This window comes from Dreissena polymorpha, chromosome 1, assembly GCF_020536995.1.
Source record: "Dreissena polymorpha isolate Duluth1 chromosome 1, UMN_Dpol_1.0, whole genome shotgun sequence".
NCBI lineage: Eukaryota > Metazoa > Mollusca > Bivalvia > Myida > Dreissenidae > Dreissena > Dreissena polymorpha.
In genome coordinates this window covers 29,215,814-29,287,902 of record NC_068355.1, presented here as the reverse complement: position 1 = coordinate 29,287,902, position 72,089 = coordinate 29,215,814, and the positions used below count along the sequence as shown (strand labels likewise).

General features: G+C 35.9%; 2 long non-coding RNA genes across 2 annotated transcripts; one reads left to right on the top strand and one right to left on the bottom strand.

The window, feature by feature from the left end:
• Positions 1-17,483: 17,483 nt before the first annotated feature.
• On the bottom strand, positions 17,484-18,719 carry LOC127865005 (uncharacterized). The gene is made up of 3 exons (XR_008042446.1): positions 18,371-18,719; positions 18,036-18,210; positions 17,484-17,647 (listed from the first exon to the last, which is right to left on the bottom strand). It is a non-coding gene; the product is annotated as an uncharacterized LOC127865005 (long non-coding RNA).
• Positions 18,720-33,305: 14,586 nt separating this feature from the next.
• Positions 33,306-44,803, top strand: LOC127864979 (uncharacterized). The gene is made up of 5 exons (XR_008042415.1): positions 33,306-34,903; positions 36,718-38,752; positions 39,242-39,324; positions 40,003-40,147; positions 40,587-44,803. It is a non-coding gene; the product is annotated as an uncharacterized LOC127864979 (long non-coding RNA).
• Positions 44,804-72,089: the final 27,286 nt, after the last annotated feature.

Genomic DNA, 72,089 nt, shown 5'->3' with positions numbered 1-72,089 from the left:
TTTCCGGATGATAACTCAAGAACGCTTACGCCTAGGATCATGAAACTTCATAGGTACATTGATCATGACTTGCAGATTACCCCTATTGATTTTCAGGTCACAAGGTTAAAGGTCAAGGTCACAGTGACCCGAAATAGTAAAATGGTTTTCGGATGATAACTCAAGAACACTTATGCCTATGATCATGAAACTTGATAGGTTGATTGATCATGACTCACATTGACCCCTATTGATTTTCAGGTCACTCTATCAAAGGTCAAGGTCACGATGACCTGAAATAGTAAAATGGTTTCAGGATGATAACTCAAGAACGCTAATGGCTACGATCATGAAACTTCATGGGTACATTGATCATGACTCGCAGATGACCCCTATTGATTTTAAGGTCAATAGGTCAAAGGTCAAGGTCACAGTGACAAAAAACATATTCACACTATTGCTGTCACTACAACGGAGAGCCCATATGGGGGGCATGCATGTTTTACTAACAGCCCTTGTTTTTAATTTTGTATCACATAATATGGGCATGATATCAACAATGGTGTTCTGAAGATTAACTTTTCTAATTGAAATTGTTTCTGCTCCGTTTTTAATTAATTTGATTTTAAAATATGCTACATTTGTCTCGTTGTTGTTAATGTCCGTCATTTCGGAAATGCAATATGAAAATCATTTGTTAAATACTCACCGATTGGCTAATAGCGTGTGGTATTGGCTGCAATAGCCAATAAAAATCACTGACGCTTTACAAGTCGACTTGGCACAACGAAACAACCCTTATTATAAACAAATTTTGAACAACACTTTGGCAAATCTCCGCAATTTTTTTTTCTAGTTTGGATAAAATACCAGGTCGGCGGGTGAAATGTAAATAAAAAAAAACGAAAGTTATTTTATTTTTATTTTTATTTGTCGAAAAATAGGGTCGGGCGCTCCCGTAAAACAAATAATTAAAAAAATGCTGGCCTTAGAAGCACATAGTAGTAGTATATATATATATATATATATTATATATATATTTGAGGTAGAGCAATAACCAAGACCAGCCTAGCCAAATAAGCAACACAAAGCAAAAGATAAAGCAAAATGATAAGCACCTAATAGTAATAAATGATAACTGAGACATTTGCGCTAATCTAAACCGTAAGCTTACAAATTAATGAAGACAATTAAAGACATAAAATAAGCATGGCAAAGTGGTTATTAAGCACATGGTAGTATACAAATATATGACAGAGCAATAACCAAGACCAGCCTAGCCAAATAAGCAGAACAAAACAAAACAAAAACATTCATCATTATCTTCATACAATGATACACTATTAATTATAAAAAATAATTATTATCTATCTATCCAAATTGCAAATTTACGATATGTTCCCATAATTAGCTAATTCATTTGATTACACATTTATATAAACATACACGAAACTTTCAATGTGTTTGTAGATTAACACTTGCTTTTCATCACCATTTCGGCCTTGGTTTACATTTTAGCGGAGTGATGCTATCTGCGTAAATGGGCATGAAAATTGTTCTCATAATTGTTATTAAATATCTCGATAAATTAACAATATATGCAGTTTTTAAAGGTAATTACTTAAAATATTATGCTTGGTGTCCTAATTATTTCCATTAAAGAGCGTAAAATTACTTTGATGTGCTTCACCAAGATTTCTGGAATTGAACCCGCTGCAGAGATGTTGTATGTTGAGGCACGAACGACAACTCGGCTAGGAGAATGTCTTTCTAGATCAAATGTTGTGTGCCTCTCAACAAGATTTAATTTATTAAGTAAGTGCCTTATTCGTCTGCTTGCTTTAAGATTCTGATTTTATTTCCAGTCGGTTAATATTAATGTTTTTTACTGACAATGATTCAGGGCTTGACATAAACTTTTGAAGCCACTTGTCCAGTCGGACAAGTAGACCATAATTTCACTTGTCCTGACCAAAAAGCAACTTGTCCTGACCATTATATCTTATTCTGCTCAGTACTTTGCAAAATAATGAAATAATGCAAAATGCTCAAATCATAAAGACTAATGAATAGTTCAAAATACATGTAAACATAATTGTAGGTAATTTGAATACAAAAAGAAATGACTAGAATAACATGAAAACTCAAGATTATTGATTTTTAAACATTAAACAAAGCCATAGTACCTGACAAAAACTTGTGTGTTGCCAACATCAAACAAAAAATGTTAAAAGTGATGTATATGTACAGTACTTAACTGATATTAAAACAAAAATCATTCTATACATAGAGAGGACGTCACTACGTTAATTGTCTGTAAGATCGGTGTGTACCGGTGTAGTAAAATGCATATTCTTTACAAGGGAGAATATTCTTGTTATCTTGGCAAAAACAAAAAATGTTAAGGGTTGCTTCCCTTGTGAACAGTACAGTGTAGTACATGTATCACTATCGGAATATCTCAGGCTTCGACGATTAAGCGTATACAAAATATACTCGGAAAAGTTGAGTGATATCTCCACAGAAAGAATGGCTTTAAAGGCATTTGTTTAAGTTCTACAATTATAATGACCACTTGTCCCGTCAAACTTGCAAATTCTTTATTTACTTGTCTGGACTAACAATTTGGTTGTCCCGGACAGTCGGACTACCTTTAATGTCGAGCCCTGTGATTTAATAACGTGAAATTAAATTGCTTGGATTATTTTTAATGAATATTTTCGATGAGTGTCTCCTTAATTTTTGTTCTTCATATATATAGTTAAACCATCAATAGAGATACAATTAAAATTAGGAACAATTGTGGTAAAAGTGGAAAATTCTAAAAATGAGCAATATCACTGTATCCCTTAATTTGTATAAATGTCTGCAAAATTATGTAATTAGATATATACTCATTTATAATGAACCAAAAATAATTCCAACGTTTTTTTTACAGATACCGGAAGTGTTTCTTTTTGACATCAAAGAAATACACTTATAAATTCATATGGGCACAGTAACAATAAAAACTATTTTCATATTATTCTTCAAGTCTTTGTTGGTTCATTATATAAACACATGGCCAATTGTTTAGTTTTAATTAATTGGGAAATAAATATGGACTGTTGTGATAAATATATCAATCTATACTTATATGGCCTGTGATGTATGTGATTTGAAAGTATATGTTACTGTCACATGTGACTGTACATTATAGCACTCAAAGAACAACAATACAATGAAAAGATACAACTCATTCAAAATTAACAAATGTTTTATTTATCAATACAGTACTTGCAATGAAGAGGATTTTTCTCATTTTGTTGCATCACAATTCAAATAATTGCTTTATTATGTCATTGAATCTCATCAACAGCGATAGCTCGGGGTGAGCTATTGTGATCACTCACCGTCCGGCGTCCGCCCGTCCGACTGTCTGTCTGTCTGGAAACAATTTGTAAACATCTTCTTCTACTAAACCATTGAGCCAATTTCAATTCAATTTCATGTGGAGCATCCATAGGTCATGGGACAAAAGAATTGTTAAAAAAATTTTGATCACATAACCAAGATGGCCGCCATGACCATATATGGTAAAAACCTTAAAAAATCTTCTTGTCAGAAACCGCTCATCAGATTTTCAAAAAAATTCACAGGGATGACCTTTGAAGGCTCCCCTGAAAAAGTTGTTCAAAGAAATTTTATTCGTCAAAAAACATGGCCGCAGGAGCTCGTTGAACTTTGCATATTTATTCGTTTTTGCCTATTTTTTTAATGATAATTTTAGAATGCATACGTGGCCAAAAGGGCACACTCTAAACAATATTACTGAAGCAACTGGTCTGTAATCCTAAACCTATAATTATCAGTCCATTGAAACATCATCCTTTTAGTAAAATACAGTGGATCAGTAAAAATATTATCAGTATATGAGATTTTTTGTATATTTTGTATATTTAATATTGTGTTAATGTTTAATTTTGTTGATTAATATAATTATAAGCAGGACAGGGGAGGTAATACACTACAGGGGAAACAAATGCAATAAGTTTAAATTTATTGTTACAGATTTGCCTCCCTTGTAATATATTTAAATTTTACCAAATGTAAGGCTAACTGCATTTTTGTAATGCATACTACTACTACTACTACTACTACTACTACTACTACTACTACTACTGCTGCTGCTGCTGCTGCTGCTGCTGCTGCTGCTGCTGCTGCTACTACTACTACTACTACTACTACTACTTCTACTACTACTACTACTACTACTACTACTACTACTACTACTACTACTACTACGTCTACTGCTACTACTACTACTACTACTACTACTTCTACTACTACTACTACTACTACTACTACTACTACTACTACTACTACTACTACTACTACTACTACTGCTCTACTACTACTACTACTACTACTACTACTACTACTACTACTACTACTACTACTACTACTACTACTTCTACTACTACTACTACTACTACTACTACTACTACTACTACTACTACTATTTCTTTTGCTACCACCACCACCACCTACTACTACTACTACTCTATTACTACTACTACTACTACTACTACTACTACTACTACTACTACTACTACTACTACTACTACTACTACTACTTCTACAACTACTACTACTTCTACTACTACTCTACTACTACTACTACTACTACTACTACTACTACTACTACTACTAATACTACTACTACTACTACTACTTCTACTACTACTACTACTACTACTTCTACTACTACTACTACTACTACTACTACTATTTCTTCTACCACCACCACCACCACCACCACCACCACCATTCACAGTGACAAAAAACGTATTCAGTGGCTGCTACTACAACTTATAGCCCATATAGGGGGGCATGCATGTTTTTACAAACAGCCCTTGGTTTTTTTTTTGTTTTTTTTTTTTTTTAAGATCATCTCACAAATGTCCATCAACACCCTCAAACTTTACATACCCCCCACCCCACCCCCAATTTTTTTTTGAAACGGTTAAAAAACACAAATATTTATTTTTATTATTTTATGTTTGAAATACCGTCCAACTATCGCATCCCAGAATCCCCCACCCCCACCCTCCCAATTTTTTTTTTCATTTTTTTTTCGCATTTTTTGAAGATAATGTAATAAATGTCCACGCCCCAACACTATACACCCCTCTTCACTCCACCCCTCCCTCCTTTGTGATTGAAAATGAGAGTCCCTTCACCTTTAAAAAGAAAATAGATGACAGGTCTGCACCCGCAAGGCGATGCTCTTGTTAATCATTTTAATAGGGTGAAAGACGCAAATACGCAGCTTATCTGGGGCACTGAATGTATTTACCTTTTGAAATCAGTAGGGTTTAATTCGATATAATTATATTTTCGCCTCGCTATTGGTTTTTTCCGATACGCTGCTTTTCAGTTTCCATACAAAATGGCGGAACGTTAATGCGGCTCAGCTTTCGTGTCAACTTTGTGGTTAAGCTGGCAAATAGTGCTACTTCAATTTAAAATGCGAACACCTAATTTTTCCGTTGCGAACAATAATTTTGGTATCAAAAGAAAGATCAATCTTTCCTCTTTCCCATAATGTGTTCAAAATAGTAATATCAAATGCGGAAATACAAATAAAATGCATAGACTTTACGGACTATTTTCTCAGTGTAGGGTCAACATATGCAAATTTTGAATGCATCAATGAATTCGTAATTCATTGGAGAATTAGATTTCACCTGTCTCATTAATATTAATGAGCATTAGCAAGCGCGCATTTTGTAAATATACACATACGGCTCACAGCGAGTACGCAGGAAATAGCAATTCACGCACATGGGTCAATATTGATAAGAGTTTGAGATTAATCTTACTATGTGGTCATGATATTATAACTTAAAACTAACGAATTTAACAACATTTTGTAGACAATTTTTTGCTTTTTCAAACAGTTTTTATTTCATTCAGATTGGTTGAGAGGTGTTTATTTAATCAATATTCTAGTAACATTGGTGTCAGAACTGATTGATTTTCACCCTGATAACTGATAAGCATCTGGCTGATATTGGGGTTGCTATGAATATTGCATTCATACATACATGTGTATTCATATAATAAATATCATTACATATAAAAGAGTGAATTTGTAATTTTCCCCTTTTCCCCTTTGGACGGGCCCCGCCACCATTCCCCTTTAGGTGAAAATAAACACTGACTTGTCTTAGCATTTGAGAGCAATACCTATGTATGGAAACATAAGATTTAATAAGATAAGATAAGAAAAATAATTTCCCAAATAATGCTTTTGCTGATGAAAATTTTTCCCAATTTGAAAGATTTCGCGACTCTAAAAATCCCATTTTTGCTAGGTACTTTTTCCCAAAATAGAAAGAGGCCTGTATGCTTATACTCATTTACTTCCTCATAATATACGTTGATATATGATAACAACATATTGTTTTGAATTATGAAAAAACAAATATGAACACTAAATTTATTGAAAAATTACAGTTGTTTTCTGTATCTAAAGCTGTTCTTGCAAAAAAAGTCATCCCGTATAACACCCTTAGATGCTGAGATACTTATATAATTATCTCAAAGCTTCACTTCAAATTGTGAAAAAAATGAAGTTCCATTTTCTTTTGCTGATTGTGCTCATTATTTAATTACTGTCCTCAAATCATTTTTATCCAATGGGAAGCAAATGTCTATTGCAAAAAGCATAAACAAACACAAACAACTCCTTATAAAGCATATATTTATATATCGGCCAAAACAACAAACCCTTTTTATATATCGGCCAAAACAACAAACCCTTTTTCTTCACAAAACAAAGTTAACAACCTTTGCTTTGCATGACTTCTACTCAGGTGAGTGACCCAGGGCCACCATGGCCCTCTTGTTTTACGCCCTTCTCAATCTTAACAGTTTTCAGTTTTTCAGAACATAACTCGTAGGCAATAAAAACAATCGATGTCAAGAACAAAGAATTAACAATAACGAAAGTTGGCAAGCCAGTATAAAACATGATTTTATCGTCTGAGGCATTAACATATTTGATGGTTATTTCTGATTTTTTGCTGCATTGGCCAAAGGCCAGCGGGGCTTATATCATGGTCCTGTGTCCGTCGTGCGTCCTCCATCCGTGCGCTAACTTTTCCTTTAAACATCTTATTCTCCTAAACTACTGGTCCAATTCTGATGAAATTTCCCAGGAATGTTCCTGGGGTAAACCTCTTTCAAATTTTTTTAAATTATGCCCCTGGGGTAAAATTTGACCATGCCCTGGGGGTCTCTAAATAAAATAAAATCTTTTATAAGGCCTATTTTGTAAAAACTTTCCAAATCTTCTCGTCCATAACTATTGGGCATAGGGATATCAAATCAGTACGTAGAGACATCTAATAGTCCTCTAGAGGCTCTACCAAATTTGTTCAAATTATTCCCCTGGGAACAAATTTGACCCTTCCCCAGGGGTCACAACACTGAACATATGCTTATAAAGGGTCTATTTTGTGAAAACTTTACAAATCTTCTCGTCCATAACCATTGGGCCAATAGGGCTACTAAATTCGGTATGTAGTGGCATCTTAAAGTACTCTACCAAGTTTGTTCAAATTATGCCCCTGGGGTCAAGATTGACCCTTCTCCGAGGGTCACAAAATTGAACATATGCTTATATAAGGCCTACTGTGGGATTTTTTTTTAAATCTTGTCAATAACCGTATGGCATAGGGCTACCAAAGTTGGTATGTAGTGACATATAATAGTTCTCTTCTTAGTTTGTTCAATATGCCCCTGGGGTCAAATTTAAAACTGCCCCAGGGGTCACAAAATTGAATATATGCTTATAAAGTGCTTGTCCATAACCATTGGGCTACCAAATTTGGTATGTAGTGACATCTTATAGTCCTTAACCAAGTTTGTTTATATTATGCCCCTGGGGTCAAATTTGACCCTGCCCTGGGGTTGACAAAATTGAACATACGCTTATATGGAGCTTATTGTGTGAAAACTTTAAAAATCTTCTTGCCCATAAACATTGGGCCTAGGGCTGTCAAATTTGGTTTGTAGTGACATCTTATAGTTGTCTACGAAGTTTGTTCAAATGTTATCCCTTGGGTCAAATTTGACCGTGCCCTGGGGTTACAAAGTCGAACAAATGCTTATACAAGGTCTTTTTTGTGAAAACTTAAAAAATCTTCTTGTCCATAACCATCCGGTCTAGGGCTGTCAAATTTGGTATGTAGTGACATCTAATAGTCCTCTACCAAATCTGTTCAAATTTTATCCCTGGGGCTAAATTTGATCCTGCCCCGGGGGTCACAAAATTGAACATATGCTTATATAATGCCTATTTTGTGAAAACTTAAAAAAAAATTGTCCATAACCATTAGGCCTAGGGCTACACAATTTGGTATGTAGTGACATTGTATAGTCCTCTATTTAGTTTGTTGAAACTATGCCCCAGGGGTCAAATTCGACCCTGCCCTGGGGGCCACAAAATCGATTATATGCTTATATAGTGCCTATTTTGTGAACGCTTTGAAAATCTTCTTGTCCTTTATCCATAAGGCTGTGACACTTCTACCCTTATGTGAATATATTAGTGTTCAAAGGTTTTAATTGTTTAAGTCGCGTTGTGTAATTTTTATACGCCCGTATAAAATACGGGACGTATTATGTGAAACCCCTTGGCGGGCGGGCGGGCGGCGGGCGGAAGGCATCACTTTGTCCGGACTCTAATTCAAATTGTATTCATCCGATCTTCACCAAACTTGGTCAGCAGTTGCATCTAGTTGATATCTAGGCCAAGTTCCAATATGGGTCATGCCGGGTCAAAAACTAGGTCATAGGGTCAATAAGTGCATTTTCAAAGGGGCCACTTTGTCCGGTCTCTATTTCAAATTGTATTCATCCGATCTTCACCAAACTTGGTCAGCAGTTGCATCTAGTTGATATATAGGCCAAGTTCGAATATGGGTCATGCCGGGTCAAAAACTAGGTCATAGGGTCAATTAGTGCATTTTCAACGGCGCCACTTTGTCCGGACTCTAATTCAAATTGTATTCATCCGATCTTCACCAAACTTGGTCAGTAGTTGCATCTAGTTGATATCTAGGTCAAGTCCGAATATGGGTCATGCTGGGTCAAAAACTAGGTCAAAGGGTCAATTAGTGCATTTTACTTTGTCCGGACTCTAATTCAAATTGTATTCATCCGATCTTTACCAAACTTGGTCAGTAGTTGCATCTAGTTGATATCTAGGTCAAGTTCGAATATGGGTCATGTCGGGTCAAGAACTAGGTCATAGGGTCAATTAGTGCATTTTCAACGGCGCCACTTTGTCCGGACTCTAATTCAAATTGTATTCATCCGAAACTTTTAAACAACTTTTTATCCTGCGTCAAAGTGGTATGGGGGTATAAGTCACATTCAGTGACAAAGCTCTAGTTCAAGTTGAATTCACCAAACTTGGTCAGAGGTAGTATATAGATTATATATCAGTCAGGTCTGATTGGAGACATGCAACCGATTAACACATGCAATATTTTTATGCAATATTTTTATCCAGTTTTATTTTGCGATATTTTCATCGGGTTTATTTTTTTCGCGATTTTTGAAACGAGTTATTTTTAACAACATCAGTACAGGAAATACTGCCATTCTATACCTATGTAGGTCTAAACAATTATGATTTAAATATTGTGTTTTAGAGAACAAATGAGACTAAGTGTACACTTATTGATATCAATGCATATATATGAATATATCAGTTATATAAGTTGTTGTTGTTTTTTTTGCTTATTTCCAAAACAAATACATCAATCATCAGTGTATCATCTCCAATGGCACACGAATCGGGCGTATATTGCTCCGTCATGCGGCGCTCTTGTTTTCTTTTGATTTAAATGTTCCAGGTTTGTTTAACTACTCATCAGTTTGCGGAAGAAAGCAACAAGTCTTTTTATAGCATATATAGTCTTTTATTCTTGTTTAAAATGTTTGTATATGTTGTTTTGTAAATGTATATTATTATGCCCCCCTGCGAAGAAGAGGGGGTATATTGTTTTTCTCATGTCGATCGGTCAGTCAGTCCGTCGGTCTGTCCACCAGATGGTTTTCGGATGATAATTCAAGAACGCTTACGTTTAGAATCATGAAACTTCATAGGTACATTGATCATGACTCGCAGATAACCCCTATTGATTTTCAGGTCACTAGGTCAAAGGTCAAGGTCACGGTGACTCGAACCAGTAAAATGGTTTCCGGATGATAACTCAAGAACGCTTACGCCTAGGATCATGAAACTTCATAGGTACATAGATCATGACTCACAGATGACCCCTATTGATTTTCAGGTCACTAGGTCAAAGGTCAAGGTCACAGAGACTCGAACCAGTTAAATGGTTTCCGGATGATTACTCAAGAACGCTTACCCCTAGGATCATGAAACTTCATAGGTACATTGATCATGACTCGCAGATGACCCCTATTGATTTTCAGGTCACTAGGTCAAAGGTCAAGGTCACAGTGACTCGAAACAGTAAAATAATTTCCTGATGATAACTCAAGAATAATTAGGCCTAGGATAAAGAAACTTCATAGGTACATTGATAATGACTGGCAGATGACCCTTATTGATTTTCAGGTCACTAGGTCAAAGGTCAATGTCACAGTGACAGAAAACGAATTCACACAATGGCTGCCACTACAACTGACAGCCCATATGGGGGGCATGCATGTTTTACAAAAATCCCTTGTTCTTATTTGTATTGTAAATGTATGTAATTCTTATTAAGAAATTGAACAAGATCAAAACAAGAAAGAAACAAGATTATCCAACATAAATATAATCCGTCCAGAAAGTAAATGTCCGTCTCTCCTGCACTTACCCTAAAGCCGTTTAATTATAATGTTTACTGTGCGAGTTTCTATCAATAATGGCTCGATTTGTTTTAAAGATACCCCTCTTTTTATACTAATGCTTATATAAAAGCTTATACAGTACAGCCAAAGCGGCACAAACATAATCCGCGGCTACGCCACGGCCAGATTATTAGTACGCGGCGGCCGAATCGTGTGTTCACGCGGCGTATCGCCGTGGCACTCGGCATCGATCCGCGCAACGACGCCGAGTCTGTATTAACCTCGCGTACATTCCAGGAGTAAATCCGCCGCATACGTACGCGGCGGATCGAGTGAAAAGATATCCACCTACATGTGCATACATGTATGTGTAGCGTAGAATTAATTACGCGCAACTGTTAATGTTTCATTCGATTATCATTCTTTAATTTGTAATCCGAAACACACTTCCGAATTTTAATGCTAGCGCGACATTTGGCAAATTCTAGCGTCAAATAAACAGTGCTAAAATATCCTTTGTTTCATAAAAAGCGCGCGAAAATTATGCAGACATGTAGAATGTCGTTTGGAAAGTTTGGGTGTATTTTGTGTTGTATAAATACATGAACATCACGTCAGGCGTAAATCACGTGTTCAGTGGGAAAAATACGCCCCGATTAGACGTTATTTCATCATCTCTATAAATAGTAACAAATGCCAAAATGTATTTGATACTAAAGGAAATATCGAGAATGTTTGTGTATCGTAAATATTTACCAGCATTTGCTTCAAAACTGGAATATACGGGATTATTTGGTAATTAGTAGCGATATTAACTATATAATATGAACACAATTAAACGTGTTTATATACGCATATTCAAACAATAGTTATAATAAGCTGATAATAAACAAAACAACAAATACGTCGTCACCGTCTTGATTATTGATGTGGCTTTAAACTGCTAATTTTCTCAGCTTAAATATAATAGCAAAATCAACATGCAATTAATTTATAAATCCACCATATGCTGGAGCCTTGACCACTTGTATGTGCGAAAACATAATTACGTGACCTTGTTTATGTGTGAAATACATACACTACGGGCGGGAAACAAACTTAATTGGCCAGACACATTAACTTTGCTTACAAGTTACATGTATATGCTAATACAATCCGCGCACAATAAATTTATTATGATTTTAATTATTATTATAATTGTTCTTTCAAAATTTGTTAACTACATGTAACTAAAAAATTTTAAAAGATTTTTTATTTCATGATGCCCATCGACTCGGCATCATGTCGAGGATCGCGGCATGCCTCGGCGGACAGATGCAAAGTTTCCCGGCGAAATGCGACTTGCCGCCGCATACTGACGCGGCTTCAACGACTGACGCGGCATCGACTCGTTTCATCTTGCCGCTGCGGTTTGCGAAATACATTTGTTCCGCTTTGGCTGTACTGTATAAATGGTCATGTTCCAGAAAACGTGATCTCAGCAAGTAAACAAAACTTTCCATCACCCTGTCAAATTGGAGTATTTTTCCTAACCCCAATAAACAAGCAGTTTGTGACCATTTTAACATCGGTCTGACCGCCAAATAACCAAGGCTTTTTAACATCTCTACATGTATGATAGTTTGAATTGAGTTCAGTCAGCTTACTAGGACAAAAGTGTTACAAGGCATAGGGCTTCCAAATTCAATATGTACTTACATCTAATAGTTGTCTACCAAGTTTGTTCAAATTCTGCCCCTTGGGTCAAATTTGACCCTGCACGGGGGGTCACAGAACTGAACATACACTTATGGGGCCTATTTTTGTAATAAAATTTAAAATTCTTCTTGTCCATAACCATTGGGCCTAGGGTTACCAAATTTGGTATGTATAGACATCTAATAAACTTCTACCACATTTGTTCAAATAATGCCTCTGGGTCAACTTTGACCTTGCACCTTGGGGTCACAAAATTGAATAAACGCTTATAAAGCGCCTATTTTGTGAAATCTTTAAAAAAAATCTTCTTGTTAAAAAACATTCGGACTATTGCTACCAAATATGGTATGCAGTAACATCATTCTTATAGTCCTCTTATACCAAGTTTGTTCAAATTATTCCCTTTGGGTCAAATTTGACCCACAGTTCACAACATTGAACATTATATACGCTCATATCTTGCTTATTTTGTGAAAACTTAAAATATTCTTGTCCTTAACTCTAGGACCTAGGGCTACCCCATTTTGTATGTAGTGAGATATAGTAGTCCTCTACAAAGTTTGCTCAAATTATGCCCCTGAGGTTAAATTTGACCCAACCCAGGGGGTCACGAAAGTGTACATGTGCTTAAATAGGGCCTATATTTAAGTATTTGCACATGCCAAGAATATTTGTTTCAGCCTTTTCTTCAGCAGTGGAGTGATACAGGGCTATCATGACCCTCTTGTTTGTTATTTGTGGAGATTTCATGCTCTTCAGGAGATGCCTGCCCACCGCCACTTCCAGAGCTGCATGATCACCGACACTGGTGTCATCAGCATGTGACCTGGCATAAATGAAATACATAAATCTTATATATATTTATTTATTTATTTATTTATATATTGTATCGTTTAATAATCTTGTTGTGGCATTGTAGATATGGTGCCTGCCTAGCAATTGGGAGGCCACACGTTTGATCCCTACTTGGGGAGGGTTCTCATGATCTTTACAAAAACACTATGTACAGGTTCTTCCCAGAAAACAGACTTGAGAATATCTCGATAAGCCTAAGTCTTTGGATGCCGTCTAGCTAAAATGAATAAGTTTATTATTATACATACATTAATCTTTATGTTTATTTGAATGGTTTTCAATAAAGTTAATATTAATTTCCTAGTCCTACCACATCAAGTATGTTATGTTTTGTTTTCACAAAAACAATTCACGTCCATATTTAAAAAGTGGTTGTTAATCTTAAGAATCTTTGAACTAGAGGCATGTTACTGTTGAGTTAAAATTATATCTACATAAATATATACATAAATGCCAAACCCTATGAAGAATAAATAGCCATTTTTGGAGACGATATATATTGATATCATTACCCATGAAATCATTCAATCTGATCCCTGGAATTACTCTAACTCGATGGACTTGAAGAGTCATCATGACTGATAAGCACTTTCAAACACCTATAAAAAAGTAATAGCAACATATAAATGCATGTTTCTTTTATATAAATACAACAACAAACAAATATACTGATTAAATGCAAATAACAATACAATTTATATTCAATGGAGGTATTTCATACTCAAATTCAAATAACCAAGTGCCTAAGTGATAAGCTAGTAATAAAGGTTTGATGTTTTCAAATGTTATTGAATAATATTGCTACATACATGTATGAATATGCATGATCTGAGTGTCATATAACATACATGTTTTAACTGTTGTTGTTTTTTGCACTATTTTGTAATGAAAAGTTTTAGTAAAAATGCGTGGTCTATAATTAATTAATTTTGATTGCATATATTATTTTGCCCCCCTTTCGAAGAAGAGGGGGTATATTGTTTTGCACATGTTGGTCTGTCGGTCTGTCCACCAGATGGTTTCCGGATGATAACTCAAGAACGCTTAGGCCTAGGATCATGAAACTTCATAGGTACATTGATCATGACTGGCAGATGACCACTATTGATTTTCAGGTCACTAGGTCAAAGGTCAAGGTCACAGTTACTCGAAATAGTAAAATGGTTTCCGGATGATAACTCAAGAATGCTTAGGCCTAGGATCATGAAACTTCATAGGTACATTGATCATAACTGGCAGATGACCCGTATTGATTTTCAGGTCACTGGGTCAAAGGTCAAGGTCACAGTGACTTGAAATAGTAAAATGGTTTCCGGATGATAACTCAAGAATGCTTATGCCTAGAATCATGAAACTTCACAGGCACATCGATCATGACTGGCAGATGACCCCTATTGATTTTCAGGTCACAAGGTCAAAGGTCAAGGTCACAGTTACTCGAAATAGTAAAATGGTTTCCGGATGATAACTCAAGAATGCTTAGGCCTAGGATCATGAAACTTCATAGGTACATTGATCATAACTGGCAGATGACTCGTATTGATTTTCAAGTCACTGGGTCAAAGGTTAAGGTCACAGTGCAGTGACTCGAAACAGTAAAATAGTGTCAGGATGATAACTCAAGAATGCTTATGCCTAGGATCATGAATCTTCACAGGTACAATGATAATGACCGGCAGATAAAATCTATTGATTTTCAGCTCACTAGATCAAAGGTCAAGGTCACAGTGACTTGAAATAGTAAAATGGTTTCCGGATGATAACTCAAGAACACTTACGCGTAGGATCATTACACTTCATAGGTACATTGATAATGACTGGCAGATGACCCCTATTAATTTTCAGGTCACTACGTCAAAGGTCAAGGTCACATTGACAAAAAACGTATTCACACAATGGCTGCCACTATTATTGACAGTCCATATGGGGGGCATGCATTTTTTTCCAAACAGCCCTCGTTTATATTATATTCACATACTATGAACAGCATGAGATGTATAAATAATTTAATAGGCTGAAACGGCAATTCATCACCTTTATTAGAGATTAACATGTCTTTACTTTCTAGATAGAAAGGATCTTTTGCCCGTGGTATTTTGTTGGCACCTTGTTCCTGTTCATGGAGTTTGGACCATTTCTATCCACCAATGATTAGAGCATACCCTGGTGTATCTGCAACATCAATATACGCACAAGGGTTTAAATAAATACAGAAAAAAATAAAAAAATTAGGCCATATTAAATCAAATTCTTTTTTTTACCGATTAATACTAAATAAAATGTTTATAATAATACTGCTTGCCATCTACATGGTGTAATACTCCTAAAAATACGATATTTATGTACATCGACATATAAGATATCGATACACTAATGATATCTTCCCGTTTGGCGTCGCATCTTGCCTGCTTATAGCTCTAATCCATGCGGTTTTCGTGGCATGATTTCTAGGCATTTTGTGCAGCGTAACATGCTTGCCAATATGCCAAATTGTCCCACATCAGGCCTTTACCTTGCCAGTTTGGAAAAAATCATATAATTTATAGTTATATACTTTGTAAGGTTATTATAGAATAAAATCCATATATAATAAGCATAAGACACTTCTTTCTTTAAAAAAAAACACAAAAAAAGACAACAATGGAAATTGGGATTTTTTTTTTTCAATATTGGTTTGGAATCGGGTACCTCCCTTGTCAAAAAAGTGGGCAAAACCCGGTTTTAATCCGTGTTAAAACCGTGTTAAACCCTGCGGTATTGGCACCGGGTTAAAGCGTGTCTTTTAAACACACTTTTTGCTTACCGACTTGGTTTTTTGTAGGTAAAACCTGGATTTCACTTACATATACCAACACGCTTATACCTTCTTATACCAACTTAAACCAACTAAAACTAACTTAAACCAACTTAAGTGGGTTAAAAGTGAGTGTGTTTTCCTTCTCTTTGTTGGCTTTTAAACCCGCTTCTACACATCAAGTTGGTTTTTCCTGTTCTAAAGCGAGTTAAAAGTGGGGTTTTGTTTTAGGGTTATGTGAGCTAAATGTGTGCTTTTCACAAATTAAGCGCAGTTTAAACTTACTTTAAAACCGTCTTATACCAACTTAAGTTGGTTAAAGTGATTGTGTTTTCATTCTTTTTGTTGGCTTTTAAACCCGCTTCTTCATATCAAGTCGGTTTTTCCTGTTCTTAAGCGAATTAAAAGTGGGTTTTTGTTTGAGTGTTAAGTGAGCTAAATGTGTGCTTCACTCAGATTAAACGCAGTTAAAACATGCTTTAAAACCGAGTTTTACCAACTTAAGTTGGTTAAAAGTTAGTGTGTTTTCCTTCTTTATGTTGGCTTTTACACCCGCTTCTACACATCAAGTCGGTTTTTCCTGTTCTTCAGTGAGTTAAAAGTGGGTTTTTATTTGAGCATTAAGTGAACTAAATGTGTGCTTTTCACAGATTAAACGCAGTTAAAACTAGCTTTAAAACCTGTTAAATGCTCAGTAAAAACCCACTTTTCACCCACTTGAAAACTGAAAAACTTTTTTATGATAAGAACAAAAATATCATAAATTAAATTCTAATTACTTTTTTAAAGGATAAAACATAAAACTTTACATATATATCCATATACACAGCATGATAAAACTATTTTGACAGACATGGCATTGTTATAATAAAATATAATAGTGTTATAACATAACATTGAACACAAAGAAAGAACTGAAAAAAGTAAGATTGTATGGAATAAATACAAACAAGAGATGTGTTTGTCAGAAACACAATGCCCCCTACTGCGCCGCTTTGAAATAAAATTTCTATTTATCATTTGGCAGGTATAGAAATTATCTCTCTTTGCTTATTACTTCCATTGGATTTTGACCTCTGACCTTGAAGGATGACCGTGACCTTGAACCACTCAAAATGTGCAGCTCAATGAGATACACATGCATGCTAAATATCAAGTTGCTTTCTTCAATATTGCAAAAGTTATGACCAATGCTAAAGTTTTCGGACGGATAGACAGACAGACGGACAGTTCAACTGCTATATGAGATCCTACCGGGAGCATAAAAATAAGTTAATGTTGTTGAAACAGGTGCAAATCTATATAACAAAGTGAAAACAATGGTTAAATAATCATTTTAACAGCACATTTTATTTACAAAGACTTAAGTCTTCTTGTGCATCAGCCGCAGATGCCTTAAACAACCTCTCATCTTTTCTTCAACATCAACCAGAGGCTTGTCAAAGGTTTTGGCTATGACATCTGAAAAAATATAATAGACTATTCATTTTAAAAACATGCAAAAAAAACAACAAAATCTGTTCTTAAATAGAAAACACTCTAGCCAGAAAAAGAGGTTAAATATTTGCATATTAAGGAAGTCAACACAAATGAGTTTATTACTGATTGTCCTGGAGACAGTGACTAGAGACACGGACAAAGTTTTTCAATCCCTGTCTTCATGAATAAAAAAAAAACTATTGTTAACTGTCACTTGGATTACAAAAACTCCCCCTTTTCACAAATGATGTAATATAATGATCATTTATGCGACTGTAAACAGTAAGTGATCTGAAAAATATTTGTAGAATGTGTATTGAATTTCTATATGGATAACTGGTACTTCAAATTTTTATGATGAAGAAAATACCAATGATTGCATTTCTCTCAGCAGCGGGGAGGCTTGGTCTTGGTGACCCAGTTGTAGTTGTTGCTCCCTTCATGGAGCAAGTCACAAGCTGGTGGAAAGTGAATAGTCGGCACATGGCATGTGCGATGGCCATCACCTCCCTGGTTTCATGCTGGATTTCAGCTTAAATGATACTCTGGAACCAAAAAAAGAAAAGGAGTTTTGACAAAATATTAAAAATTGGTAATTTTCCAAAGCTTGTAATTTACTTTCATCACATTTCAAACTCTAAAAATATTTGTCACATTGGTCAGAATTGTGACGCTTTTAAAATGCAATAACCTGTATAGTTTTACCTCTCAACAAATCCAGCTTTCTTGTTCAAGGACTGTGAGGGCGAGGTTTGCCCACTTCAGTTCCCCTCAAGTTGGCCAGCTCGTGCAGGGTAAAAGCCTGGTGTAAAAGTCCATACATCAGGTAGTATGATTACCCATTTTGCTCTTGGGGCAAGAGTTTAACCTTCAAAATTAAAATATGAGGGAAAGAAATCTGTTCAGTAATAACCAGAAATAGCTATAAATAACAATAAAGATGACAATAATCATAAAACACAACCACAATAATTCACTGTACACAACATTTACACTTTGTCATGTGTATGTTCATCTATTTTTGCTTCAAATTGTGATGTTTTTCCTTTAAGTTGCAATACATTAACTTATCAATTTACATTTCCCAGTGACAATACATAAATATAATAATGATCATAATTAATGCAGTAAACTTAATAAAAAAAGGATGAAGAAATGACAATACAAACCTGTTAAAACTGTTCTTCAGTATTCCAAAAAAAAACAGTTGAACTTCTTTTCCAACAAACTTATTGTTGATTTCCTAATTGTAGTAAAATACACATTGTTTTCATCACACAATACTTCATGCTGACAGTTTTTCAATACATTTTACAGAACAATTATAAGTCTTAATGTTAATTTAATTTAGCTCAATTCAATTGCTGAAACCAGCTTGTTTTTCAAAAGTTGTTGTTTTCAAATAATTTCCTGTGCAAAAAATTGAACCAATCAGAAGTCTTATACCTCATTCCAGCCTTATGTCTGGGCAAACCCTATCAGTAGCCTTATCTGCCCCTGATAATCAGTACCCTCATGTTTAGCTCTGAATGCCTGACAGATTGTTATCTGTTTATTGTTAGTGGTGTGAAAAGGGGTGTTTATAGGTATTGTCTTGTTATTTTGTTGACTGTTTATGTAACACAGGTCATGTTTGGCATCTTATTATTTTATTGCAAATTAAGAAAATGGATATAATGGTATCATCTGAAAATATCAAAATTTGCATACTTATGTACACTAATAGATTATTTCCAAAATAATGTTTCCAATACCATAATTTTTTAAATATGCAGATTTAACAAGTAAATACTGTTTTAAACAAATATAAACAATCATATAAGATTGTTTTAAAATTTAAAAAAAATAAAATAATTTTAAGACATAAAACAATCATAAGATATTGTTTATAATAAAAACAAATATATAGAAAAAAATCAAAGCGAAACACAAACTCTTTCATTTTCAGGTATAAAACTAAGTTTTATCATTTTTATAGTTTTTGGCAGTGATACTTGTTGTCCATCTGTGAACCTGTGATGTTCTGAAAGAGCCATTTTCATCCAATATTCACTAAAAAATTATGGGGAGCACACACATTTACAATAGGGACAATGGCAAACAAGCTGTAAAAAAGCCCCTTTACAATTGACTTGTATTATATATGGCTATAAACATGAAACAAAGACCTAGTTGAATAATTATTGTTTTATTGATGAGTATTATTTATAAACAAAAGACCAACTTATTGAAAAGTGTGTTTAAGTGAGTTTTTTAGCCTGGTTTCAGCTCTCAAATTATTTACAAAAAGACCAATTTAAACTCGCTTAAACCCACTTCTGTTTAAAAAGGATCAACTTCTGTTGTAAAAGACTCGCTTATAAAACAAAAAGACACACTTAAACACACTTAAACCAACTCATAAATAAAAAGGCTCACTTTTGACACACAAAAAACTTACTCCTTACAGAAAAAAACTCGCTTAAACACACATCTTCTTAAAATAACCAACTTTAAACTCAGTTAAGCACAGTTTAGCGCACATAAAACTCGCTTTTAATAGCAAAAACCAACTTCCGCTGAGAAAAACGCAGAAAAAACACAGTTTTATGTTGGTTTAAGTGTGTTTTGGTATGAAAGTGGGTTATTTTTTTGACAAGGGCTTTTAGGGCAATTTTTACATAGCAGAAACTCCCTGATATAATATAAAGTAATTGTTCAATAATGAATATGTGCCATTTTATTGCTACAGTAGCCAAAATAATACATGTTTTCAGAATTATTGATTTATAAACATGAGTAATGAAGTACTTTGACTGTCACTACATGGCATGTCTATAAATAGAAACTGAGTTCCTGGGAAAGAGACACTTTCTGACCTTGTTTGCTTTTGTGTGGCTGTCAGATTACTGTACAGTGCAATATATTTTATAAATAAACAAATAAAAAATTATATAAAATAGATACTCTTTAAATAGGTATAGTTGGATTTTAAGAAGTTTTCAAACGTATGTATGCAATTAATTGAGAAATTTCAAAACATTGTATAAATAAGTACTCTTAAAAAATTTAAATCGTGCCTTGTGGTTGGATTGTAAGAAGTGTTCAAAGGTAGGTAATAATTTTAATAATTAATTTTAGCATTATGCGGTTGTTATTGGTTTTGTGAGAAAATAGATAAAAACGCATCAATATTTCTTCAGTCACATTTCAACATGTCAAACTTCTACACACTAACACTGATACTGAAGTTTATTGTCACACTTAACTATTTTTTTATTGGAATCTATGCATACATTTAAGATGTGTAAAGGCTTATTTATAACAACATATGCGTAATACAATATCACTGCAGTATGTTTAATAAGATTATTTAACATTTACAGTAATTCAATATCTTGATGTTACTCTGTTTTGCAGTAGACACGTGTGCTGTGAGTCCCACAGGAGACAGGCTGTACATCATCAGCTATTTCAAGCACAAGCTTCTCACCCTGGCCAGGGATGGCACACTCCTGGCTACATACACAGACCCAGCACTATGGTGGCCACGTGGTCTACATGTGACCCCTGCAGGCCAGGTGCTGGTCTGTGGACACATGTCCTTCACTGTACTACAGGTGGGCTGGGAGGGAAAGAGTAAGCTGGCTACTCTGGCTACTGAGAGGCATGGAGTGTGGAGGCCATGGTCAGTCTGCTACTGCAGCACCACATCATCCATCATTGTGGGACAGAGGTGGAACGACAACATCCTGGTGTTCAGAGTGAAATAGTGTGTACATGTATGTATTAGTTGTTGTTATTAGTGATTAGTATTTCAATGACAATGTGTTGTTTAGCATACCAACATTGTAGTGTGTAGTTAAAGATGCAAATAATTTATGTACACATATAGTTATCTGATTATACAATGTGAGGGTTTTTGTTGGAACATAAGATCTAATGCATATTATGTTATGTTGTCATAACGTTTGTGCCATTATGGTCCTAAAATGTAGTTCTTGTAAACTAAAGTTCTTGCATGAAAAAACAAAGCATTTTAACTGAACATGACGTAATATTAGTACATAGATGCACATGTACGTAGCAACTGAGGCTATTTTTAGACTTTCATTTCTATAAACACCATGATGTCATGTAAGAAATGTATATGGATGAATACTTTTTTTTATAAAATATGAAATTGTTTAAGTTATCTTTGGAGGAGTATATATTAATATTGAATGCAATGTTTACAGAAAGGTAACACTTGATGTAATATTTATTAATTTGCCATATTTTATGCTGTTGAACATTTGTTATTGATTTTCATTACATTTATATAATCGTGTGTGTGTTAATTACATTTTTTATTAATTTGTTTGAGTCCTAAATATACATACAAGAAATACATCAAGCTATTTTGCTGCTCCAGTCGCTGCTGAGTCAGGACAAGGATGCTGAGGATGTGGTGGACAAGGATGACCTGAATACACAGAAGGTAACATAGACCCTTTGTCAGACCTTTTCTTTGTCATTTTGGGGAAAAAATGCCATTTTGAGTTTGGCATATTTTCCTGTGAAAAGTCAATTGATTTGGGAAAAACTAATTTAATATAATTCTTTCTAATTTATCAAATTATACGAATAAAATCATTTTATGATAGTACATACTTTGTTAGATCTAATTGAAATATGATTGAGATATAATAATTATAATGCAAAAAAAAGGGGAACATCACATCAGGCAATTTACACATGTTTAGTGGAAAAAAACGCCCCGATTGGTCGTTTTTTATCACATCTTTACACAGTAACATATATGCCAAAATTTGACAACAAATGGTGAATGTTTGTGTTTCTTGGAAATTTTGAGCACTTTTATCGTAAATATTTATCAGAATGTCTTTTTAATAATGGACTATACAGAATTATCGGGTAATGAGTAACAACTGTAAAAGTAGTAAGTTGGCAGTAATAGATAAAAAGTATGGTTTCATACGGATGTATTAAGGAATCGATCAAGACGCGATTATGCGTATCTATGCGGGAAAGGGTTAAAACAATTTTTAGCTCGACTATTATACATGAAATATATATAGTGGAGCTATCCTACTCACCCCAGCGTCGGCGTTTCCATTTCCGTGCCGTTTCTGTTTCCGTTAGCGTGCAAATGTTTAAGTTTTCGTACTACCCCAATTATTTTCAATGTCCCTTGACATATTGCTTTCATATTTTGCATACTTGTTTACCAACATGACCCCAACCTATAAACAAGAGCAGACAACTCTTTCAAGCATTTTGTCATAATTATGGCCCCTTTTCCACTTAGAATATGCAGCAAATGTTAAAGTTTGCGTACTACCCCAAATATTTTCAATGTCCCTTGACATATTGCTTTCATATTTTGCATACTTGTTTACCATCATGACCCCAACCTATAAACAAGAGCATACAACTGTATCAAGCATTTTGACAGAATTATTGCCCCTTTTATACTAAGAATATGCTTATTATTGATAAATCTTTGTTAAACTTTGCGTACTACCCCAAATATTTTCCTATATCCTTTGACATATTGCTTTCATATTTTGCATACTTGTTTACCAACATCACCCCAACCTATAAACAAGAGCAGACAACTGTATCAAGCATTTTGACATAATTATGGCACCGTTTTACACTTAGATAATTGAACATTTTGCTTAAATTGCCATAACTTCTTTATTTATGATCACATTTATTATTACTTTGACAAAACAACACTTACCTGAATACCACAATGGATTCCACCCAAACAATACCCCACGCCCCTACCCAGAATCCCTTCCCCCCCCCCCCCCCAACCTTTCCCCCCATTTTTTTATTATTTGTTTTAAACATCATCTAATAAATTACCACAATCAACCACTCCACATTATACCACCCTCTCATCATCCCCCCGTACCCCCCCCCAACCTCCCCCCAAACCTCCCCCCAATTTTTTTTGTTGTTTTAGCATCATCAAATAAATTACCCCACCCCACATTATACCCCCTACAAAAAAAAACCTCCTCCCCCACCAAAATTTTTTTTTTGTAACATCATCTTTCAAATTACCCCACCCCACATTGTACCCCCCTCTCACCCCCCACCCCCCTTCCCCCCAAAAGAATTTTTTTTTTCATTTTTTTTTTTTCGAAAGATCCTCTAATAAATGACCACACCCCACATTATACCCCCTCTCACCCCCCCCCCCCCCAACAAAATTAATTTTTTGTTTTCCTTTTTTTATTTTTGAAATATTGTCTAATAACTTATTGAATATGAACAATTTCCCCATGATGGCTTACGTTATACTGTCAAGCACTCGAATAGTCGAGCGCACTGTCCTCTGACAGCTCTTGTTGTTAAATCTGATTAATGACTTTATTCCTGTTTTTTCTTGAAGAGTCATAATGCACTGTCATAACGTCATTTCACTCTAAAAAAAAAAAAAATATGTAGGGTGCAGCCCTCCCCCCCCCCCCAAATGGCCCCAGGGCGTCTGAAAAAATTCCTGTTGTAAGCATTGTAATTATAATAAGGCACTTAATTATTTAAAAACAAATAAAAATGCTTCGGGTATGGGTCCGTTTAACTGACCCATAAATACACCAGGAACTTGTGTATTTCCTGTTTATTAAGAATGCAAAAAGACGAGGTGATAAAGAACAGAATGAATTTACATAAGGTAAAATATCCTCTTAAATTGTTTGTATATTGCAAAATCATTTATATTCCTCCTCATGAAATTTTGGTGATTACAAAAGTTTTTCATGGACATATAATTAGTTAATGTGTGGATTACTCAGTTTGGAAAAATAAATAAGGAATTTGTGTCAGTTCATTTCCAGTGTGTTTGTGATAAATTTGTAGATCGGTAAAACCTTAAAATCAACAAAAATTAGCATCGAACGCATAAGAATGGATTTACAGTGTTACATCTGTATTAAAAATGCTAAATATGAATCATGAACATGAATATGAGATATGATATCATAGAAGTTAAAATTGCGTCTTTTCTTTTATGTATCGTGTTTACAGCACGACTTCATTGACTTGAGGATCAATAACTAAAAAACTTTTTCAGCTTGATGCTTCCCAACTTATTCATAAGAAACCTCATTAACACAACACCTCTAGAATTTATGTCATTCCCATGCAGACCTTGAGTTTTTAAAAAATTGTGAGATATTTAATTAAGCTTGGAATGCCTTGGTTGTATAGAGCCTGTTTGCAAGGAGATGTTAAGTTTTTAGTATGTATATAGTGTTGCTGTTATTTGTCGAATTTGTGGTCTGAAATCGACCCCATTTACAATCCTAAAACAATGGATTTTTCCCAAACAACTGCCTCAAATGTCCAATTGAAGATAACGAAAAATAAATGTATCACAATATCAAGTTAATCTCCCTACCGAGCTCTATTACTTGAACCTTATTTCATGTAAATACAATTTTGAAAACGCTTATTCTCAATTATATAGTATTTTTAAGCAAAAAAACAACAACATCAATGTCCCAATTTGTGGTCAAAACACCAAGAATTTTCCCTATTAGAAGGACTCCGGCCTCATTCCACAAACTTAAGTCTGCTTACAGTCTGTTGTTGAGTGTTTTTTCAAGAAACATATGTGCCTCCCTCTGGGATAATGGGACTAAATACATGTGTGTAAAGTGTGGTCCCAGATTAGCCTGTGTAGTCTGCACAGGGATTAAATGCATGTGCATAAAGTGTGGTCCCAGATAGCCCGTGTAGTCTGTACAGGGACTAAATGCATGTGTGTAAAGTGTGGTCTCAGATTAGCCTGTGTAGTCTGTACAGGGACTAAATGCATGTGTGTAAAGTGTGGTCCCAGATTAGCCTGTGTAGTCTGTACAGGGACTAAATGCATGTGCGTAAAGTGTGGTCCCATATTAGCCTGTGTAGTCTGTACAGGGACTAAATGCATGTGCGTAAAATGTGGTCCCAGATTAGCCTGTGTAGTCTGCACAGGGACTAAATACATGTGCGTAAAGTGTGGTCCCAGATTAGCCTGTGTAGTCTGTACAGGGACTAAATGCATGTGTGTAAAGTGTGGTCCCAGATTAGCCTGTGTAGTCTGCACAGGGACTAAATGCATGTGCGTAAAGTGTGGTCCCAGATTAGCCTGTGTAGTCTGTACAGGGACTTAATGCATGTGTGTAAAGTGTGGTCCCAGATTAGCCTGTGTAGTCTGTACAGGGACTAAATGCATGTGTGTAAAGTGTGGTCCCAGATTAGCATGTGTTGTCTGTACAGGGACTAAATGCATGTGTGTAAAGTGATCCCAGATTAGCCTGTGTAGTCTGTACAGGGACTAAATGCATGTGTGTAAAGTGTGGTCCCAGATTAGCCTGTGTAGTATGTACAGGGACTAAATGCATGTGTGTAAAGTGTGGTCCCAGATTAGCCTGTGTAGTCTGTACAGGGACTAAATGCATGTGTGTAAAGTGTGGTCCCAGATTAGCCTGTGTAGTCTGTACAGGGACTAAATGCATGTGTGTAAAGTGTGGTCCCAGATTAGCATGTGTAGTCTGCACAGGGACTAAATGCATGTGTGTAAAGTGTGGTCCCAGATTAGCCTGTGTAGTCTGTACAGGGACTAAATGCATGTGTGTAAAGTGTGGTCCCAGATTAGCATGTGTAGTCTGTACAGGGACTAAATGCATGTGTGTAAAGTGTGGTCCCAGATTAGCATGTGTAGTCTGCACAGGGACTAAATGCATGTGTGTAAAGTGTGGTTCCCTTACCTTCTGTCAACGAGTTGTACAAGATGATACCAGGTGAGCCTTGTTCTGGGATAATTGTGCTTAATGCATTTTAGTGCCATCTGCAGAATAGCCTGTGCAGTGGGCACACAGAGTAATATGGGATGATACTTTCCGCTTTTTGTTTAAAGGGAATTTGTATGCCCCCGGTAGGGTGGCATATAGCAGTTGAACTGTCCGTCAGTCAGTCAGTCAGTATGTCAGTCTCTCCGTCCGTCTGAAAAAAACTTTAACATTGGCCATTACTTGCAATATTGAAGATAGCGACTTGATATTTTGCATGCATGTGTATCTCATGGAGGTGCACATTTTGAGTGGTAAAATTTCAAGGTCAAGATAATCCTTCAAGGTCTAGGGTCGAAAATACAAATCCAAGGAAAGTAATAAGCTTTAAAGGGAGATAATTATTATATATAATACATTTTCGTTTTAAGAGTATTTGTATGCTCCTGGTAGTGTGGCATATAGCAGTTGAACTGTCCATCAGTCAGTCAGTCAGTATGTCAGTCTCTCCGTCCGTCCGAAAAACAACAACATTGGCCATAACTGTTGCAATTTTAAAGATTGGCATGCATGTGTATCTCATGGAACTGCACATTTTGAGTGGTAAAATTTCAAGGTCAATATAATCCTTCAAGGTCTAGGGTCAAAAAAACAAATCCAAGGAAAGTAATAAGCTTTAATGGAGATAATTATCTGACCTGCCAAATAAAATATTTTTTAAAAATATATCAAAGTGGCGCAGTAGGGGGCATTGTGTTTCTGACAAACACATCATGGTAAAAGGTCAAGGTCATCCTTCAAGGTCTAAGGTCGAAAATACAAATCCAGGGGAAGTAATAAGCTTTAAAAGGAGATAATTATTATATATAATCATATGAAACCATACAACTGAAGCATAATCAAAATGACATTTTATGGTCAAGCCAAGCACACAATGACACTTTTTGGCATACAAGTATCTTAGGTACGTTAAGGTTACCTGTGAATTTACAGTCACGGTAGTGGTTTAGAATTAATTGCTACTAAAAATAGAGATTTTACAGAGGCAATTATTTTCACGGGAAGTAATTTATATAATTATAAATCTCAGATTATATATTTCCCTACCAAGAATTTAAGTTATTTTCACAGTTACTGTACAGATTTTGTATTTTGTTTATTTATAACTTAAATGATTGATTTGTCAAAGATTTTTTATGCCCCCTTTCCGTCACACTTTGTGTTTAGGTTTTGAAAAATGCCCATAAATTCTATGTCCCTTGAGATATAACCTTCATATTTGGTATGCATGTGTATATGGACAAGGCCCTTCCATACGCACAAAAATTTTGACCCCTGTGACCTTGACCTTGAAGTTAGGGTCGGCGTTTAGGTTTCGAAATCTGCGTTTAGGTTTTGAAAAGTGCTCATAACTTCTATGTCCCTTGAGATATAACCTTCATATTTGGTATGCATGTGTATACGTACAAAGCCTTTCCATAAGCACACAAATTTTGACCCCTGGACCTTGACTTTGAACTTAGGGTCCGCGTTTAGGTATCGAAATCTGCATAAGGTTTCGAAAAAAGCTCATAACTTCTATCAAGCGTTTATAGGGGGCATAAGTCATCTTATGGTGACAGCTCTTGATTTTAAATGATATAACTATCATTTCTTTCCTGTACTAATTTGTGAATGGTTGGTTTCATTACTTACCTGTGGACTTATGTACATAGATACATGATGAACTGTGGCAATGATCTCTTTGATAAACCACAGGCCTTGCTGGTCATCGATGTCTGACTTGGTCATTTTTGACTGTCTACAGACCCCCCCCCCACGGGGTAGGGTGGCATATAGCAGTTGAATTGTCAGTCCATCTGTCTGTCTGTCTGTCAGTCGTCGGTCCGAACACTTAAACATTGGCCATAACTTTTGCAATATTGAAGATAGCAACTTGATATTTGGCATGCATGTGTATCTCATGAAGCTGCACATTTTGAGCGGTGAAAGGTCAAGGACATCCTTCAATGATAAAGGTCAAAAACAAAATCCAAGAGAAGTAATAAGCTTTAAAGGGGGATTATTTCTATACCTGCCAAATGATAAATAGAAATTATATTTCAAAGCGGCGCAGTAGGGGGCATTTTGTTTCTGAGGAACACATCTCTTGTTTCTAAACAAAACTCAAGTCTTAGTAAAAAAAAGTGTAGTCTCAGGTTAGCCTATGAGGACTCCACTGGCTTATGTGGGAAGACACTATTCACATTGATTAAGTCCAGTTTTTCAAGAGCGATGCTCAAGTTAAGTCCGTATAAGGGTTGTATTTATACATTCTTATGAGAATAAATTTGGTATAACAAACAATATGATTAAAAAAGTGGTTATTGGGACAATGGTGTTCATGTTAATGCAAATTAAAAATAATTGTTAAGAGATACTAATGTAAGCAATGTGTGATTGAATTCAGAGCGCTTAAAATTGAATGGCTCTTGTGCTATTTTAAACTTTTCTCACAGTGGTGAAGTCTTAATATATTTATAAATTACTGTAAACGAGTATCCAAACTAGAAACCTAATTCTTATATAACTGTGGAAACTTAATTTATTTTAATAAAGAAAGAATGAACATAAAATGCAATAATAAATACAATTAATATGAATTAAGAGAACCTATGAATTTTGACTTGTTCACAGATTAGCAGAATAGTAATTTTCTAAAAATTATAATATACAGTCAAAACCTGTTGGCTCAAACTTGCTTGGCTGGACTTTCCGGTTTGTCCGGACTATCCTCAAAGCATCTATTTTTGTATTGCTAAATATTCATATACATTTATGTCAAATGGCTCGAATTTTCAGGGGTCAAATAATGTCTCATTTTTTTTTTAAGTCCCCATCACAATTTTCACGTTGTTTTGTTTGCCTGGCTCTAAAGCACCTAGGGTCGCATAAAGCTGTTACTTGATTATGATCACTTGATTTAAGGCTCCCTATAATTTCAAACATGTTATTGACTCAATCGTTAATTGATTTGAGTAAAAGATGACAATCTGGCGTTTTTGTAGATGCTATAATATTATGGCTGGAACAGCTGCATCACAATATGGTTTATTAAACAATCCATCCAGAAGGCCAAAAGCCCAAGAGGACAAAGCAAGCATACAGTGTTTACAAAATACACAGTTTATGATTATACAAAATAAAGATCTACTATAATAGTTAGAGCTACAGTTATAATATGTCAACTTGAATAGACAATTTTGTATCTATGCGTCGTCATGCCATTCTTAAATAAAAACACAAGCAAATAAAGTAATACATGTGTTGTTTAATACTTGGGCAATGTGCATATAATGCTTATATATTGCTTTGTTTCTTAGCGTTATTCCTTACATAAGATCATTGTTTGATTGTTTGTGTAACTGTTTTAAAATAGTGATTACTTAAAAATGTCATGTATATAAATTCTGTTCTTACTGATTCAAAAGAAGAAAGTAGTACGGAGATTAGGCAGTATGAATACTCTTCAACTGGAGATGTAAATCTATTGCAGATTTATGTTAGTAAACATAAGTATATTCAGATCGGTTGGATCGAATTCTGGATGGCTCAAACTTTTGTTGTCAGTCCAGCCAAGTTAGAGTCATTGGGTTTCGACTTTATTCAGCAATTAATGTTTGCATTGTATTTAAACTAAGGAATACACCGGACTAAAAAAAATCTTAATTATTGTTCTTAATGAACAATCATAAATTTAGATTAAAAATAAATGTAATAAATCTTGTCAAACACATTTCTAAAAACATGTTGATTAAGTACTGTAAATTTGTTATAATTTGTGGTACACTAATTAATGTTGATTTCGTGGGTTTACTGATCCACGAAATTCACTCAAACACATAACAAAATGATCCATGCAAATTCATGTTTTTTTCAACAAGTAAGAAATGAACGAATTTACATGTCCACAAAAAAGTATTTTTTTGAAATACCTCCAAGTGTTATGCCAACTAATATAAATGATTTTCCAGGATCAGGGGTATAGCATTCCAGTCTCTAGCTTGAATTGTTGACCAATATTTTGCATATGTTTCATCAGTCAGTGACTTTTTTAAAGTTGTAGTTTTTCTGGAAGGGGCACGATTCTGGGCTATTTTTCCTTTTTCAAATTTGAGAGTTTTGTGGGTCACAATTTAAAGAAGTTTGTGACTAGAATTTTCGCATGTTTAAGAAGTTTGCTACTCATTTCTTCACTATAATTAAAATTCGAGAATCATTTTACTTTCTTAAAATGAATGGGTCAAAGGATGATACAAAACATGACACAAAACCCGTCCTGTGATCGGATTTGTGTTTGTGGGCAATTGGGTAATATGTTTTCAGAAACTTGTGTTTTCCCTCAACATATCAAACAAAGTTTATGATAGCAATTTACTTGGAAAAAATCGTTTCTTGTGAAAATGTGGATTTTTAGGCGTCACCAAAGAACGGGCAAACTAGTGTTGTCAGTGTGTAGTCTTTAAGGGCAAGTGGCCTATAACATAATTTAAATCCAATGTATATGAGCAGTACAATATATGGAAAAGTAAAGTGATACGTATAATGAGTACAATTTAAAAACAATGATTAGAAGATGATTTTCTATTATTTTTTGTTTTTATACAGGAAAACAACTTCTTTAAAATTGGGCTTAATGCATAGTTTCGTAAAGATTGCTATATAAACATTTTTAGCTCATCTATTTTTTGAAAAAAATTTATTTGTCATCACCTTGGTGTCGGCATTGGCGTTGGCGTCGGCGTCCGGTTAAGTTTTGCGTTTAGGTCCACTTTTCTCAGAAAGTATCAATGCTATTGCATTCAAACTTGGTACACTTACTTACTATCATGAGGGGACTGGGCAGGCAAAGTTAGATAACTCTGGCGTGCATTTTGACAGAATAATGTGCCCTTTTTTATTATACTTAGAAAATTGAAAATTTTGGTTAAGTTTTGCGTTTAGGTCCACTTTTCTCAGAAAGTATAAATGCTATTGCATTCAAACTTGGTACACTTACTTACTATCATGAGGGGACTGGGCAGGTAAAGTTAGATAACTCTGGCATGCATTTTGACAGAATTATGTGCCCTTTTTATACTTAAAAAATTGAAAATTTGGTTAAGTTTTGTGTTTAGGTCCACTTTATTCCTACAGTATCAAAGCTATTGCTTTCATACTTGCAACACTTACTAACTATCATAAGGGGACCGTGCAGGCAAAGTTATGTAACTCTGACTGGCATTTGGACAGAATTATGGGCCCTTTATACTTAGAAAATTGAAAATTTGGGTAAGTTTTGTGTTTTGGTCCTCTTTACCCCTAAAGTATGATAGATATTGCTTTCATACTTGGAACACTCGCAAACTATCATTAGGGTACAGTAAAAGGACAAGTTGCATAACTCTGGTTGTCATTTTTACGGAATTATGGCCCTTTTTTTACTTAGTAACTTTGAATATATGGTTAAATTTTGTGTTTCGATCCACTTTACTTCTTAAGTATCAAGGCTATTGCTTTCAAACTCAAATACTTTCATGCTATCATGAGGTTACTGTACCTGGCAAGTTGAATTTTACCTTGACCTTTGAATGACCTTGACTCTCAAGGTCAAATTATTAAATTTTGCTAAAATTGCCATAACTTCTTTATTTATGAATAGATTTGATTGATACTTTGACAAAACTACTCTTACCTGACATACCACAATAGACTCCACCCAAACCATCCCCCGTGCCCTCCCCCCCTCCACCCCTCCCCCCCCCACCCCCCTATTTTATTTATTTTTTTTTCCATATCTCACATACCACACCCTCACACTATACCCCCGCCCCACCCCCCCCCCCCTATTTTTTTTTTTTTGGAAACGGTTAAAAAGCACAAATATTTATTTTTATTATTTTATGTTTGAAATACCGTCCAATCATCGCACTCAAGAACCCCCTCACCCCCCACCCCCCCACCGATTTTATTTTTGCGTTTTTTTTTTCGCATTTTTGGAAGATAATGTAATAAATGTCCACACCCCCACACTATACACCCCTCTTCACTCCACCCCTCCCTCCTTTGTGATTGTAAATGAGAGTCCTTTCATCTTTAAAAAGAAAATAGATGAGCGGTCTGCACCCGCAAGGCGGTGCTCTTGTTTTAAAGTTAACATCACCCACTGTGCTGTTGTTTTCAGGACAGCACCACCATTGACATCGAGTTATCCCAGCAACAGCACCAGTCCAGCCTGCAGGAGCCCCAGTCCAGGACGACCCATCCACTCCCCTGACCCATAGCTCATCATACTTGATATCCGGAAAAATGGGGCTTATGCATGTGCTTAAATTGTTGTCACAGATAAGCCTGTGCAGTTTGCACAGGCTTATAATGAACAACACTTTCCTCTTAAAGGTATATTATGTTGAACAAATAATCCTCTTTATGAAAATCCAGTCTAGTCAGAAAGTACCCTCCCTTATTAGCTTATGTGAATTTCACATGCTTATCAGGGACGACACTTTCTAACATTAGTGATCCGCATATTGGCTTATGAAAATACATTTCTGGAAATGGAGTAAAGATTAAAGATATAAATTTACAGATAAGTATAGCATTAGCCAACACTTTTCTTGTTTTAATACAAAATGACTTAATTTGTATTTATTTTCATGCTATTAAGGACAAGGAAACAATAAAATGCCATATTAGAAATTCATGTTGTTGAAAACCTTCACAACCTGTCAAGAGGCATAGTTTGTTATAGATTATAATATAATTTGTTACAAGTTCCTATCACCCACTGTGTTGTTGTTGTTTTCAGCAAAGCACCAGCATTGATATGGATTTTGCCGAGCAACCGCACGAGTTCCCCCTGCAGGAGCCCCAGTCCAGAACAACCCTTCCCTTCCCCTGACTTCTAACTCCTTCCCCTTGACCTCCTGACTCAAAAAGTCAGCAAAAGTTGAACAAGTCTGAGAAATTCTGAGCATGATTCTGAACGAACGCAATGCCCACTTCAAGTTGTCCACACTTAAGCCTGGGTAGTTTTGTTAAGCTAGAGTTCAGCGTTCGCCTGAGAGGGATGAGTTTTACAGACACAAAAATGTATAGCAGTAGTTATGGTAACGCTAACAGTCAGTTGTTGCTGTTGGACATTACAACAAATATCATGAAGAGTAAAAAGTTCAATAACTTGTTCCAATCTTTATAGGACAAACATAAATTCAACACAGATAAAGTAAACACAGAACACGATACACCCATGCTGACAAAGAAAGGCAGTAATGACTTGGCTGTGAACACAGATCAAATACATCCATGCTGAAACAGAAAGGCAGTAATGACTTTGCTTTGAACACCCAGAGCACGATGTATCCATGCTGACACAGAAAGGCAGTAATGACTATGCTGTGAACACCCAGAGCAAGATATATTCATGCTGACACAGAAAGGCAGTAATGACTATGCTGTGGACACCCACAGCGCAATACATCCATGCTGACACAGAAAGGCAGTAATGACTATGCAGTGAACACCCAAAGCAAGATATATCCATGCTGACACAGAAAGGCAGTAATGACTATGCTTTGAACACCCAGAGCACAATAAATCCATGCTGACACAGAAAGGCAGTAATGACTGGGTTGTGAACACCCAGAGCAAGATATATTCATGCTGACACAGAAAGACAGTAATGACTTGGCTGTGAACACAGAACACAATACACCCATGCTGACACAGAAAGGCAGTAATGACTTGGCTGTGAACACAGAACACAATACACCCATGCTGACACAGAAAGGCAGTTATGACTTGGCTGTGAACACAGAGTACAATACATCCATGCTGACACAGAAAGGCAGTAATGACTTGGCTGTGAACACAGAGCACAATACATCCATGCTGACACAGAAAGGCAGTAATGACTTGGTTGTGAACACCCAGAGCACAATACATTCATGCTGACACAGAAAGGCAGTAAAGACTTGGCTGTGAACTCAGAGCACGATACATCCATGCTGACACAGAAAGGCAGTATGACTTGGCTGTGAACACCCAGAGCACAATACATGCATGCTGACACAGAAAGGCAGTAAAGACTTGGTTGTGAACACCCAGAGCACAATACATCCATGCTGACACAGAAAGGCAGTAAAGACTTTGTTGTAAACTCTAAGAGATCCATACATCCATGGGGTGTGCCACAGCCGCAAATTACGCCCACTATTGTGAACAAGGTGCTTAAAGTGAACACGTCTGGTTTTGTTATGAGCACATAGCACTCCAAGACCAAAAGGCCTCGCATTGAATTGATGCAAGAGAAGGCTTTGAAAAATAACAGCAGTTTTGTTGTGTGGTCCAGTACGACCTTCGACTCTCAACCTTAAGAAAGCAGAACTCAAACTCAGCTCTTAGCAATATCAGCAAGGCCAGCATGTCATCTCAGCTTCTTAAGCTTCAGGTGAGACCTTACAGTGTTAATTATTTTGTTGAAATTTGGGCCAAAATTCAGTCCCATTCTTATCTCAAATTGTCTATATCCATGAGTACTGGCTTAAGTTCTCAATTCATGTTTTCCCGGAAGAAAAATAATGTTTTGATAGGTTGCAACATTGAGTTAATCAGAACTCAAATTCAGCCTTTGGCAATATCAGCGAGGTCAGCATATCAGCTCAGCTTCTTGAGCTTCAGGTGAGATCATACAGTGTTATTCATTTTGTCGAAATTTGGGGCCAAAATTGAGTCCCATTCCTAATCTTAAACAGTCTATATTTACCATAATTACTGGCTAAAGTTCTCAATTCAAGGTTTGACCCCAAACAATATTTTAATAGGTTACAAATTGAGTTTGTTTCCTTTTGCAGCTCTATAAGTTGAACCTTAGTGCAATTTATCTTGATAGCACTTATTCTCAATTTTTAAATTATGTTTAGCAAAATCTACAACCATTTTCCCAATTAAATTCAAAACACTATGATTTTTTACGAATTGTCCCAATCCAAAAATGGTTTAAATAAAGTCTGCACAGAGCTAGCCCCTAGTTATAGCACAATTTTAAGTTTTTTATCAGCATAACTGGCTTAATTATACTCCCACAAACAAAGTTTAGAGGGGTATATAGGAGTGAACTTGTCTGTCGGTCCGTATTAAGTGTCCGCTCTCTAATTCAAGTAGTTTCCATCTGATATTCACCAAACTTGGTCAGAAGTTGTATCTACGTGATGTCTAGGCCAAGTTCGAACATGGGCCTTGTCGGGTTAAAAACTAGGTCACGGGGACACTTTGTGCGTTTTTACCATTCAGCATGTTGTCCGCTCTCTAATTCAAGTAGTTTTCATCCAATCCTCACCAAACTTGGTCACAAGTTTTTTCTAAATGATCTCTAGGAAAAGTTTGAACATGGGCCATTCTAGCCTAAAACTAGGTCACTGGGTCACTTTGTGCCTTTTTAACATTCAGCATGGTGTCCGCTCTCTAATTCAAGTAGTTTACATCCGATCTTCACCAAACTTGGTCATAAGTTTTATGGAGATGATCTTAAGGCCAAGTTAGAACATGGTCCTTTCTGGGTGAAAAACTAGGTCAAGGGGTCACTTAAAGCGTTTTAAAAATTGAGCATGTTGTCCGCTTTTTTGTGAAGACGACATGCAAAATATTATGTGTCAATGCGGCATGTGGGGGTATTCGTCACATCTGTGACAAAGCTCTAGTTTGCTTATTTCACTAAGTTTAATAACTATTTTGAACTCACATCTATTGTTTCTTATTAAATGCCATACAGTTGCATTGTCTCACATTTCAAGTTGTTAAGTCTCAGGTATAAGTCATAAACTTTCACATTTAAAGGTGTGCAGACTCACACTTAAATATGTAGATTGTAACATTTAAAGTTGTGTTGTCGCACATTTTAAGTTGCTGAGTATCACATTTAAAATTATGTATTTTCACATTTAAAGTTCTGTAGTAACACAATTAAAGGTGTACAGTCTCACATTCTAAATTGCTCAAGTAATGCCTGTTTTTGATTTACAAAAAATAAATATAACACCTTGCTACAAAACCAAAAATTCCAATTTCAAGTTGGTGCGCGTAAAACATTGATACTACGTTATTCTGAGTTCTAATTGGTGAACAATTAATTGCAATATTCTAAATATCAATTTTAGGCACAATGTTTGGCATTTTAAAAACAGGTCTGTAAAGTAAGGTGTTGCAAGGCTTATTCATGTGTCACTAAACAATCTGGTTTTAGTTTACTTTCCATTTCCTTTTCAGTGAACTTTACTAGCAAACATGACAAACGTCATTGAAGTGAAAGTCGATGACAGCCCCCTTCTTGCACACATACTACAACTCGCTTAAGAAATTCAGCATGAAGACGTCTTGCGTCAGAATACCAAGCCTCCTATCAATATCTCCTCTCATGTTGGCTACATCAACACTTCCAACAGCAGAGCCTTGGTGAATTGACTTCCGTCTCAGCATCGATGTCGCTTAGCAACAATTGGATGATGGGCGTCGACAAATTAGGCCGGACAAGTCGCTCGAACTGAAACGATCTGATCCAACAGGTAGAGCAGGCGTTGCGTGACACGTCTGTTAATGTGACTGACCTCGATATGTTGTTCTCAAATAATGTGAACCTTAGGCCTGGAGAGCAGTATGCGATTGACGCCATTCAACAACAGTTGTTGTCGGCAATTCTCGGGTTTGGGGTGGCGACTTCGGCGTCGGGACTCACTCCATCTCTGTCTATGGCCCAGTCGCAGCAGCAGCAGCAGCAACAAGAACAATAAGTAGTATCTTAGCGGTGTTCTGGGATATGGGGCTTCATGTATGTGCTTAAATTGTCATCCCAGATTAGCCTGTGCAGACTGCACATACATTAAGTCCTATTAAAGTGTCATCCCAGATTAGCCTGTGCAGACTGCACATAAATAAAGTCCTATTAAATTGTCATCCCAGATTAGCCTGTTCAGACTGCACATACATAAAGTCCTATTAAATTGTCATCCCAGATTAGCCTGTGCAGACTGCACATACATTAAGTCCTATTAAAATGTCATCCCAGATTAGCCTGTGCAGACTGCACATACATTAAGTCCTATTAAAGTGTCATCCCAGATTAGCCTGTTCAGACTGCACATACATAAAGTCCTATTAAATTGTCATCCCAGATTAGCCTGTGCAGACTGCACATAAATAAAGTCCTATTAAATTGTCATCCCAGATTAGCCTGTTCAGACTGCACATACATAAAGTCCTATTAAATTGTCATCCCAGATTAGCCTGTGCAGACTGCACATACATTAAGTCCTATTAAAATGTCATCCCAGATTAGCCTGTGCAGACTGCACATACATAAAGTCCTATTAAATTGTCATCCCAGATTAGCCTGTGCAGACTCACATACATTAAGTCCTATTAAAGTGTCATCCCAGATTAGCCTGTGCAGACTGCACATACATAAAGTCCTATTAAATTGTCATCCCAGATTAGCCTGTGCAGACTGCACATAAATAAAGTCCTATTAAATTGTCATCCCAGATTAGCCTGTTCAGACTGCACATACATAAAGTCCTATTAAATTGTCATCCCAGATTAGCCTGTGCAAACTACACATACATAAAGTCCTATTAAAGTGTCATCCCAGATTAGCCTGTGCAGACTGCACATACATAAAGTCCTATTTAAGTGCTATCCCAGATAAGCCTGTGCAGACTGCACATACATTAAGTCCTATTAAAGTGTCATCCCAGATTAGCCTGTGCATACTGCACATACATTAAGCCCTATTTTCCCAGAATGAGGCTCATATAGTTCACTTAAAATCAGTATTTTTTCTGCCTGATTGAAGAAATCTCCTAGCATCAAATGGTTAGTATGTGTTTTTAAAATTAATCCACTTGATAAATAAATAGCAAATAGCAATTGATCTCATATCAGGTTTAATGATAGAAGGTGAAGGCATAGTGTTGTCTACGTTTCGGCCGAAATTCAGCCCTTGAACCAAGCTTTTATCCTTGCATACAAAATCTGCTGTAGTAGACTGGTTAAAATTTTATTTAATTTTAGCAAATCAATTATTTAAATGACTTCAGCACATTATACAATTATTCCCTTCAATATTTTTTTAAGTTCCTGAATTTTGTTTTAAGAGCCAGTTCCTACAGGATCCCATGCTGTCATAGATCGGTACCCAGCTGAACAACAGGCTGTCTGGTAAGCTGGGCCCGGATAGGTGCAGCCAGTCTAAAGCTGGGGCTCCAAACTGTCCTGCCAAGTAGGCTGATATTACCTCTTCTACAAGGTACATTGGTCCTGTAATTTACCTTGTATAATGTGCAGTGTGTTACTACTCAAAATTTTATTTCAATAGTGTGTGCGTGTTATACATTGGTAATACTCTATCCTTGCTGGTAACTTAAACAAAATTCATTACGTAATTGTAAATATTCATAATCGTTGCCTTTTTGTATTGCCTTGAAAGGGTGCAGGGGGGATGTCGGATAGAATTGTAGAATTCTCTCCGTCCTTCAATTCTTCCTTATGTCCGTCCAACTCTTTTGGAGTTACACGTAACTTAATGCAGATTGGTTAGATATGGATGAAAAATGATTGTATAAAGTGAACAGTATATAGTAGGCTGTGTGTGTGTGTGAAGTGTTTTTTGTATACCTCATTTGTATCAAGAGCCTTCAAACATAATGTATTTCTTATATTATTTAATCAAACAACATTGATTGACCTCCAATATAACTGATGCTATTTCAGAATGCATTAATTATTTGGTTTACAGGGACATATGTCAGTGATGCGCAAAGAGCTGGTTCTCTGTTCACAGAGAAAAATCCTAACAACTCAGCCACTACATCCCAATAGGTAAGTCCCCTAACCATTGCAAAACGTACACTGGGGCACCAGATCACTGGGATATAAGTCGTCCGTTTACATTCTGCACAGTATGCAACCACAGCTGATTTGCTTATTTCCCTTACAGGTACCCAATATAACAAGAATGGGATTAATTTTTTGATATGCACAGTTCTGTGGTCTGAGCGGAATTTTACCTTGTGACCTTTCGATTCCTAGACCAGCATCCCTCCACTTGACTTAGGTCCCACATTAATACAGCTTTACGCAAAGACATGATATCTGAGAAATGTTCATGTATTTTAAAGTATTGCCAATTTAAAGTGATGAAATATTAGGATATTTATTACACTCGGGGATTAAGAGAAAGTCCCTTTCCCCCATTGCTATGCACCTGGTGAACATATTTGTTTCTCTATAACCACCTGTGAAATAAAGTTTAATAATATACTGAAATTAACTGAACACATATTCTCTGTTGATTTAAAATGATTGAATTGCATGTCAATATTATTTTCAGAAGCTTTCCATCTCTGAAACGTTGTTGCCACAAAATTGGTTCAGTTCAAATCTGTTTATGTTGGCTAAGCAATATGGAAGTTTATGGTTGACAAAGACAATTTCTATAATGCTTGACATATTTGCACAATTATCTGTCAAGTTTTTCACACAATCTACTTTTTCCAGGCAACCCGAATATCAAGGCGTTAAGTTTGTTCTGGATGCAGTTACAGTCACAGCTTTCAAGCCAGCAGCTGTCGATGTATTGAGAGTCTCTCCTCTCCATGTTATCTGACCTGCTGCCTGTGAACATCCTGCACATAGAACCTTTGTGAGTTTGTGAGAGGTGTGTAGGCTTTTTGTAAATACCTACTTTCAGAGACAGTTTAAGGGAACACTGGTCCGTCTAAACGCTTGTCCGCCTGTCAGGTTGTGTGGCATATATAACCTCAAAACATATTTCTTAATTTGTTATGCAACTCTTCAAACATGTTAATCAGCATGTGGACGTGTACTGTTGTGTATTTTATATCAGCTTCCTTTTGCATTAGTGGAATTGGGGATACAAAAACTTTTTCATTCCATGTTCATATTATTTTGCCGTAAATATTTAATAATTAAGGAATATATCTCGGACCACCTATCTATAAATTCAAATCAAAGAAGCTTTAGCACCATATGTCAGTTTTGTTCTTTTTCATTGCTTTCCTAAGTAACACAATCAGACTAATGAACTTAAATTAACAGTAACATACCTTCCTTTATTTCAGATCCCATTCGATGTAAATAAACCGGCCAATCAAAAAGACAGCCTGAAATATTCCTCATCTTGAATTATTGGGAAGGCAGGAAAACGCCTGTCACTGTTAAGATAAAAATGAGGGAATGACAAAGCACAGTATGACCAGTTAAGTCCTGTGATAAGCCAAGTCCTGTGGCCAGACATGTCATGTGGCCAGCCAAGTCCTGTGATCAGCCAAGTCATGTGATAAGCCAAGTCTTGTGGCCAGTCAAGTCCTGTGATCAGACAAGTCATGTGATAAGCCAAGTCATGTGATAAGCCAGGTCTTGTGGCCAGTCAAGTCCTGTGATCAGACAAGTCATGTGATAAGCCAAGTCTTGTGATCAGCCAAGTCCTGTGGCCAGCCAAGTCTTGTGATCAGCCAAGTCCTGTGGCCAGCCAAGTCTTGTGGCCAGCCCAGTCCTGTGATCAGACAAGTCCTGTGGCCAGACACGTCTTGTGGCCAGCCCAGTCCTGTAGCCAGACAAGTCAAGTGACCAGTCAAGTCATGTGATCAGACAAGTCCTGTGGCCAGACACGTCTTGTGGCCAGCCCAGTCCTGTAGCCAGACAAGTCAAGTGACCAGTCAAGTCATGCGATCAGACAAGTCCTGTGGCCAGACACGTCTTGTGGCCAGCCAAGTCCTGTGATCAGACAAGTCCTGTGATAAGCCAAGTATTGTGATCAGTCAAGTCCTGTGGCCAGACACATCTTGTGGCCAGCCCAGTCCTGTGATCAGACAAGTTATGTGATAAGCCAAGTCTTAGGATCAGCTTCGTTCTGTGGCCAGCCAAGTCGTGTGACCAGTCAAGTGTTTTTACCAGCCATGTCCTATAACCAGCAACTTTGTCTCGTGTGTACAGTCCAATTGTATGGGAAGAAAAATCTTTATTTCATATTGTATGGTTATAATGATACTGACAGTATCTTGATGATTAAGTATTTTGTTATATATTGGTAAAAAGACCAATATGATAAGGGGAAACTCAGTAATAGCAGTAATGTTAAGTTTTATTTCAAGAGCATAATAATGCAAGTACTACTATTTTGTCTGTATTCAGAAACTGACTCTATATAGCTTTATCCTGATTATCGTTAACAGACAGACAAAATGTTTGTACAATTGTTGTTTTTTAAACATTGATTTTAAGCCTTCACAAAGTTGTTTAAATAATGCCGATACCTTGGACAATATTGTATGTATTTATTGTATAAACAAGACATGCTGATTTTTAGTTTTTACCTATAAAATAGCAATATGTGCTAGGTAAAATAATTGATCAGAACTATATCATAATTGTGATGCTTCTATTTTGATATGTCTGTCATTCTGTCTGTGTTCATTTATCATCTGTTTGCTCTTTTGATGCAGTATTTTATCAAGAATTTCATGTAGTGATGTAATAGTACAATATCATATAATTATTTGATTTATTCAAACTAAATTAACCTTCTGTTAATTACCAATTTATTTATTGACAACAGATACTTTGTTTAATATTAACAATAGTTAAGCGCGTGATACAAATTGTGTGAATGTACATGCATAATATTGCGACAATTGATGCACACATTAATGAAACTATTTAAATAAAGTGGAATTTAGAAGTGCATCTTAATTGTAATGGAGTTTGTTTAATTATTAAAAAAGTATGCTTTCATTGTTGAAAATATGATAGTAATTCCTCCACAAGTAATTTTGTTTCAAAGTGAGTATTTTCATGAATAATGATCCTAGATATGGTTGTAGATTGTCCTTGTTGTATCATATACTGACATGCTCATCATTTGTGTTGACATTTGCATTCTAGCATTAAAAGTTCACTATGCTTTAAATATTTGTATGTACACATTTGCGACCAACTTTTCTAATGTAATAAGTGAATAACGTAACACAGATTATGTGTCACTGTATATACGTTTATTTTGTCATTTGTAAATAGATCAACTGCGAAGATAATGTTTTTGTTTGTACATTATTCATGAAATGTTGCCATTTCAAACAGATACATTCACTGTTTGAATTCATTTGTACAAAATTGTTTCATATTAAACATCATTCACATATCAGGCAATAGAGAAAAAGAATTGCTTTGGATGAATGAGCACATTAACCTGTATAGTAAATTAAGACATGCAGAATATCAGATTATTAACATAATAATATACTTTAAGCATTAGAAACACCTTGTTTTATGTCAAGCTTTTCAGTGAATATAATTAAGCAACTATTATCTGGAAATTTGGAAAACAGTGAATAACGATTCAAGGGAGAGCAACTGTGATATACTTAATAAAAGTCGTCTCCCTTGTATAATTGTACCTCTCAATGTAACAAGAACATTGAATCTTTTTTTATATTATTCCACACTATAAACTTTATACTATATTCATTCAATAATCACTAAAGAAATATGGTTTGCATAATTGTTTATTTCTATGCGTTATACCAAATTCACCAGTATGGCATCAATTTAAGTTCATCATATTTTTTTTGCCAAAATTGGCCATACAGTGCTAAAAATTTGGTATTCTGACTATTATTAGTGCATGTTCTCATACAATATCACATTGTATATTTTAACACCGAAGCAATTCTGACTATTATTAGTGCATGTTCTCATGCAATATCACATTGTATATTTTAACACTGAAGCAATATGTGTTAATATATTAATTTTTATTTATTGACTTGTTATTGCTTGTTAAGGTGTCTAATTTTGAATTATAGCTGTAAATTGATTGTGACTATTTTCCAGTTTTGAATGATTGCTTTTAGTTGATTGTTTACAAGTTTTGTAAAAGCTGTTTTCATGTTGACTGCTCCACATTAAATGTCGTTGATGCACATTCACTGCGGCCAGGTTCCGTAAAACTCCCAACTCATCTGATGTCTTATGATTGGATTCCATACATAGTGGTTGTTTATACTCAGCTTGCTTTGCATTAAACATGTCTGCTTTGTTGTTAAAAATTATACACAGCTTTTTATTAGACGAAATTGTGTAATATTTCAAATTTTTGATATCAATTTTTTATTTCGAACAAAAATATATTTTGTTTATTTGTATGTATATTTAGCTATAATAAAATTGTTTCTATAATATATATAAAACAACATATTTATAAGCAATAAACTATATTGGTAAAAGTAGATTTAAGGTTCAAGATCATGTCTTAATTTGTTCGATTATCCCAAATTAACATTTTGCAAAAGCAAAACTTGTTGAATAAAGAAAACTTTATGCAACGTACCACCAGGTCTTTTAACCATTGATTGTGTATCACTAACGATCAGGACTTTATCAGGGATACATAATTGCCTTTGCATGGCTATAATGTTTGTGTTATTGAATTGAATAATTTCTGTAGTTTGGTGCACATTAATTGTTGTTGTTTTTTTAAAGACATAGCATATGTCATATAATATAATATCATTGTAGTTTTGGTATGTTTAGGGATATAATCATGTTAATGTATGTGATTTGCTGATCCATTTCTTGATGTTTCACTCCATTTAATGTATATAGCCATGCATAGAGCAGGAATATTGTTGTACTGTAAAAAAATGTTGTTATAGCAAATAAAAAATTTATGTGAATTGTTTCCTCACTTCTATATAAATTTCCCTTTTGGCGATGGCATATTGTGATTTGGTCTGTCTGTCCGATTTTTCGTTTGTCCCCTGTCATACTTTGGTCAGCCTCGGATACCTTTCAGAACCTTAATAACTATTCTGACAGATCTTCACTTGGGGATTGTTCTTCATGCAGATATTATGTAAGTCGCTCCAAAGACTTGTTATGTTGTTCTCACGAGTAATAAGGTAGTTGGAACGAGATAACTTTGTATTGAGAATGAACAGCTTACCCGTGGGAATGAGAAAGTAAGAATGACGTTCTTAATCATGGGAACAAGTCACTAATTCATGGGAATGACAAACTTAAAAACGTACACGTTAATGTGTGCACACGTACATTTCACGCCATGATTGGTATTTTCAGTAGACAAAGCCCACTCCTATTGAGAGTAGGTTAAGTATGTCAGGCAGAACGTTTTATAAAATATGTGATTTTTGTTATGTACTTGATTCAATGTGGCACTTTAGGATTATTTAAGACAATGTTAACCACTATCTGAAATCAGGCTAAATGAATGGGAGAAACATGTGTTCGTTCTGAAAATTTGTTTTCGTTCTTAAAGCTAACATCTAGTACACATGTATGTGAATTTTTATTTTTCGTATCAAACATATTTACATGTCATATCCTCCAAGTCAGGGAATTATAGTGATTTGGTCGTGTCTGAAATTCTGTTGAAATGTAAAGTATAATTGACCTTATCGCAACATCCGGGCACTTGCGTCAGTTAGAGTTACATGCCCCTTGACGACGGTGAAAACAAAAGCGCTGTCGCCATTTTATTTGCATTGAAATATTTAACACTGCTCGCAATTTTCTTAAGTTAAGGCACATCTTCGCGACCATTTTTTAGAATAAAAATACCCAGAAATAGAAATTCTTTCATTATAAATTTCATTTAATGAACGAACACAAATAAGGATGAAAACAAACAACCAATACATTTTAAATATATGCAACATATAGTAGCTGATTAGAACCTCTATATTTGTTACCTTAATACCTTGTTACGTATTAAATAAATTATCATGATCAATGTTATTGTTTTTATTTAATTCACACCAATTTCGACACTTTTTGTTTCCGCATGTTAGGTATTTGAATGCCTCTTTCTTCATCACAAACCGATTATCTCGTCATGATCGGATACTGTCCAGACAAAGAAAACACGGTGTCATAAAGCCAGCTGGGGACCTATACTTGGGGCTCTGCATAAACCACATGTGGTCATTAAACACAATTTATGATACCTCTATGTCATCTCTTGTTATACTGAGCAGTCATTTTAGCCAAATTTTTAATGCCGAAATAATTGAATATACAGTTGCTTTAAAAAACACGTTGACACCTTAAATAATCATTTAATTAAATTAAATGCAATATTTTTCATTTGATTGTTTGCATCAGTCTTAAAATCGTGTAAGCTTTTGTATTCTGGTGTTTAATTGCCCCTTTGTTTTGCATAATCCGATTATCTGGTTTTGATCAAATATTGTCCAAACTTAACTGACAAAAAGGTGTCATAAACCACACTGGGTGGTCCAGACAGTGTCATTTAACACGATAGATGCCACCATGTCTCCTCTTTCTGGTAGTATTAAGCAGTCATTTGGATGAATAATTAACGCCGATGTACTAAACAGTTGCTTAAATTAGATATATGAAATATGGTCAAATATAAAGTCATGTCCAATTTAGATTATCAGAAATTTACACCGTAAAGATACTAGCCCGATTAATTTATTAAAGTATTTAATAATTATAAAATTTACGTAAAAAACAAGTAACGTATTTAGCGTGTATCAGTTAATTAAAAAGACGTCATTCCGTATTAAGATTTAATGTTACGACAATAAACGGTCGACATCATAAAAAAGAAATTACGTTTGACAGCAACGGGGGTAAATAATGTTTGAAAAACAAATATTTATACAGATATATGTGTGTTAATTTTAATATTTGTCACTCGTACTCATTACAATGAACACAACTAAGGCTTTCAGTAAGTCATGTACCAGATGTCCCTACGTATTTTACAGCTTCACATTAGCATGATAAATTGACATAGTAGAAATATAATTATAATGTTCGAAGATGAATGAACCCTGAAAAGAACGACAATACTCATTGCATCAACACATAAGGATACTCCCATTATTACAGAATAAACGAATTTACCCGGTGTCTCAGTGAGAAAGTTAATCATGAATGTCGCCGCACTCGATCATCGGCCACTTGGTCGGGTCATTTTTCCAACATCCAGCTTGCAATTTGTACGGACATTCATTTAGTCCAATTAGTTTTATTTTCTGATCATATCGGGCTTTCGAAGTGCAATCTAACCCTTCATAATAGTCAAAAGACATTTTAAACACCAATTACAGGACATTTAATTACTTATCGACTTACCAATAGGAATGCAATTGACGAAATATCAGCAGAGGTGCTCAATCAGCGTAGTAAATCGGCCGTATCTAGGGCATTGTTTTCACCGTCGCTAAGGGACTGCCCCTTTTGTGACGTCATCGCGATAAGGTCAATTGCTGAAGTGATGAAATGGCACACATATATATTCAACAGAATACAAACTTATATTAAACATGTATTTATTGTGTTGTTTTAATAAGTTAAATTATATTTTAGTCCAAGGTCGTTAAATGGTTAAACAATATGAATCACTGTATTTACGTTGGTAAAAAAGAGATGCACATTATACACCATAAGAATTTCTTAATCTCTAAACAATCGAAAACACTGTTTTGTGAAAAGAATGCTGACCATTTGATAGCAAAATATTGGAAAATCGCGTGACCAATAACTGTTAGTATATGGCTACAAAGTACAAACCGGCATAAATGTTTCGTAACAGGCTAGAGCGAACATGAGAGACGTAGTCGCATCTGTTTTAAAATAATTTGCTAGAAAAAGTTAGTGAGGCGTGATCGATGACATGAAGACCTTCTGAGCACGACTACAAACGTACTCTTAAATGCGTATTCACATGCAGAGGGCCAGATAAGATGCGTATTTGCGTAAAATACGAATGACAAAAAAGAAAATACGCATGACTTAAAATTTTGTTGAGTAAAAAAACTCCTGACTAAATTCGGATTACGCATCGTCTGCTATTTCAATGCGTATTAGCCGTTTATACATGCATATAAATTCATGTAAACATGACTGGTTTCCGTCATTGTGTCCACACCGGTAAAAACGTAGTGACATCACCATCTATTTATAGAATGTGGTTCCAAGCCTAATTTACTCCTCAGTCAGAACGGTAACATTTCATGTTGGCCCACGATAAAGGCCGATTTTGACACAACGGGCTCCTCGCTGCATTGTTGATAATCGATATACGCTTATGGTGAAATGACTTGACAACACATTAGATAAAACCCGAATCGCCCTACTTCAAGCATATTACAGTTCATCTCTTGTGTGGCACTCTGGAAAACCTTTTACCTCCAAGCACTTTATAAATGGCGCTAAAATACACATATAATACAATTAATGGCTGCTTATAAGCCAAGAGCAAAAACATTCAGAAAAACTGTTAAATAAAACAAAAGTGCTTGCTTTCTTGTGTACAAGAATGCTTGTTATAGCGAGTTAACATAACATGTACAATTTATTATTAGTTGTATTGTATGTATGTATTTATTTTGACCTTGCGGTCAATGATAACCTATGAAAGTGCAAGCACTTATTTCCAATGGGGTCCTTTGGTTTTGCTGAAGAGACAGCAAGCAGAAGAGACAGTATTGGGATACAAGGAATCCGGGTGCGATACCCTAGCTCTTTGCGAATAGATACCTTGGTTCTTTTACGTGCTCAGTGTATAGCACCGATACACGTGAGAATTACCTGGGTTGCATACCAGTACATCTCTAGTTGGGTGGGAAACACTTGAAGCATTTCTGAAATGTCCAGTGCCCCGACCGGGATTTGAACCGGGGACCTCTGGAATTGTAGACCAGAGTGTTACCGCTCGACCACCGCACCACCGATGTTCCTTTGAACAGTTATGATCCTTTGAACATAAATACTCCTTAAAATTATCGCATTTTAATTTTTACTCCTCAATTAAAAATTTCATGCGTGAAATACCCCTCGGCTGAAAAAATTATCTGGAGCTCTGTTCACATGTGAACAATATTACTGTTGTTGTTGCACTACTTCTTATCTAACAAGCAACCAAAATATTATTACAAAATTACACTAAAGAACACTTAAATGCATGCATTTGTATATTACCATACGTTTTTTTTTCACTTGAAAGACGCATAATTGTCGCATGAAATGTGTGATATCATTGTCAAACCACACATTAGTGTAAGTAGATAAAATTATACTACGGGAGCGCACATCATATGTGTCCTCACATGCCTTATTATGAGTATATTTCTTCACTATCAAAATATAAATCGTATGTTAATATTTGATTTAAACGCAGTTTTCTTTGACACATTTAAACCACACTTGCATAGCCGCGTCATGCAAAAATGGGTCTTATGCGTTTCGTTCAGGGTATCTTAAACCCAACTTGTGCGTTTTTCGCAGTCTGGTCAGAGGCGATGTTATTGGCTATCAATTCACTCAATGGGCTATATATAGGATTGGCGCATACGAAATAAAGATCCATTTTTGCATGACGAGGGTCCTTAAAAATCTCATTGCGAATTGTAAATGGCACATTTTAGCACAATGCTTTTCGATACAAAATTGAATTCAAAATAGCAAACTTGTAAATAATGGCGGCCTATACAGGCGTTCAGGAACAATTTCCACACGTGCTGACCGAGTACGGCAAATATTGTGGTTGGATAATTAAACGATTTTCCTCTTATCGTGACACTTTACTATTTCGGTAATGTATGTTTTCTCATCTTGAAAGCAAAACTGTGTTTATCAATAGTCAATTATATTTTCACCGGACGATTAAGTGAACGAGTACTGACACTGAAATTCTGGGAGATAGATGTTAACGCGTAACTGGGCCACAATTTGTGTCGTTTGAACATACAGTAGTCCGGAATTCCTTACACTGAACAGTGCTACATCATTTGCGCTGAGCACAGACATAGTAATGTGGCCAAAGTTCAGAGGTTTTATCTCGAATAAGCCTATGAAATATTCGAAAATATATATGCGTGTCTGCTGGCGTTATGTAAAAGTCATGTAATGTGAAATACTGGGTAAACAGCTATGCCGAAAAAGCGCATTAGTGCTCTATACCTATGTTTAGGTCAGAGTTGTTGACACCGTGTGAACTGCTAGGGTACGAGTAATGCATAAACAACAATGTACGGGTCAAAAGGGCTGTCTTTATGACTACCTAATTCGTGAGTAAAAAGTATTGCTCGCATATTTATTTTCATCAATTATCTTATTGTATGTTTTGAATTTGTATATTGTGTCAAAAATTAAAAGTTGTGTGCAGGGAATTTTCGTCATGAAATCATATTCTTAGTGAGAAAGGTATTCGATATCCCCAAAGATTATTAGTCCCAAAGATGTTTTGATAGAACTAGTTAAATTTACCTTAAATTTACCTACGATTTATACAAACACGTATATGTTTGTAGGAGCCAGGCTGTGTATTAGTGCCGTCTCAATAGTCCCCCCACCACTTGGAAGAGCATTTATTTGGTTGATGCACATAGATCATTTACATTACATGCATACATGCTATGCATCATTTATTGTTATAATTGTTATAATGTATTGTTGATTAATCTTAAATAAACTGATAAACTGTTAAACAGTTTACATGAAAACACAATCGAAGTTTGCATGAAGTTTAGGTAAAGCAATACGAGTTATTTGTTGATAGAACACCAACGGTAAATTGAACGCGAAGTGGCCCTGAATTGATTAGGACTAAGCTGGGACGACACTTTACGTCACGCATAAAACCTTATGTTTACCATAAGCGAACTGCTTACGCTAATCTGGGACGACACTTTACGTACATGTATAGACCGTTCCATAATCGATAAATTGACCGCCGCCATATTGTCAGTCACGTGACTGTCCGCCATTACACTGCTGCTAACTTGTGCGAGTCTGCGATTCCAAAAGCCAAAGACGTAGAGAATACCCGCTTCACCGTTGTCGGATAAATAAATTACTTAATGAATAAATGTGAGGCGATTATCACATTTTTGTTGTTTAAATGATTGTTTGAAGTTGAGATTGATTGTTACAAATAAAATGTTTAAAATGCTTTCGTGTGTGTGTTTTTTTTTATATCTGTAATCAAGTGGTAATCATAGGCGAAAATTTGCCGGTTCAGTCGCTCATACTATGTTTTTGATTAGACTTGTTACTTTTAACGTTTCACAAACAATTCACGCATGTATTGTTGTGTTGATTTTAATAGCCGCAACATCAAGCAGATTATATTTTAATTAATACTTATTTTAATTAATACTTATAAAAGATTCTCGCGCAATTAATTACCGCTAATTGTTTGTAATTGATCTCATTTGGTAAAAATCTGCATTCCAAAATCATTACATATTATATTAAGTAATGATATTTTTGATACGCCTTCCATTATTTTTCTTGTTCTAACTGATATCAGAGATAAAAAATTGTGGTTTGGATTTATATTAATTTTTTTAGATGGAATTTTGTCACGTCAAAACGAGCTTTTTATCATGAGAGAGTGATATTGATCTTGACGACCTTTTATGTGATTATTCGGAAGATGAAGAGAATGCGATCTATGTGATATATCTATATTTTCATCTTTGAATCATTTAACAGCTATAAAGCTAAAACTACTAAAAATTGTATTTTATAGGTCTTTGAAGTAACGCAAAACAAACGGATAACGACACCAAATGTTTAGTCAATTAATCCACACAAAAAACTCCGATAAAAAAAACACCTAAATAATATTTCAAAAATATATTATTAAGCGCCAAACGAATTTATTAATACATTTATTTGCAACTTTAAAAACGCGGCATAAGCATCAAATTAAAGATGACTGAAAGGCCGACAATTTGACACAATAAAGAGCTCTATGCATAAGCGGTAATATTTTTTTTGCAGAAAAGCTTCAATAAATTACAATAGTAATACATCTAATTATAAAAATATAATTATCAATGGCATGAGGACGCTAGTGTGATAAATAAATGAGTGTTAGAAAGTGTAAGGAGTGCTTTGAAAATAAACATGCTACAAAGCCATATTAAAAGCAAAGGACATGACAGTATTTACATGTAATTTTAATTTGATGGGTTTTGTAAAAAGAATGACGCTATTGAGGAATATTAACATACAACTGAAAAAACACAACTTCATATGATGCAAATTGAACTGTGTACTCATGTATATTGAAAACTCGTTACTAGTGAGTATGAGTGACACATATCTAACACTTTAACACACATATATTAATATACATATATATATTTTTTTTAAATATGTTTTACCTCTGTTTGGTGTCAAATGTAATTTATTGTTTTATGATATCGTTCGTGCCTTGCCGTAACATCAAATCTTCATACGGAATGACGTAGTTTTAATTAACCGATACACGCTAAATACGTTAAATGTTTTATTTTTATATTTTTTTAAATACTTTATTTTTTTATAATTTAAACGGGCTAGTATCTTTACGGTGTACAATTTCTGATATTCTATATTGGACATAACTTTTAATCTGTAAAATATGTAACATATCTTATTTACGCAACTGTTAAGTATGTCGGAGGTAAATTATCTTACCAAATGACTGCTTAATACTACCAGGAAGATGAGACATGGTGGCATCATCAATTGTGTTTAATGACCAGACTGTCATCTGCCACCCAGTGTGGTTTATGACACCATGTGGTTAGTTAAGTCTGGACAATATCTGATCAAAACGAGATAATCGGATTATGCAGAACAAAGGGGCAATTAAACACTGGAATGCAAAGGCATACACGATTTAAAGATTGATGCAAATAATCAAATGAAAAATATTGCATTTAATTTAATTAAATGCTTTTTTTAATGTGTCAATGTGTTAGTTTTCCAAGACAACCAAGACCATGTAATGACGGCCTTAGAATTTAGAAAGAAATTCATCCGTTGAATAATCGGTGCTCTCTTATATATGTTACCGATTGTTAAGCAGCAGTGTAATGGCGGACGCGGAGAGAATTCAGGGGAGATAATGATGTAATGACTAAATTATGGAACGGTCTATAAAACCTTCTGTTTACCATATATGCGAACTGCTTACGCTTATCTGGGACGACACTTAACGTACACGCGTAAACCCTTCTGTTTGCCATATGCGAACTGTTAACGCTAATCTGGGACGACACTTTACGTACGCGTATAAAACCTTATGTTTATCATATGCGAACTGCTTACGCTTATCTGATATAACACTTTAAGTACATGTGTAAAACCTTCTGTTAACCCTATGCGGACTGCTTAAGCTAATATGGGACGACACTTTACGTACATGTATAAAATCTTCTGTTTACCCTTTGCGGGCTCTTTACGTACATGTATAACACCTTCTGTTTTCCCAATGCGGACTGCTAACGCTAATCTGGTACGACACTTGGCGTACATGTATACAACTTGCTGTTTACCCTTTGCGGACTGCCAACGCTAATCTGGGACGACACTTAACGTACATGTATAAAACCTTCTGTTTACCAAATTCGGACTGCTAACGCCAATCTGGGACGACACTTTACGTACATGTATACAATCCAGTTTTCCCAAAACGAGGCTCAATCGGACCCTAAACGTCTACACCGCCATTGATACGGGAAGCGACTCTGCAAATAAAAAACGATCACAACAAAGTGGTCAGCAGCTAAATTCCGCGCAAATACAATCAGTTGGAAATTACAAATGAATCCTTGTGGAATCCATTTGGACAATAGAAATCGGATCCCCGGGAATATCGCTGAAGTCTCTGTTTCGTTTAGACCCTGACGAATACCGCTACGTCCTGATAGTCAACACCTCCGTCGCACTCTAGGCTAATGTTTCAGGCTTTAATTTTAAAACCGAAAACATCTCTGATAAGATTATGGATTGTCAAAATTATGTATACGCCACGTAAAATATATCATTTATAGCGTATTTTATGTCATAATTTACCCCGCTGTTTTGTGGCAATAGCGCACGAGTTATGCTGTTGCTGCATTGTTTAAATTGAGCACTGTGAAAACTGTGATTCTAGAATGTTCATAAAATGCCATCCCATTTAAGCGTGGCTAATCAGGGACGATACTTTCCGTCTAAACTGTATTATCGCTAAGAAGAGACTTCATTTAAACGAAAATTACAATAAAAGCGGAAAGCGTCTTCTCTGATTAGCGTGTGCGGATTGCACATGCTAATATTGGACGACAATGTCTGCACATACATTAAGCCACATTTTCCAAGAGCGCGACTGCTTGTTGTTAGCTATGAGCGTTAGCTCACACTTATGTAGAGACGCACTTTTGCAAGCCAGTTTGATTTTAACTACGCTAGGAAAGATAACTGCAAGTCAGTCTGTTGTTTGCTAAGCTATGAACGATAACCTCTGCCTGTCTTCACTACCTGCAGTAAAATTATGCAGACGACGAATGCTAGAAGCGTCTGCTCTACCACTGCAGTGTGTATTTAATCAATAGTGTTTAACAGTTTGTAAGACGACATTGGCCAGTCTAGTGTTTATCATTGAAATATGTACATATTGGCTGCGTTCAGGGAAGACGGGGCATAATGCATGTCAAAATAATAATATTAGCCTGTGCACACTGATTAGCCTGTGCAATGCGCAAAAGCTAATCAAGGACGACTCTTTCTGATTTTATGGTGTTTTTCGTTAAAAGACAGTCTCTGGTACTGGAATGAAAATTAATGCATATGCATTAAGTCCTGTTTTCCCAAAATGATGCTTAAATTACCTTTTTATTAATGATTAGAAAAAAACACACATCAACCTGTGCTTTAAGACACACTCTTTATAAATGTGAATGGGTTGTGTCCGTTTCAAACTTGCGATATAAAAAGCTATAACATAATTTTGAAAACTGACTTGGGTCTAAGAATATACAACAGCGAACAACTTCAGTGCCTTCATCGCTTTGATTTTAAATAATGTACTCGGCTTCTCTGCTGCGTTTTTGCGACGAAATGAAACTGTTAGTCTATCACTCGGAATGCGAATCTTAGCCGGCCGATACATTCCCGTTTCTTGTGGTGTTCCGAAAAGAATAGTGAAGCGCTGGATTATTCAAATATCTGTCAATGACAAATGTCTTATCAAAATTAACAGGTAACTAACCAGTTGGGATATTACTAAAATGTTTATCTTGTTTATTAATATCCTAACATTTATTGATAGCGCTAGCATATATCAGAACTTTTCTTTGATGCATTTTTTTCGGAAATGTATATCTGCTTAAGATGGAAAACATTATTACTAGTACGCTAGAAAATGAATTTGATACTTTACAATGTTTCATAATAAATTACATATTTACGATTTGTTAACAATCGTTTAACGTATTGAGTAGGCTTGTTAGATTCATTAATAAAAAGTTAAAGCTCCTTTAAAATGTTGTGTCCGTTATTTTAACGCTTTGAAGAGTTATGTACATGACTTGTAGCTGAATTTGTTATTCGTCCGTATTTGTAAAAATTTAAATCTGATGATTTTAAATATTAGCATTTTCCCATGTGCCAATCTCATAAACTCAAACGGTAATGTTAATCCAAATGTCAAATCATAACTGTTACTTTGCGATTCAATTTGTTTATGTTGCTTTAAGTAATATTAATGATGCCGTTCACAAATGTTCTAAAGCTTAAAACTCAGTGCAAAATTTCTGGTAGATGAGAGAATGTAAATCGTCTAGCTGCTGTAGAATTGCATGCCATAACGCACGCCTGCACTATATAATCTTGCATACTATATGTTATTATTCAAAGTTTCTTGATAGTCATATTTGTTCATCTAGATTCCCTGTATCGGTCATATATCTTTTGAATGCAGAATGCCGGATTGCCAATTAATTTTGAAACCTGAAACCGGAATATATCAAAGTAATACACTATGTTGTATGGCTTTAAATCTACGAGACGTAGGTTCTCAATATAATGCAACATTCATTAGATATATATAAGAAATGAAACTCCAGTATCATAATGAGTATATAATTGTACGTTATTCATTTATTTAATGCAAATGACCTATTCATATGATCCTCACTATTGCAAAAAGGGGATTAATGCATACGTACAGGCTAATGAGGGACGGCACTTTCCTTTTCTATGGAATTGTTCGATTTAAAGGAAGTCTCTTCTAAACAAACATCAAGTATCAGCGGTAAGTGCCGTCCTACATTAGCCTGTGTGGACTGCTACTCAGCGGTAAGTGCCGTCCTACATTAGCCTGTGCGGACTGCTTCTCAGCGGTAAGTGCCGTCCTACATGAACCGGTGCGGACTGCTACTCCAGTCTATGCGGTAAGTGACGTCCTATATTAACATGTGCAGTCTGAATGAAGTCTCTTCTAAACCAAAATCAAGTCTCAGCGGTAAGTGCCGTCCAATATTAGCCTGTGCGGACTGCTAATCAAGTCTCAGCGGTAAGTGCCGTCCTACATTATCATGCGCGGACTGCTAATCAAGTCTCAGCGATAAGTGCCGTCCTACATTAGCCTGTGCGGACTGCTAATCAAGTCTTAGCGGTAAGTGCCGTCCTACATTAGCCCATGCGGACTGCTAATCAAGTATCAGCGGTTAGTGCCGTCCTACATTAGCCTATGCGGACTGCTAATCATCAAGACTCAGCGGTAAGTGCCGTCCTACATTAGCTTGTGCGGACTGCTAATCAAGTCTTAGCGGTAAGTGCCGTCCTACATTAGCCTATGCGGACTGCTAATCATCAAGTATCAGCGGTAAGTGCCGTCCTACATTAGCTTGTGCGGACTGCTAATCAAGTCTTAGCGGTAAGTGCCGTCCTACATTAGCCTATGCGGACTGCTAATCATCAAGACTCAGCGGTAAGTGCCGTCCTACATTAGCTTGTGCGGACTGCTAATCAAGTCTTAGCGGTAAGTGCCGTCCTACATTAGCCTATGCGGACTGCTAATCATCAAGTATCAGCGGTAAGTGCCGTCCTACATTAGCTTGTGCGGACTGCTAATCAAGTCTCAGCGGTAAGTGCCGTCCTACATTATCATGTGCGGACTGCTAATCAAGTCTCAGCGATAAGTGCCGTCCTACATTAGCCTGTGCGGACTGCTAAACGAGCCTAATCTGGACACCACTTTACATACGTGCATTAAGCCCTGTTTTTTCAAAAGGGTTGCTTATTTACACATCCAGGAAATGCATACAATACATAAAACATAAACGAATTAATACAGCGGATGTGACTGCTTTTGAACAATCACTACATACATTAGTTGTGTTTAAACCGATTGATGACTTCACGCCATACTTGGCCCAGAATTATCACAAAACGCAAACGCGTAAACAAAAATCAACCTGATTATATATCAATTTGCTTTATTCCGCATGAAATGTTGTAGGTTCGGTCTGGAAATGTCTCAATAGATTAAATTGGAACTTAAAATATGCTATGGCCATGAAGTGTAGATATGCAAAACACACACATGTTTACTGATATGGCTGGAAAGTGAGCGTCATTTAAAAATTAAACATACGAAATAAAGGGTATAAAACGGCGGAAAAAAATGACTCGGTATGAACGTCGCCATTTTGACTATCGCGTGATATAACGCATCCGCTTCACATTTCATGACAGTCAACTAAATTGAACACGACAATCATACATTAAATGTGCAATGATTCAGTTATATAAAATTGATGTATTAATTATATTAATGTCCTTTAAATAAATAAAAAACATCAAAAACATCTATTTAAGTTTTCACTAAATAATGTGTACTTTTGTTGAAGAATTTCCTGATTAATTAACGTAAACAATCATTAAACGCCTGCACAAAAAGACTTGTTGAGTTATTAAACACATAAATTTACGTATAATATAAGAACAAAATGTGAATGATAAATTTTACAATGCAAGTCGCTTATTTATTGCATAATAAAAACAGCTGCCTTCGGATACAGAATACTCGGTAGTCCTCAGCGTCGACTCTTTGTTCACTTCCGATGACTGGATGCAGACGATTCGGGTCACCAAAACATACGATAAAGTATTGTAGTGCTACATCACCAAAAATAGCAATCTTATAATTACAGATACTAGTACATGGGCTTTATAACTAAGCGCTTAACTAAATGTTAATTTTCCCTTATAAGAGTCATTATGTAAATGCCTTTTGATAAAACTACGTCCGTATACGTGTTACTCTTTTCACTCTCACTCATACTTATATTGTTTAAAGAGACTGGATACATAGTCGAACCCTACCCGGCGAACGACATCGCGATACTGCGACTGGAACATTCGGCCTTCCTCTCCAACTACAACCGCCCCGTGTGCCTTCCATCGCCGCTTCTTCCGTTTGCGGCGTGTCGCATTGAAGTCAGTATCGACCGTGTATGAATCTAACGTTGATGCCGATTGTTACGTTACTGGGCACGGAGCGACCGAAGACAAACTTGATGGGAGTTCGTAAAATGGTTTCATTTAAGGATGGCGTAACGTAATTATCGTTGAGGAAAAAACATACATTTTAAACAACAGCGTTATTATCGCCAAAATAGTACTCTTTATGATGCTTATTATCATTATATTCAGCAGCAGCGCTATGAACACCATGATTATAATAATAATAATAATCATCATCATCATCATCCTCAACCTCCTCCTCCTCCTCCTCCTCCTCCTCCTCCTCCTCCTCCTCCTCATCATCATCATCATCATCATCATCATCATCATCATCATCATCATCATCATCATCATCATCATCATCATCATCATCATCATCACCATCATCATAACGTTCTAAGTTTGAAACGGATACACTTGTTTGAAATGTGCGCGTTATTTTCTTCTGCGAAACGGCTTGATAACTGTTCACGTTTGGATGATTCACAATACATGTACTATGCCATTTGGAATGAACTAATTTAAGTCCTTAAAATTTTAACAGCTGAAACCATAAAAATGTATATATAAAGGTGCGACAGGTCATGTACACTTGCCCTATTTACAGTTCCATTAAAGTAACACTTACTTGTATGATTATGATGAATGTATGTGAGCGTCGACCTGTGAAAACGAGGATTAATGTATTTGCGTACACTATCCGCACAGGCTAATCAGGGACGACACTTTTCACTTTAATGGATTTTTTTTAAATAATTCTCTTCTCAACGAAAATCCAGTCTAGATGGATAAATATGTGGACTGCTCTGTCTAATCTGGGACGACACTTTTCATTTATCCCTGTTTTCCCAGAGCGAGGCTCATTTTTATTAAGGCAACTCCATCTTTCTACATTAATGTACATTTAGGGGTGTTAAGAAAATGTTCGCATGTGACATAAGAGGCGCGCCGGTGGTGTTAACCATTCCATCTTGTTAAACATTATTCTATAACTTCATTCTAAAATTATTTTCCAATTTCCTCGAAACCGTGTTAAAATTGTGCGAGATATTATAATAACACAAATCTTTTTCAGACCCGTTTTCGTTCATGGCACCTGCGTGGCAACTTCAACTGAAACGCGTGCATCTCGTGCTAACCAAAATCTGCCGAACCACGTGTCTTCAAGAGAACGGCTACTACAACTTCCGCAGTGAAGTCGTCTGCATCGCCAGTGAGGGACCGGAAGCGCCCACGTGCTTCGAAAGTACGACTGAGAACTGGAGCTAGTGGTTTATCAATCTCTTAAGGCTTTTTCGTGTAAGGTCTGTAAGTGAAACTGCGGCCAGAAATAGCTTCAAATGTAAAAAGGGGCTAGTGTTTATTTGACGCATAATGCGAAGCTTTTTCGTGTAAGCTTCGCAAGTGAAAATTTGGGAAAGTATTTGCTTCATAATTGAGACTGCCGATCTCGTACATGACAATTTGTTTAACATGGTTGTAACAACGTTCGATACCCTGGCGCGTTTTAAATGCGGTTGTTAAGTGTGGGGGGGGGGAGAGGGATATTCGTCATTATTAATGAGACTGCTCATTTCCAACTTACAATTTCTATAACATGAATATAAAACCGTTCTACAGTGTAACGACATCCTGGTGTGATGACACACTCTCGTAAAGAATTAGATAAAAATGGACCACATTTTAAGATTATCAAAAATAAGATCATGAAAAACTAATTGTATGCATACGGATCAATGAAAACAGGCTATTTAATAATTATCAGAATCTAACGCAAATGTCACCAAACATTGCAAAATACGATTGTGATTTCGACATAGTAGCTCGGTTGTAGGCTATGAGTTTGTTATTATTACGGAATAAATATTGTATATGAATACATGCTAAACCAAACTGTCTGACCTATAGGGGGTGATTCTGGCGGTCCGCTGCTGTGTCGGCTGGGGACTGGAAGTTGGGAGCTACAGAAATAATCCGTTTCGGTTTCGGAAACTGCCTGCACGATGTTGTGCCTTGCGTCACTGCTTCTGTGCAAGCTTATTACGGCTGGATAGCCGACGTCACCAGTGAGCTCAACATTATCGCCTAACTAGTTTATTAGCCGTCATTTAACGAATGAAAAGCAAAGTGATTTAGATACGCGGACTATAATGACAATTTTGCCATTAGCTAAGGATGTTTGTTGATTGTTTTACTTTTCAGATGTGGTTTAAACGTGTCAAGTGATGCAACATACACTGAAAAATTACATTTTAACATACGGAATCCTGGACCCTTTTCCTATTTACCAGCATGTTTTAATGTTCAAATGAATGTTCCATGTATTAATATAATAAAGGAAAGAATATTTACTTGGTACAAGTATGTTTCATGTCCTTGCTTCATATTCAACAAATGAAACCGAGCTTGGATAAAATATACTTTATACTTGTATTAAATTAGTCTCTTAACGTCAGATCCGCTTATCAGGGATGACACTTTCCCCTAATACATGGTCTTCGTTTAAAAAAGACTTTCTTCGGACGAAAAGAACATTAAAAACGGAAAGTGTTGCTTCTGACGACACTTAACGAACATGCATTATACCCCGTGTTCCCAGACCACTATACAAACATGCATCAAACCCCCTTGTTTCCAGAACACTTAACGAACATTCATTAAACCCCGTGTTACCAGAACACTTTACGAACTTGCAGTAAACCCCGAGTTCCCAGAACACTTTACGAACATGCCTTAAACCCCGTGTTCCCAGACCACTTTACGAACATGCATTATACCCCGTGTTCCCAGACCACTCTACGAACATGCATTATACCCCGAGTTCCCAGACCACTATACAAACATGCATCAAACCCACTTGTTTCCAGACCACTATACGAACATTCATCAAACCCCCTTGTTTCCAGAACACTTAACGAACATGCAGTAAAGCCCGTGTTACCAGAACACTTTACGAACATGCAGTAAACCCCGTGTTCCAAGAACACTTAACGAGCATGCCTTAAACCCCGTGTTCCCAGACCACTTTACGAACATGCATTATACCCCGTGTTTCCAGAACACTTAACGAACATGCAGTAAACCCCGAGTTCCCAGAACACTTAACGAACATGCGTTAAACCCCGTGTTGCCAGAACACTTTACGAACATGCATTATACCCCGTGTTCCCAGAACACTTTACGAACATGCATTAAACCCCGTGTTCCCAGACCACTCTACGAACATGCAGTAAACCCCGTGTTACCAGACCACTTTACGAACATGTATTAATCCCCATGTTCCCAGAACACTTTACGAACATGCATTAAATCCTGTGTTCTCAGAACACTTTAGGAACATTCAGTAAACCCCGTGTTCCCAGAACACATTACGAACATGTATTAAACCCCATGTTCCCAGAACACTTTACGAATATGCATTAAATCCTGTGTTCCCAGACCACTTTACGAACATGTATTAAATCCTGTATTCTCAGAGCGAGGCTTACTTTTTACAGAATCAGCATCATCAATAATAGTCGTGATTTCATTTAGATATCAGCATCATCAATAATAGTCGTGATTTCATTTAGATATCAGCATCATCAATAATAGTCGTGATTTCATTTAGATATTAGCATCATCAATGATAGTCGTGATTTCATTTAGATATCAGCATCCTCAATAATAGTCGTGATTTCATTTAAATATCAGCATCATCAATAATAGTCGTGATTTCATTTAGATACCGGGATATCATCAATAATAGTCGTGATATCATTTAGGTATCGGGATAAAACATTTTTTTTTCGTTACAGTATTTTATTAACTAGATGGACACTCAACGTACATGACTTAAAGTGTAAACATTGGAGTTAAATATGACATACGACACACATGGGAATAATAAACATGACTTCATATAAAATACACATTAAAAATGACTGTAAGCGACGTAAAAAGTACTTTTGTATATGAAATGTGCTTTAAAAGGGGAATTTAAGTATACACATTTTAATCGGCTGTTTGTTTTTTCTACACTTTTGTTAAATGAGATGTTTCTCTATCGTGCAGAGCGTTAAAGCAAATTAAATAAAAATCAAATCTTTACGGATATATTTGAACGAGAGTTTCATAAACTGAAACTGATCAAATGAGCGTCGCTATGTGAAAACGGGGTTTAATGCATGTGTGAACAGTGTCGTCCCAAATAAGCCTGCACAGTTCTACCATGCTAATTAGGGGCTACAATTTTGCCTTAACTAGATTTTCGCTAAGAAGAGACTTCCTTTAACCAAACGATATCATAAAAGTGGACAGTATCCACCCTGATTCGCGCAATATTCACAGGCTAATCTAGGACGATATTTGTCGAGCATGCATTAAGCACCGTTTTCCCAGAGCGAGGCTCTGATATGTACGTTCTTACCTCAGAAGGACAGCATTTTTAAACTTCATTTCACTTTAGCACGACTATAGGAATATCCTCAGAACACTCGTACATTTCACCAACGAGCTAATACTATAGAATCATTGATATACGGCGGTAGAAAACTCGCGGATGGAAAACTTACACATTTGTGGACTCGTAAATTGTGTCCCCCCCCCTTAAAAAAAACAATAAAACCTAACAAGAACTAATTGTTTGTTGTGGTCTTCACTTTGAGAATCGGTTAACCCACGAAATTAATGAAAATTCATGACACAGAATAATCACGATGTCACAAGAGAAATCACGATGTAGAACGAGAAATCACGATTTCACACGAGTAATCACGATGTCGCATAAGTAATCACGGTATCACACGAGTAATCACGATGTCACACCAGTAATCACGATGTCACAGAAAAATGACGATTGTACTGAACCTATGCATCCTGCGTATGTGTAATACTAATACACAGGCACTCATTTAATAATAGTTCAAACAACAAAATTATAATGAACATTCTACAATAAATAGTAAGTGATCACAAATCATATACAGTATTATTATTGAAATATCCCCGAACAAACTAACGCACGCGAAGAACAACGTTTAAGGTGTTGTTAAACGAGCTTAGGATAAAAACACAACAGCCCGCGCTTGCAGGCGCCTACACCTATAAATTGTGTCATGTCCGGTGCAACGGCCGCTTAACGCTGCCAAACTTTGTACATCATCTGCATCCTCTTCGCACGTGTAGGAGTCGTAGATCGGCACGCAGTTCCCGTAACTGTCACTAAGAAGTAAATTTCCGCCGCCGGAAAGCCCGATGCAAAACAGCGGTGCGTTTGAGCAGTATTTTGTATCGCGCGCGGATCATGAGTCTCGTTAGAAGCCGCAGATCTGCCCAAGCTTGAAGCAGTTTTTGTTATGGAAGTCGTGCTCAGCAACAGCCGGTTCCGATTTTGGGCCTTGTGCTTGTGACCGTTCATTTTCCATGCCGACTTGTTTTGAATACAGTTCCGCTATCGCCCTACTTCCATTGCGCTGTTGTCTATTTTTCACGACGTCTCGGAGGTTGATCAACTTCTCGAGGGTTTCCACGAGACGTTTATTGGTGTCGCCACTGGCCATACTGTTCTCAATTATTCGATTCGCTGCATTGAGGGCAATCGTATCCGGTCCACTGCCGCCGCCGGAAATGGCGCCGGAGAAGGCTCTAGTCATTCTGTCGGCATAAAGGGAACCTCCTTCTCGCAGCGAACTGAAAAACAAATTTCAAGGTTCCTTTGCTTATTCTTGTGTTTTTGAATGAAACGGAAAAATGTGTTTGAATATGCGTATGTATGTATTAGTTAAAAATATTCATTTTAGCTCGATTGCATAGAAAGCATAAGGCTTAATTGAAACGCTCTCAAGTCCGCTTCCAGGGACTAGAACCAATATTTGGTGTTTATTGGGGAAATCTAAAGAACGATCCCACAGTAGGTCTAGAACCCGTGACCTCCCGATCGCGGACACAGTCTTCACTTCGCCACTGCGACTTTTATGCATATATTTTTGTTTCGTGTTATAGCTTACACATATGTCTCATACGCTGCGAATCCAACAAATCGCCTTAATGATATTTATTAAATTTCTAGGACAAAATCGCGCATTAAATGTTGAATAACGTACCAAGGCAGTTTTACTTTTAATTAATGTTGATAATTAAAGACACGATTGACAATGAATATACTATACCTTGCCAGTGACTTCAGGAAAGATTTCACGCTTTCTTCGGAGTCTTTATTCGCTGACACGTGATCTTAAATGGAATCAATAATTAAGCCTCGTGTGACAACTATACTTAATGCATGTGCGAAATGCCTCATGCAAGATCAGCCTGTGTAGTCCGCACAGTCTCATCAGACACGACAAATAACATCATGACTGGATTTTCGTTTAGGAGAGACTTCCTTTAAACGAAAACTACGTAGAAACAAAACGTGTCGTCCCTGATTAACCTGCGCGGACAACACAAGCTTATTTTGGGCGACCCCCTTACGCAAATGCATTAAGCCCCGTTTTCCAAGAACGCAGCTCAATTTCTTTACACGCATAGGAGATATCAGGCAAATTCTGTTGACTTCACAACTTTTTGCAATCTAATAAAATCATCGCATGTAATAATGCATTATTTTTTATTTTTTGTTTAATCTTAAATGTATTTTAGTGTTACAAGTTGCTTTTGAGTTTCAGAACAAAAGTGTTAGTTGTTTATTGTGTGTTTAAAGTTTTTTAACTTGTTATTTAACTATTTGAATGATGTAATACAGATTTGACAATAACTTTGACAAACTGAAAAATGATTTTTAGTAATAAAAAAATGGCAAAATTTTTCATGGATAAAGAAACAACTACAAACTAACAAGTACTTTCTATATGTTTGATGATGGCATACTGCATAAATCATTTTTTATAATTGAAGAAATTTTAATATTGTTTACTAAATTGTTTAAAAAATAAATGCCTATGTCAATAAAAATAAAAACTTGCTTAATAAGTAAATTAAAAACTTGTCTTCTAATTCACAAAAAATAAATCTACATTCTCAACCCATCGGTATATTCGAAAGGTCTGCATACACTGTTTCAACTTGAAATAAACATCTTTTGAAATAACAATAAAACCTTACATCCTAAGAACATTCACGTTATTATCAACACAGAACACGTGCTCATTGGATTTAAAAACATGTTTGTTGCGTCCTGATACTCAAACATTTCTATTCAGTGTGATTTAAAACATATCTTTACTCAACATCTCTTTTGAACATTTTGTTTTTATAGTATGAACTAAATTTAAATCAAAATTCGCCCTAATATACTTAGTATATAAATTTATCGTGAGTGCTTGTTCACGCGCAAAAATTATAATCAATTGTAATATTTTCGTCACCAATAAACAGACGAATATCATTTTGCGGAATGTAAATATTCATTTTAAACTATTCAATGTTTCTTATGTACGTATGACGGTCAAAAAATCTTTGTGACATGAAAAACGCAGCGAGTCTGAAAATTGTTAAATTGTCTCATAAATTTGTTTTATTGAGTTTCTGAACTATACATGTAAATGTCGGTAAAATTGAAAGCGACTGTTTTAACAATCCATTATAAATATGCCAACTGTATACGGTAGCGTAAGCACATTACTCCGTCTGCAAGCACTAAGATATATATTCCACGGACAAACGTAAGTATTGTCAAGGTCGCCGTGGTGTCATGGATATGGTGTCAGCATACCGACCTGCTTCGGTTCGAAGTTTAGTGTATTCCCCTTAAGGGAGCGTCCCCCCCCCCCAAAAAAAACCCAAGTACTAGCCCATGTGGGAGCGTTCCCCACCAAACACCAAGTACTAGCCCATGTGGGAGCGTCCCCCCCCCCCAAAAGAAAAAACACCAAGTACTAGCCCATGTGGGAGCGTTCCCCCCCCCCCCAAAAAAAAAACAAAAAAAAAACAAGTACTATCCCATGTGGGAGCGTTTCCCCCAAACACCCCATGTGGGAGCGTTCCCCCCAAACACCAAAGGAAAAGTCATTTTCGCTGTGGTGATCTTCATTAAAATGTGATGCGACCAAATTTGAAAATTCAGGATTAGAAAAGTTTCTTATGTCAAATCGATGACTGTTCATTCTTTTTGACACCGGTTGCATGGTTTGTCCAACGTACTGATTCTTACACAGTTTACATGTATGAGGTATATTACATCTTTAGATGCACAATTCATATTCTTCCGTAAATTACATTGCTCGCCTGTTACTGTACTTTTAAATTTTTCTCCAACGTGTATGGATTTACAATGGGAGCAACGTGTTCTTCCACAGGCACTGGACGCACGTGAACTGTTCAAACTGTTCGTAAATTGAGCACGTGTAATGAAGTTTCCTATATTATTAGGCCTTTTAACGCCAGTATGGGCTTATAAGTTTCATGCACACTTCTCACTTCTTCTTTCTGTGACAGGTTAAGTATGTCCCAATACTTGCTTATTGCGGCGCCTATGTTTGGCAATGACGGATTATATTCCACTGTAAATGGGATAACTTTTGTTTTTGCTTTATTGCAGGACTGTAATGCGTCTTCTTGAGATAGAGCAGAAACTTTTTCAAATGCACAATCGATAATTTTTCCGGATAATCTCGCTCTTTGAAATGATGCTTGAGGTCTTGAAGTGACGATTTGAAACTGTTGTCATCCGATATAATACGTCTATATCGCTTCGCCTGACTGTATGGTATTCCGTCCTTACTTTTAACCTTTTTTAATAATGAATTACACATAAGTTCTATATAATAACCACATGGCTTGTTATAAAATATAATTGCTGATGTCACAATTATTTTGATGCTCATTTGATTTTATTTCAGCGTATTTTTCTGTTTCCCTTTGATTTTCCTGAAGCCGACGACACTTTGTTCTACGTATTGACCCATTCAGACGACGCTGAGTCAGATACAGACGTCAGTCAGACGGCAATGTAGGAGACGCTTCCCAAAGTTTGTTTTGTTTTACTTAGATACTTGTAATGACAATTTCCAGAGATTCATGCACGACACCTGAACCGAAAGAAGACCAATACCGTTAAGTTGTAACAAACATTGACGTAATGGTTTTGTTTTCATTTAATGAATTAAAAACAATCGAAACAACCTAAAAAAAATTGCAAAATATCAGCATTATTTTTTGGTAAAAAACAATTTGTAGCAATTTAATGTATACAGTATCAACCTACTTATTAAAGATTGACTGCATGTTTTATTTTCGGTTGATTTCATCAGTTTCAGGCGTATTTCCGAAAGGACAAACACAGATAGATCGCTACCAAACGGAAATAATGCATTCTCTGAGAGAACAAACATTAATTACTATTAATATATTTTGGGTTTGTGTCACTGGTAATAATAAACGCAATGATTTGCAAAATATCAATCCAAGACATACTGGGATTTCTTGCAAACACATTAACTTATTGTGTCGGTGTTAGAAGCGATGTTTGAGTAGAGACAATTCATTTTGTCTTCTATTACATATTCTGCTAAACGCTGTCTTGGTAGGGATCGATATTGAGACACGATTTCGCAGAACCACTGTGATTTTAAGTTGTCCGCTAAAATTGTAAATGTATATACTATATAGACATGATAAAACTACATCGATATAATGGCGCAAAATAACATTTTGTTAGTCACATGTTTGTAGCATGAACTGTTTGTTCCGTGTTCTAGTATTTCATTGCAGACGACTAGGCGCTGACACATTTGAATGGGAAAATTTGAGAAATTTCACTGATCGAGCAAACATTGATGTAATGTTTTTATTCCATATCGGAAGAATATGAGCCATGTTGGAGTGTGTACATGACGTTTATCACAGCACATTTCACACTACTTCCGGCTTTGCAAGCCATCGACTTGCTAATTGTAACACAAGAGACTATTGTGGAAACGTACCCTGTTTTTCGGCATAGCTGTTTAACCCAGCTTTGCACTTTAAATGACCTTTACATAATTCCAGGAGACCCGAATTAAAACATTCGAGTATTCCAATGGCTGCTTCGAGAAAAATATCCCAGAACTTTGGCCACATCACTGCGTCTGTGTACAGCATGTAGGATGTAACACTGTTCATTGTAATGAACTCCGGTCTACAATCTGCATATATATACGACACAAACACACATACTTTGGCCCAGTTACAATTACGCGTTTAAATCGATCTCAGAATTTCAAAGTCATTACTCGGTCACTAAATTAATAGGGGAAGACATAATGGAACATAGATAAACTTTGACAACACAGTATTTCTTTCAAGATGACAAAATGAACACTACCGAAATATTATACTGTCATGATAAGGTTGTCGTTTAATTATCTAATCAAAATTTTGTGCCGTACTCTACTCAGTCAGCCCGTTTGGAAATATTTCCTCAAAGCCTGAATAGGCTACCGAAATGTGCCAGTTTGCTAGAAAGAACACAGTTTGACTTCAATATTTAATCGAAAAGTAGTGTACTAAGATTTTCTATATACAAGACGCAATACAATTTTTAAAGACCCGCGTCATGCGAAATGCCATATGCGGCCAGCGTAGCTTTTGCCCCGCCTAAGCATCTCGCACTCTGGTAAGGAGATACCTGATGAGACCATGAAACCTTGCGTGATTTAATAAAGGACCGCGCAGCTCCTTGCCTGACTGCGCATTTGCGCAGGCTGGGCTTGAACTACGCTGGCCATAATACCTATTTTCGCATGACGTGGCTCTGAAAGTGTTATTTGAATGTATCGAAAAAAACTGCGTGTTAATAAAATATTAACATACCTTTTATTTCGATGGTGTAGAAATAAACTCATCATAAGTCATGTGATGACACAAACGCTGTGATCTCTCGTTGTATAATTTTTATCGACGAACACTAGTGTTTGGTTTAAATATAAGTGCACGTAATAATAAAGATTAAATGCGATAAATATACGACTAACAAATGGAAAGAACAACAACAAATTAACTTTGTTTTCAATTGTATTATTTAACAACGTCAATTTGCTAGCTTTATTTCCAAGTCAGAATATACGCTGAATATCTCATTAAAGATATTTCTTGTTTATATATGGAAACAAAACATGCAGGAAAGGAAAATGTATTAGTAATGGATAAGTTATGCTGTTGCTTATTGTGAAAGTTGAAGCGTATTCGTTTTTTTTTCACGGTTTAATCTCAGTGAAGAAAATAGCCGTCAAATGTCTGAATTACCTTTATTGAATCGCCTAAAGGATAAAATACACCAAGACATCTGTATATTAGGTTCCATCTGCAGCAATTCTCTATATGGTCCACAGCCCATCTTGTCATTATGAGCGAGTCAGATGGCCGAATGAAGACATCAATATGAGCTCTAAGCCGACCAGCTCTACCCGGTACCGACACATACTGATTATTATAATCTCGGCTACATTTATGATAACTAGGGCGATGACAACGATGAGGGCTATGATGATGATGGCGATTATGTTGATGCTGCTGATGGTGGTGATCGTGTAGGTATGGGGATGATGATGTTGGTGATACGCAGGAGGATGTCATTTGTGTAGTCTAAGAGCTTTTTTTTGCAGATATGCCGTACATAGCACAACAATAAGACTTGTTCAGACTTCGTCAACATCATATGGTCGAAGTGTCATAGAAAAACGAAAAATTATTCATGTTCATTAGACATTATGTATTGCTAAGATATTATGTTCGATATCTTTACACCGTAACATTCTATTTCACATGATTTAATTTATAATGTTAGTAATATTGACACGTTATTGCGGACTTCATGTTGTTCTTCATGACTATAGTATTGTTGCATTGCTAGGGCGTAAACATTTAAAGTTGATTATTACATGACAAAACGGGCAGCGGTGATAAATGGTATGTTTTGATCTTGAAGATTGCAATTGTACGGAAGTATATACATAGGTATGTAGGTAATATAGCAAGGGTTGTAATCACAGTGTATTTTACCATAAGTATGATTAGGTTGCATTTCTTGTTGATATTGGCACAGGGCATTGTGAAACTTGAAAGAAGTAGTGTAGCACAATCTCTAATTTCGAATTCGCATGAGGTCCTGGTAAGTACGATGATCACTGAAAAGAAAATACATGCAAAATACGTAACTTTAACATGGATGTAAAGTGTATTATTTAATATTAAAGGGGCCTTTACACAGATTTTGACATATTTTGAAGTTTGTCATTAAATGCTTTGTATTGATAAATGTAAGCATTGGATCTTAAAAAGCTCCAATAAAAAATCAAGAATAAAATTTAAAAAAGGAAAAAAAGTAGCCGGTACGAAGGCTCGAACCACTGACCCTCGGAGTCCTGGAGTTAGTCTGAAGTAAAAACGCACAAATCCTCTCAGCTATTCCGCCGAGTGTACACAGCTAAAGTATTTTATACCTTATATAAGCAATCTTCGTAGTTTCGTAAATTTAAACGACAAAAACAGAACTCTCCAAATTATTCAATCGTTTTGCGTTGCAACGCTTTATAATTTTTATGTTTTCAAATTGTCAATAGAAACATATAATGGCTATATTGGACAATGGTAAATGTTCAGTAATACTGTTTCCTCACAAATATCATAACTAAAACGAAAATTTGCGAATCTGAAACAACTTTTTTCAATTTTGTCAATTTACCAAACCGCGAAAAGATCCCTTTTAGGGTTTCAGTAAAGCATCTCAATAACAATTTTATAATCGGTGCTGATAGAAAAAACAACATATAACTCTACTCCGACATACTTAATTATTTCAAATTATAAAATATAAATTGAATTTTTAAATTCTTATATAAGATCAGTGTTTCCTGTCTGTCGATATGCAGACGCCAAAAAGAGGAATTAACGAATGTATATCCCAGCCTTAAATGTTTACAAATGTCTTTTAACATGTATGCTGATAAAAGTATGTACATGTATTTTGAAGAGCGAAAACTATGTTTAAGCGGATGTTGCTAAAAAAATTATCAACATTCTTTGAATTGTTAGATGTATGAAATATATGAGTTAGAAAAATATCATACTTACGATGATGATTTATATAAGTAGGATTCCCTACATAAATATTAAGAGCGATTTCGTCAATAAGTTTAATTGTTAGAATATTTGAAACAGCAGTTAATCTGCTTTCTTCAGAACAAACTTTCACTGTGTCCATTATTAACGAAGGAAAATTTTCATAAATTAAGGTATTACGAACCAAAAAGTTCGATGTGATTTAACGAAATGACGATATACATATGAATCACGTTCAAATGAAACGTACGCATCAGTTATATACAATGCATATCAATCAGCATTAAAACAATGAGCAAATTGTTAGTAAATAAATTATATTATCACTATAAATTCAATGTAATATATCATAAAGCTGCATGATATGTCCAATCATACAATCTTGAAGTCTCTGATTAGACTATCGTCAATGCAAATGAATAAACTGCTCTAATGGACATAGCTTGGGACCGTTTCCAATAGTGCAGTTCGTGAAACCGATGTCTGAAAAGTAGTATCTATTTGTAAGAAAGAAATATTCTTACCATTTATCTCAAAATCATTAAATAACAACTCAATTTCAAGTGTAATAACATAATAGATTTATTTGAAAAATTATAATGAAAATCAAAGTTGTTTGTAAAAATATTCACGAAAATAAAGGAAACCAAACACAAATCATGTGTGTACAATATGCTGGCTCCTCAACTAAAACAACAACCAGATTCAACATTTTCCAACTAACACATGCGCCAGGAGCGGGGATTAACTAAGCGTCGCTCATGTGAGATGCTGTTGGACAAACCACTGCGCTAACCGAAATGCCGTCTTAGTAGAGCACCAAGAGCGTTCCATTTCGTAAGATAGACTTTGTACTAAACCCGAGGTTCTTCTTACTGGTGACGTCTTGGTAACTACAATATAATAGAGCGCAACAAAACACCGACGGGACGCAAACCCTCGAGAGTTTCCGTGGAGACGCACATAAATGGTTCGTTGATCGCCTGATACTCAACGTTATCCTAACGCACTCCGTTGATTGTGTAAACTGGCATGCCTATTGCACACTTATGCGGTTGCAGCCTTTTTGTATATAGGCATAACCACTACTCCGTTCAACGTTCATTACATTTATCTAAGACATCGGTGTTTATTCTAAGTATACACTGCGTTCATATGGCGCCGTAAGCCCGATCAGTCAAGTGAAAGTTCCGCTAATATCCCCCAAACATCGTGTACGTAGGTTTTCCTAGCTGTCATTCGTAAACTGGTTTTATTATACGCGAGTC